This window comes from Cervus elaphus, chromosome X, assembly GCF_910594005.1.
Source record: "Cervus elaphus chromosome X, mCerEla1.1, whole genome shotgun sequence".
Lineage (NCBI taxonomy): Eukaryota > Metazoa > Chordata > Mammalia > Artiodactyla > Cervidae > Cervus > Cervus elaphus.
In genome coordinates this window covers 129,657,464-129,729,552 of record NC_057848.1, presented here as the reverse complement: position 1 = coordinate 129,729,552, position 72,089 = coordinate 129,657,464, and the positions used below count along the sequence as shown (strand labels likewise).

At 40.0% G+C, this 72,089-nt stretch overlaps 1 protein-coding gene and 1 non-coding gene across 18 annotated transcripts; one reads left to right on the top strand and one right to left on the bottom strand.

Annotated features, from left to right (window-relative positions):
• Window positions 1–32,646: 32,646 nt before the first annotated feature.
• On the top strand, window positions 32,647–66,339 carry ZNF674 (zinc finger protein 674). Of its 17 annotated transcripts, none has more exons than XM_043895155.1 (7): window positions 32,647–32,872; window positions 33,766–33,873; window positions 35,198–35,266; window positions 35,831–35,874; window positions 37,704–37,830; window positions 38,141–38,239; window positions 63,858–66,339. In XM_043895155.1, the coding sequence occupies exons 3-7, from the start codon at window positions 35,224–35,226 to the stop codon at window positions 65,348–65,350; spliced, it is 1,806 nt and encodes a 601-aa protein (XP_043751090.1). In that variant the 5' UTR covers window positions 32,647–32,872; window positions 33,766–33,873; window positions 35,198–35,223; the 3' UTR covers window positions 65,351–66,339. The 17 variants fall into 17 exon arrangements, with proteins under 17 accessions (XP_043751090.1, XP_043751092.1, XP_043751094.1 ...); XM_043895157.1 differs by having other exon boundaries at window positions 33,766–33,930; XM_043895159.1 differs by having other exon boundaries at window positions 32,647–32,880; window positions 37,749–37,830.
• LOC122690936 lies at window positions 50,279–50,385 on the bottom strand. The gene has a single exon (XR_006340189.1). It is a non-coding gene; the product is annotated as a U6 spliceosomal RNA (small nuclear RNA).
• Window positions 66,340–72,089: the final 5,750 nt, after the last annotated feature.

Sequence of the window (72,089 nt, the reverse complement as noted above, 5' to 3'; positions counted from 1 at the left end):
AGAGATAATAGCTGCTTTAGAATTGAAAGTGCTATAGAAAGGAAAGATATTATGTCATCATTATATTATTTTTCAAAGACATCTGCATGGGAGAAGGGGCAGATGCTTCTGTTTCCTTTAAAGATTCCTTACAAGCCATTCCTCATCATATATACCCACAATGTGCATTGATTTTACATAGAATCGGGTAAGATTGATTATTCCTATAGAGACCAAACCTTAAGTATGTGAGAGAAGCTAGAAATTCAAGTCAGAACTTGTGTTCAGGGAGGATCTGAAGAAAATGGACATCAAAAAACTAACTCAAAGTGTAGCCATGGACCGTCTATCACTCAACAGCATTGTTCATCTGAGCATGCTTCATTAAATCAGTTATATCAATAGATAACAAACTAAAACAAATTTCTATCATGGATCACTGCATCAGAAATTCTCCTTTGAGATATACTCTTGCAAGGGGCAACCTATTCCCCCTGCACAGACTGGAAACCTCTAGCAACATGGTGATTCTCTTATTGTCACTAGGATTCTATGGTGCCAGCTACTGTGTCTATATAGCAGAAGTCTGGCCCTACATTCCAAGGCCCTACATTCTCCATAGCCCCTGCCTAACCTGCAAAAAAAGAATAACTACATTCCAAGAAAGTAACTTGGATTCTGAAAGGACATGATGCAGTGTCTCATTAGACTCCATTTCCATGGCCAGGATTTGCGTCAGGGCTTATAAGGCTCACAGCATGTCATGATCCTTATTCATAACAGCACACCACATAAGAACTGGGACAGAAAACCGCAAACGTGATTTTAATTTACAGGACGGTTGTGAAGTCATAATCATATATAATAACACCTTGTAAAATAGTGTCACTCCTGTCCCCTTAGGAGCCTCATGCACATTTCTTTCTGCTCAGCTCCTGCACTGCAAAATAGTGCTGAGTTTTCCTTTTCTCACCTTAGCAGAAGGAGCAAAAGAAATTTTGTCCCACTGTTCCTGAGCCAGCTCTCCAGAGTGGAAGTTCTTGTATTAGTTTTCTATCATTAAGTAGGAAATTGCCACAAAAGCGGCAACTTAACATAAATCAAGGATCTTGCAGTTCTGTAAGTCAGGCACAGTGTGGCTGGCTTTCCACTTGGGGTGTGACATGGTTGAAATTCAGGTATTGGCCTAACTGGCTTTTTGTCTGGAGGCTCTGGGGACAAAATCTACTTCCAAGCTCATTCTAATTGTTGACAAAATTCAGTTACTTGTAAAGCTGGAGGACTGGGGTCCCCATTTCCTGGCTGGTTCTCAACCAGGGGGCCATGTTCTACTCTTAGAAACACATCCACGTAACTTTTTACTGCCTTGACTCTTTTTTTAAACCATTTTTTAAATTGACGTATACTTAATTTACTATATTCTGTTAGCTTCAGTTATACAGTAAAGTGATATTTTTTTTTCCTGATTATTTTTCAAAATAGTCTATTACAAGATATTGAATATAATTCCATGTGCTATACTATAGGTCCCTGTTGTTTATCTATTTATATATAAATAGTAGTGTGTATACGTTAATCCTAAACCCCTAATTATTCCCCCTCACTATTACTTCCTCTGGTTTGTTTTCTATGTCTGTGAGTCTATTTCTGTTTTTTAAATAAGTTCATTTATATAATTTTTTTAGATTTCACATGTAAGTGATATCATATATTTTTCTTTTTCTGCCTTGATTTTTTCTTATGCTTCAAATCTCTGCCTTCCTCATTGGCAGCCAGTTAGAGGACACTATTTGCTTTTAAAGAGCTCACCTGATGAGGTCAGGCCCACCCAGGACAATTACCCTTTGCTATATAACATCAGCATAGGAGTAATATCATATTCACAGGTTCCAACCACACTCAAAAGAGAGAGGATTATACAAGAGTAAGGCTTATGGGGAGCCATCTTAGAATTCTGCTTACCACAGCACAAAAGGATAAAGGTGACAGAAATAGTGAATGTGGGCAAGTAGTGGGTATAACAAACCTCCAAGGTCATTTCAAAAGCACAAAGCCCTTCAGTTCCTTCATTGTTCCAAGCCTGCTTATCACCCATTTTAGAGAATGATACTGAACTCAGAGCACAGTAAAGGTAGTAACAGTTTCTCTAAAAATTGTGTTTCCTAGGGGAGTTTCCCCAAGGCCTCCCAATTCAGAAGATCCTCTAATGTTTACCTTGTCACAGTTTATTACAAGGGACTCTCAAAGTCTTTTGCTGTGTTTTCTACAAGATGCCAACTTTTAGACAGCACTGTATCTTCTTCACTGATATCTCCCCACAGCGCCTGTAGACAGTAAGTTCTAAATGCATGTCTGCTGAATGGATGGCATGCAATAATGACACAACTGTATTATGATTCTCCCATGATATACTTCAGTTTGATCATATCTGCTGGCTTCATTAACCAATGTTTTTACCAATCTGTGCGGTATTTATAGGGGCTTCCCTGGAGGCTCAGGAGTAAAGAATCTGCCTGCAATGAAGGAGATGTGGGAGATGAGGGTTCGATCCCTGAGATGGGAAGATCCCCTGGAGGAGGAAATAGCAACCAACTCCAGTATTCTTGCCTGAAGAATCCTATGGACTGATGAGCCTGGTGAGCTACAGCCCATAGGGTCACATACAGTTGGACATGACTGAAGTGACTGAACATGCACCCATGCACATGGTATTTATTAAACTCCTTTTAGATCAACCAGCATTTATAGCATGTCTATTATGTGCAAATTTTTGTAGGAGATACAAAAAACAATGAAGATGAAATTCCTTTCAAGAAGACTGAACTCTTTAGAGAAAAAAAGGGAGGGAAAAAAAGGAGCTTGCTCTCTGACAGGAAAGACTGGTATATAAACAATTAGAACAATAACACATATCTGACACCTCAACTCCCCTGATTTAAACTTTCAGATAGCACCCAGTTGTACTTGGGTTAAAATCCAAAATCCTTGCTGTGGTTTTCAAGGACCTGTATGACTTGGTCTGCACCTCCCCCTCTAGCCACACTTCATTATGGTACAGCCATAGTAGATACATGTCTTGCTTTACTGAAGTATAGTTGATTTACAATGTTACTTTCTGGTATACAGCAAAGTGGCACAGTGGTAAAGAACCCACATGCCAGTGCAGGAGACTAAGGAGACACAGGTTCGATCCCAGGGTTGGAAAGATCCCCTGGAGGAGAGCAGGGCAACCCACTCTTATTATTCTTGCCTGGAAAATCCCATGGACAGAGGAGCCTGGTGGGTTACAGTCCATAGGGTTGCAAAGAGTCAGACACGACTAAAGTGACTTAGCACACATGTATATATATATGGAATCTTTTTCAGATTCTTTTCCATTACAGGTTATTATAAGAAATTGAATATAGTTTCCTGTGCTATGCAGCAGGTCCTTGTTTATCTATTTTATATATATAGTAGTGTGTATATATTAATCCCTTTCACCTTTGGTAACCTTAAGTTAGTTTTCAATGTCTCTGAGTCTATTTTTATTTTATAAATAAGTTCATTTGTATCCTTTTTAGATTCTCTATATCAGTGATATCATATGATATTTGTCTTTCTCTGACTTACTTCACTTAGTATAATAATCTCTAGGTCCATCTGTGTTGCAGCAAATGGCGTTATTTCATTCCTTTTTATGATTGAGTAATATTCCATTGTATATGTACTGTATTTTCTTTAGCCATTCATCTGTCAATGGACATTTAGTTTGTTTCCATGGTTTGGCTATTGTAAACAGTGCTGCTATAAACACTGGGGTGCATGTATCTTTTTGAATTGGTGTTTTAGTCTTTTCCAGATATATGCCCAGAAGCAAGATTGCTGGATCATATGGTAGCTCTATTTTTAGTTTTTTGAGGATTGGCTGTACCAATTTACATTCCTACCAACAGTGTAGGAGGGTTCCTTTTTCTCTACACCATCTCCAATGTTTATTATTTGCAGACTTTCTGGTGATGGCCATTCTGATCAGTGTGAGGTGGTATCTCATTGTAGTTTTAATTTGCATTTCTCTAATAATTAGTGAGAAACACCTATTTTTAGATTCAAGGCCTTTAAACCAGCAGTGCACTGGTGAGTGCTAATAACTGCCTCTCCAGAAGAAAAATAAACAAATCTGATTTGTACTATTTGACAGTTTTCATGGTGTAAATACTCCCATCATGGCCAATTTTAAGTCACTATTGTAAAATCAACCAAATTACAAAAGTGCTGATAATTAAACAATCAGCCCTTGAGAGTTGGTTTGAGTCAACAACCACACATGACTGCTTTAGACATATTATTCCTTCTGGTCCTCCCCTGTAGTAGGTTTAATAGTGTTCCCCCCAAATTCATGTCTACTCAGAATCTCAGAATGTGACCTTCTCTGGAAATAGAGGCTTTGCAGTTAAGGATCTTGAGACAAAATTATGCTGGATTTAAGGTGGGCCCTAAATCCAATAACTGATGTCCTTCTAAGAGGAGAGGAGACAGAGACGCACACAGAGAAGGCTATGTGAAGACAGGGTCAGAGACTGGAGTTACACTGCCATATGCCTATGAATGCCTGGGGCTACCAGAAGCTGGAAGAGGCAAGAAAGGATTCATACCTAGAGACTTCAGACAGAGCCTGGCTTTGCTGCACCTAGATTTCTGACTTCTAACTTCCAGAACTGCAAGAGAATAAAATTCTGTTGTTTTAAGCCACCTGGCTTACAGTATTTTGTTATGGCAGTCCTATCAACCTAATACTTCCCCCAATTTTATTTTGGATAATTCTTTTCCATCCTTCAACCTTCGACTAAAATACCACTTCCTCAGATATGCCTTTCCTAACCAAATCAGAACCCCCATATCTATTTTCATTATGTTTTTCTTTCAGACAGAGGAGCCTGGTGGGCTACAGTCCATGGGATCGCAAAGAGTTGGACACGACTGACCATTTATGTACACTTCATCTCCTCAGTCATTAAATGTTGGATGTTCCCAAAGCTTAGTCCTCAAACCTCTTCTCTCTATCCACATCTACTTCCTTGGTGATTTCATCTTGTTTCATGCCTTTAACCAATATCTATAATGCTGATAAATCTCAAATTTATTTCTCCTCTGGACTACAGGCTTGTATATCCAAATGCCTACTTGAAATCTCTACTTAAGGGTCTACTATAGTGCTTTATTCCTTGATACACCTGCAGGTTACTGGTGCAATCGCTTTGTGAAAATTCAATGAGCATGCTCAACTCAGTGCTCTATGATAACCTAGAGGGGTGGGATGGGGGGGGAGGGGTACAAGAGAGGCTGAAGAGGGAAGGGATATATCTATACTTATGGCTGATTCACATTGTTGTACAGTAGAAACTAATACAAATTGTAAAACAATTACCCTCCAATTAAAAAAAATATTTAAAATGAGCACTTTTCTGTTGGAATACAATATTAAAAATTATTTTAAAGTAAAAAATAGCTAACACATCCAAAACAAAACTCCCGATCTTGCCCCCCTCATCTAATCCTTGCACCACATTCCCCATCTTGGGATTTGACAATTCCGTATTTCCAGCTGTTCCAGGCAGAAACACAGGAGTCATCATTGATTTCTGATACTCCATGTCCAATCCCTGGTGGCTCAGAGGGTAAAGAATCTGCCTGCAGTGCAGGAGACCTAGCTTCAATCCTTGGGTTGGGAAGATCCCCTGGAGAAGGGAATGGCAACCCACTCCAGTATTCTTGCCTGGAGAATTCCATGGACAGAGGAGCCTGGTGGGCTACAGTCCATGGGGTTGCAGGGTCAGACACGATTGAGTGACTTTCACCTTCCTCATGTCCAATCCACCAATTCTGCAATTTTGCTCTACCCACAAAATATATCCAGAAGATGACCCCTTCTCACTACTTCCCAGGGCAAGCTACTATCATCTCCTCTTCACCGTTTGCCTGCCAACAGTCTATTCTCAACACTGCAGCCCAATCACTGCTCAGCTCAACACCTTCCAGTGGCTTCACATCTCACCAGAGTAGAAAGCCAAGTCCTTTCCATAGCCTGATTTTCTCTCCTGCTTTCCCCCTCACTCCCTCTATGTTTCTGTCCTCTTTGTCCTTCTTCAAACATGCCAAGCACAGTCCTGCCTTACGGCCTTTCTTCCCTCTGCTTGGAATGCTCTTACTCAAAGTATTTGCATGGCTCACTTCCTCCCTTCCTTAAGATTTTTGCCCAAATGTGACCTTCCCACCAAAGGATTCCCCAATCACCCAATAAAAAATCATAACCCATCTCTTTCCAATACTCCCTAACTCTTACCTTGTTTTGTCTTCCTCTCAATGGTTATTCATTTATTCACTATAATATAATCTCCATGTTATTGGAGACTTTGTCTACTTCACTCACTTCAGTCTATTTCATTCACTGTTCTATCCCGAGGCCTAGACCAGTACCTAGTAAATAGTAGGGGCTCAACAAATAAATGAACTCAGACAGGAAATTTAAATTAAGTACCAGAATAGATGTGTAATAAAACAACCTTGAAAATACTGAAGAGGAAGGAATCTATTCCGGTATCTGTGCAAGAGTAGAAATTAATAATGCTTCACAAAGGAACTAGTATTTGAACATAGTCATAGAACATCTGTAGGACTTCCATTCTCTGAAATAAGATAAGATGCCTTCCATAATTTCTCTACAAGCAAAAATATAATAGTATTACTTGAAAATAAAATCCAAAAATAAACAAAAAGAGTAAAAGCAACTGTCTCATTATAAACCAGGGCCTTTCCCTACCAATTGTGGGACTAGTTGAAAATACAGGGCAAAACTTATGTTGGATTAAAAAATCTCATTGTTTAATATATCATTCTTAATAGAATCCATTTTAAAGTAATGAATTTACTAACTTAACTGTCAAAATAGAAATGTGTTAAAATTAGATCGCGATGCCTCCTGAACTTCAGTTGATAAGCCTGCCTAAATCTGGTTTCAGCTTATTCTAAGCCTATGCTTATAGGAAAGCAAATTTTTTGACTACTAACTTGAAGAGCACTTTCTTATAATAACACTAGATTTACTAAAAAAAAATCAAAGAACATTTATAAACACGTCTATTCTACTAAGATTCCTAAACCTAACACTATAAAGGCACACTAAAGTGACTTCAATTTTGTATGTGCTTTGTGTATGTAACCTGTAAATAACAAAGCAGAAACTGTCATATCAACATTTCTTTCCTGTACTATTTGTAAAAAAAAAAAAAAAGAGTAAAATATAAGACTGAATGACTCTGAAGTAGAATCCAATTAATAAACATATCACTTCAAAATTTAACACTGTTTGGGCAGCCAAAGGGAATGAAAACTAAGGTAAACTTGCTCAGAAAATAAAGACCTGTATTCTGATTTTCTGGTCTTGGCTTTGTAACTTCTTAGCTTGGGTAAGTCACTGGGCCTCATTTGATCTATAGTACTTACAAAGTCAATCCCTGTTCTCATGTTCTATCTGTAGAAGGTAATGCATTTGGAATTAAATCAAGCAGGCATTACAGAAGCTTAAATGTTTTGAAATGCTGGTACAGAAAATCATACATTTTCCCAAGGTAATCTGAGATTCAAGAGGAAGTTATTTTAATTAGTACAGATTCAGATTTTGACGTGCCTATGGCCTTACACCATGGGTCATTGTTTCCCCTTCTAAATTCTTCCCACATTGAACTATGGAATGTGCATCACTCAAGTTTTAAAATAACTAATTTACAAACCAGGTAAGTCAGCTGTGAATCTGAGAAGCCCTATAAGATCCAAATTAATTAAATAATACCAGTCTACCTTCAATGAAATCCAAGTAAAATTATGAGCTTTCTATTCTTGTCCTAGGAGAAGAAAGGAAAAAAAAAACACTTCATCTTATACCCCTAACAAATTCCTTCCTAACTAGTGTTGAATCATGGGTGGGGGTATTATTATTATGCTTCTCTTTCCATCTGCTTAGAGGACAGCACATGCAGCAGCATGAAACCTGACCTCAGAGACTGGTTTCTATGTGACCCTGTAAACTGTGCCTGGGACAGTTTGGTTACACACATTCATGAATCATGTGGCTATCACTTTCCCCGTCACAGCTGATTAATATCAGGGAATTGCCATGGGAAACCTCTTGTCCCATCTAATCAACAAGATCCAGTGTAGATACTGGGTACCTGCCTGAATTGAGTTCCCTGGGAGTGTTTCTCTTTTCTCCCCTAGCCTCTGCCTCCCCCCAGTGAGAGGCGGGCTTTGTGTGCCCCATACACCCAAAGACTTGCACATCTGTAATGCATTCCAAACCCTAGAGACTTACTTCCTAGCCTTCCTGATGTTTAGATTTGAACTTGGATCTTTGAAACCTAGAAGTCTCTTCTTGATTATATTAGCTTAGGAATTCCAAATATTTTAACCAAGGTGTACAGCAGGAGTAACTTTAACACAGAGAAAAAGACTTTCCCTGGACACCAGTAGACCTAGGGTCATGCCAGTGGCTTCAACATGCTGAGGACTCACTCTGGAAATTCCAAGGATGCTTCTGGAGGGCTGTTGGTGCGAGAGAAGATCCTGAAGAGATACAGGTCACTGACAAACTGCCTGGGTCTGGAAATAGTCAGTAGGCTTTTGTTGTTTGAGTTAAGAATATGCTTGGAAAAGTGCATCATTCACCTCTGAAACAGAATGATATAGGCTCTAAATAGCTCCCATGACAGTTTGTCTTGGAAAAGAATGCATTTCACAGATATACTCAGGGATTCCATTTTAAAGAGTTCTAATAAGCTGGTAAGAACTGTTCACATAAGATATTAGAAAGAAAGAAAAAAAAAAAGCAGGGGAAAATCTTTCAAAGGCAATCCTGAGAAACTGAATTTGAAGTTCTTGGGGAAAGAAAATCACTGCCATCATTGCAACCACAGATTTGCTGGAGAGGAGGTCAGGCTTAGGGGGAACGTCAATTCACTTCAAGAACATAATACAAACATCAATATCAGTAGCACAGGTATTTGCTTAAGCTCACTAGCAGCAACTGGGGTGACCTTTATTGAGAATTAAATGGCCACAACAAATACTCAATGGCCACTTTCTTGGCAAGTGGGACCAAATAGAACCTCGGATCCAGTTACTGTTCTTACCCTCAAGAAAGCTCCAGAAGACTGCAAAACACAGAGCACACTGGTCAGGCTATTTTGGAATTCACAGATATTCACTGCTACATGACTTGACAAGGCTTTTTGGAAATCACAAAATCAAAATAGTTAGAAGGGAAGTTCTTTGTCTACACACAGTGTCCAACAACTGGAGGTTGAAGGACTGTGAACTTCTCTGTCCACAGAGAAGACAACAAACAAAATAATTTTTCTTCCCCCATGACACAGATTCTGAGGGCAATATTTTGCCATGGACTATTAAAATGCCAGGGAAGAAATAGTGATGGCACTTCATGGGTAGGGGTGAGGTTTGAGGAGATAAAGAGAAGATAGGAGTCTAGACATCAGAACAAACAAACAATAAAGCCTTACTTTTTCCAGAAACTATTCTCACGTATGCCAGGTTTCTTGACTCCAGAACTAGGCATGTGAGAATTCATTCAAAAGTAAAAAACAACCTATCCCCCACCTGATCATAAATTCCAGGAAATGCCAGGCACTCTGATTATTATGGCCCATATGCTGTGAATTCATTAAAACACAGACCTGGTTCAGTTACAGGAAGCACAGCTTTGTGGAATGAACACCAGAGTGTGTCCTGGCTTGACTGTTCTCTTTTAAGTGATGCTAGGCAATTTGCTTAGGTCTTTCTGTGTTGTAACTCTCCAAGTGTAAGAAGGGAAAGAAGAGAGAGAGAGGGAGAAGGAAGTAAGAAATTCTCCATTTCTCCTGCTAATCATTTAGAGATGCTGTGAGAATTGACAAATAGCATCCTTAGAACACTGAGAGACTCCTGGAAGCCTGATGTGGGGTATCTCCCAGGACTTCAAGCCTGGAGCTTGGCCCATATCACCATAGGACTGCACAGAACCTAGGATATGGAGAGGTTCACACTACAAGCTTCATCCTTCAGCAAGTCCCACTTGTAAATTACAGTTCATTGGTATTTCCTGATGTTCCTTGTGTAGGAGGTAAAAGCTGACTGCTTGTTTTAAAAATAATTTCCTAAGGAAGATTTTTCTAAAATATCAAGGCATTTTAATTGGAGAGAGGAAAGGAAGGGAAACATCTCGTTCAGTGATAAATGGATTGATTCAGTTACTCATTCCACAAACATGTATGGAACAGCTCCAAGGTGGCAGAAGCTCTGATAGACTCTGGCAAAGCCAAGCCAAATGAGGCAGGACTCTAGCCTCAGCGAATCTATGGTCTCATAGGAGAAGAAGACTATGAGTGAACCTGTGATCTAGCACTGTGCTCAGGTTAAGACCCAGTGCTATGAGAGTCCATTGTGGCCATATCTGAACTGTACCAGGGTTGGGAATTCCCTGGCAGTCCAGAGGTTAGGACTTTACACTCTCGCTACTAAAGGCCCAGGTTCAATCCCTCATCTGGGAAGTAAGCTGATTGGCATGGCCAAAAAAAAAAAAAAAAGTACCAGGGTTTCTAGAATAGGATATACTTTTAGCTGGATGGTAAAGACACATACAAATTATATTGAGAAAAAGGAAAATATGTTCCATGCAGAAGGAGTAGCACCTGCAAAAATAGGTGTGAATCAGCTTTCCTACAATGTAGAGAAGTATGCAATGAGATATGTATAAGGAGCACCTAAGGAAGAGTAGGCATTCAACAAATGGGTGAAACAAATGGCATAGAGCCATTGAAAGAGCTAAAGAGCTGGGAAGCTGGCAGGGCAGGCATAAGTGTCTCCGCTCATTCAGGAGGCCCTGGTGTTTATGGCTGGTAAGGGGACAGGCAGGATGACCCACAGAACTGCAACCTTGGTCCTCCCACCTTAGACCTCCAACTGTAGTTCTTGCCCTGGCACCATATTCTTTCCCCAAAATCACTGATTTTTATAAGGTTAATTGAGAACCCTGGGACTGAATTATGTGTAGATTCACAACAGTAGAACTGTAGAAGCTATGCAGATCTGCTAGACAGTGTGAACACCCTTAAATAAAGAGAGACAGCCACCTCTGTATGCAGTGGATTGAGAGCTTAGAGATTATGCTTTGGTGAGCTGGAGCAGTTACCCTCTAAGAACACTAATGAAAACCAAACATTTATTGAATTCTCACTAGATGCCAGGTACTATGATTGCCCTGAGGATATCCAATGATCTAAAAACAATCCTTTGTTCTCAGTGACCTCTGGAAAAAATAATTTAAAAAAAGCAAGCTCTTGCCCAACCTCTAATTAACACATGAAGTTTCTGTTTTTAGTATTTTAAGGATAGTCATTTCTCTTAGTTGGGCAGTCTGGAAAAGGCATTTAGATCAAAGAGAATCAATATGTTCATTTATCACAGTTCCAGGAGAGTAAGCTAGAAAAGCCAAGTGTCTGCTGCCCCCATGTGGCCACAGTTCATCCTTTGCCTCCCTCAATCACATGAAAGTACAACATCAGTAGAACGATAACCCTATATGCAAAACAGAAAAAGAGACACAGAAATACAGAACAGACTTTTGAACTCTGTGGGAGAAGGTGAGGGTGGGATGTTTCAAAAGAACAGCATGTATACTATCTATGGTGAAACAGATCACCAGCCCAGGTGGGATGCATGAGACAAGTGCTCGGGCCTGGTGCACTGGGAAGACCCAGAGGAATCGGGTGGAGAGGGAGGTGGGAGGGGGGATCGGGATGGGGAATACGTGTAAATCTATGGCTGATTCATATCAATGTATGACAAAACCCACTGAAATGTTGTGAAGTAATTAGCCTCCAACTAATAAAAAAATTAAAAAAAAAAAAAAGAACTGTGAAATTTAGAATTGTGGACAATAAGGCTACAGTCTTGGGTAAAGGGGGAGAAGGAAATGGCTAGCCATTCCAGTATTCTTGCCTGGAGAATCCCAGGAACAGAGGAGCCTGGTGGGCTGCCATCTTTGGGGTCGCACACAGTTGGACACGACTGAAGTGAGTTAGCAGCAGCAGCTTGGGTAAGGGGCTTCTCCTTTTCCATGTTCCTGATAAACTCCAATGACAAAAATTGAAAAATTAGGCATTTTGGATTAACACATATACACACTTGCTCCTTGGAAGGAAAGCTATGACAAACCTAGACAGCATATTAAAAAGCAGAGACATCACTTTGCTGACAAAGGTCCATATAGTCAAAGCTATGTTTTTTCCAGCAGTCATGTATGGATGTGAGAGTTGGACCATAAAGAAGGCTGAGCGCCAAAGAACTGATGCTTTCAAATTGTGGTGCTGGAGAAGACTCTTCAGAGTCCCTTGGACTACAAGGAGATCAAACCAGTCAATCCTAAAGGAAATCGACCCTGAATATTCACTGGAAGGACTGATGCTGAAGCTGAAGCTCCAATACTTTTGGCCACTTGATACAAAGAGCTGACTCATTGGAAAAGACTCTGATGCCAGGAAAGATTGAAGGCAAAAGGAGAAGTAGGTGGTAGAGGATGAGATGGTTAGATAGCATCACCAACTCAATGGACATGAATTTGAGCAAAGTCTGGGAGAGAGTGAAGGACAGAAGAGGCTGGCGTGCTAGAGTCCATGGGGTCCCAAAGAGTCAAGCATGACTCAGAGACTGAACAGCAACAACAAATACACACTACTATATATAAAATGGGTTTCCCAGGTGGCTCAGTGGCAAAGAATCAACTTGCCAAGCAGGAGACGCGGGTTCAATCCCTGGGTCAGGAAGATCCCCTGGAGAAGGAAATGGCAACCCACTCCAGTATTCTTGCCTGGAAAATCCTATGGACAGAGGAGTCTGGCAAGCTGCAGTCAGTGAAGTCGCAGAGTCAGAAACGACTTAGTGACTAAACAACAACAACAACATATATAAAACAGATAACCAATCAAGACCTACTGTATAGCAAAGGAAACTATAGTTAATATTTTATAATATCTATAAGGGAAAAAATTTGAAAAGAATAGATATATACAACTGAATTACTTTGCTATACACTTGAAACTAACACAACATTATAAGTCAACTATAGTACTTAAACTGTTAAAATTTGTTTAAAAAAATTAAATCTCTCCAGGACAGCCTAAGAGATTCCAGTAGTAAATTCTGGTTTATCTTTTTAACTTGAAGGCCCTTGCTCTGGCATTCTAAATTCCATAAGTTTTTGAGATATCCAAACTGATAAAACAGTTCATGTCCAGGAATTCAGTAAGCAAATTCTACAAGTTACTTCAACCAGTGTCTTAGCTATGTGTTGTGAGAGTTGTGAAGAATTTCAACCAAATTTCATATTGGTTATTTTCAGGTCTCTTTCAAATAATCTCTCCATCCTACACTCACTCCTTAAAAATCTGTCATGGAATGGGCTTAGCCAAGCAAATACATTTGCTTTTCTCCACTCAGAGGGCAACAACTACTGAATCAGATTATTTATTTTCTTGGGCTCCAAAATCACTGCAGATGGTGACTGCAGCCATGAAATTAAAAGAAGCTTGTTCCTTGGAAGAAAAGTTATGACAAACCTAGACAGCATGTATTACAAAGCAGAGACATTACTTTGTCGACAAAGATCTGTATGGTCAAAGCCATGGTTTTTCCAGTAGTCATGTATGGATGTGAGAGTTGCTTCATAAAGAAATCTGAGCACCGAAGAATTGATGCTTTTGAACTGTGGTGTTGGAGAAGACTCTTGAGAGTCCCTTGGACAGCAAGGAGATCCAACCAGTCCATCCTAAAGGAAATCAGTCCTGAATATTCATTGGAAGGGCTGATGCTGAAGCTGAAACTCCAATACTTTGGCCACCTGATGTGAAGAACTGACTCATTGGAAAAGACCCTGATGCTGGGAAAGATTGAAGGCAGGAGGAGAGGGGGATGACAGAGGATGAGATGATTGGATGGCATCACCAACTCAATGGACATGAGTTTGAACAAGCTCTGGGAGTTGGTGATGGACAGGGAAGCCTGGCATGCTGCAGTCCATGGGGTCACAAAGAATCGGACCTGACCGAGTGGCTGAACTGATCTGATTTATCTCAAGCCAATAATTTCAGTATCTTCCACCTGGAAGAGAAAACAGAGACAAAGAAAGAGACAAAGAGACAGAATGACTAGGAAAACTTCTATTTATGGACTTATATATAAACTACTCAAAAGTAACGACTGCATGTAGCCTTTCCATTCTGTCTTTCCCTACATTATTATAATGGGATATATATTTGGAGAGACTGCTCCATAATGAGAAGAGAGTTCAGGATACTATTAATATTACTTGAATCCACATTTTCCAAGAAGAATTTTTAATTTTAAGATCAAGCATGAAACATAATTCAATTCAAGCACATTGAATATACTTCTATAAATGAAATTAGCTTAAAATACTACATTTGCAGATCTGTTTCCTCAGCTAAATGTCAGGCACCTCGCACCTTGTGGGTAAGAACCATGCCTGCTTTGACTTTTTTATTGATGAATAATTTATATGTCACAAATTCACCCATTTTACATGTACAGTTCAATGATTCCTAGTAAATTTATAGAACTGGGAGACCAGCCACACAATCTAGTTTAAGAATATTTCCATCACTCCAAAAGGATCCTGCATGATGTTTGCAAGACTCAGTCCAATTCCTCCCTCTAAGCAACCATTAAACTGTTTTTCATCCCTATATATTTGCCTCTTTTGGACATTTCATCTAAATGGAATCATGCAGGGACTTCCCTGGTGGTCCAGTGGTTAAGACTCTGTGCTGCCAATGCAGGCAGTGCAGGTTTGATCACTGGTTGGGGAACTAAGATCCCACGTGCCATGCAGCATGGCACAAGATTATATAAAAAATTAAATTAAATCATACAATATGCTATTTTGTTTCTGGCTTCTTCCTTTCAGCATGTTTTTGAGGTTTATCATATTATCCCATGTATATGTACTTCATTCCTTTTTATATAACACATTTTGTATTCATATATGTTTATGGACATTTGAATTCTTCCCACTTTTTGGCTATTATGAATAATGTTGCTATGAACATTGGAGGTCAAGATATAGTCTTCCTTAAGTATATTATGGCTGATTGACTTCAATGTACAGCAGAAAGCAATACAACATTGTAAAGCAACTATCCTCCAATTAAAAATAAAATAAAATAAAAAACCTGAAAAAAAAAAAGATATAGTCTTCCTATGTTATGTTTTCATTTCTCTTGAGGAGATACCTAGAGAATTGCTGAATCAATGGTAACTTTATTTAAGAAACAGCCAAATTGTTTTTTTTTTTTTCCCAAAGTGATTTATCCCACTTTATAGTCTCACCAGCAATGCTTGAATGCTCCGATTTCTCCACATTCTTACCAACATTCTAATGGGTATAAAGTGGTGTGTCATTGTGGTTTTTATTCACATTTCCCTAAAGATTAATGAATGTTGAGCATCTTTTCATGTGCTTATTGGTCATTTGTATGTCTTCTTTGGTGAAATGTGTATTCAAAAGTTTTGCTCACTTTTCAATTTAGTTGCCTGTTTATGATTGAGTTATAAAAGTTTTCATACATTCTGGACACTGTCATTTGCCAGAAATACAATTTGCAAATATTTTTTTCTGGTCTGTGGATTGTCTTTTCAATTTCTTAATGTCATTTGAAGCACAAAAGCTTTATAATTTTGATGAAGTCCAATTTATTAATTTGACCTTTCATGTATTTTGCTCTCAGTGTTGTATACTAGAAATTTTTGCCTAACCCAACATCACTAAGATTTTATCCTGCATTTTCCTTTAAAAGTTTTACAGTTTTAGCACTTACTTACACTTAGGTCTAAAACCCATTTTGACTGAATTTTTGTGTATGTTGTGAGTTAAGGGTACAAATCTGCATATGGATATCCAATTATCCCAGCACCATCTGTTGAAAAGACTATCCTTTCTTCATTGAATTGCCTTGGTACTTTTTGTATTGAAGTATAGTTGATTTCAATATTCATTATCTTCAGGTGTAAAACACAGTGGTTCCTTTTTTTTTATAGGTTATACCCCATTTAAAGTTATTACAAGGACTTCCCTGGCCATTCAGTGGTTAACACTTCAGCTTCCAAACTCAATCCCTGTTCAGGGAGCTAAGATCCCACATGCCTCCTGGCCAAAAAATCAAAACATAAAACAGAAACAATATTGTAACAAATTCAATAAAGACTTTAAAAATGGTCCACATTTAAAAATTAGAATGAATTGAGAGAGCAGCATTGAAATATATATATATATATATATCCATGTGTAAAACAGATAGCTAGCAGGAAGTTGCTGTATGACACAGGGAGCTTAGCCTGGTGCTCTGTGATGACCTAGAGGGGTGGGATAGAGGGGTGGTAGGCTCAAGAGGGAAGGGATACATGTATACTTATGGCTGATTCATGTTGTTGTATGGCAGAAACCAAGACAACACTGTAAAGCAATTATCCTCCAATTAAAATAAATTTTAAAAAATCATTTAAAAATGTTATTACATAATAATGGCTATATTTCCCTGTGCTGTACAATATATCATTATTGCTTATTTATTCTATATATAGTAGTTTGCATCTGTTAATCCCATATCCCTATCTTGCCCCTCCCCATTCCCTTTCCCCATTGTAACCATTAGTCCTTTACATCTGTAAGTCTGTTTCTATTTCATTATATTCATTCATTTTTTTATAATCCACATATAAGTAATAACATAAAGTATTTGTATTTTTCTGTCTGACATATTTCAGTAAGCTTAATATGTTCAAGGTCCATCCACATTGATGCAAGTAGCAGAATTTTACTCACTTTTATGGCTGAGTAATATGTCATTGTGTACATATACCATATCTTCTTCATCCATTCATCAGTTGATGGACACTTAGGTTGCTACCATATCATGGCTATTGTAAATAGTGCTGCTATGATAGCATCACTGACTCAATGGACATGAATTTGAGCAAAATCCAGGAGACAGTGGAGGACAGGGGAGTCTGGCATGTTACAGTCCATGGAGTCACAAAGAGTCAGACACAACTTATAGACTGAACAACAACAGTGATGACTGGGGTGATTAACAATGTACTTTTTCAAATTAGTGGCTTTGTTTTTTCAGATACATACCCAGAAGTGGAATTGTTGCAGCATATGATAGTTTCATTTTTAGTTTTTTGAGGAATCTCCACACTTGTTTTCCATACTGGCTGCAACAATTTACATCCCCACTATAGATGTACAAGAGTTCCTTTTTCATGTACAAGAGGTCCTTTTTCTCTTCATCTTCACCAACACTTGTTACTTGTAGACAAATATTGAACCACCCTGGAATATCCCACCTGATCAAGGTATGTGCTGTGCTGTGCTTAGTTGCTCAGTTGTGTCCAACTCTTTGCGACTCCATGGACTGTAGCACACCAGGCTCCTCTGTCCTTGGGGATTCTCAGGCAAGAATATTGGAGTGGGTTGCCATGCCCTCCTCCAAAGATATCCCCAACCCAGGGATCAAACCCAGGTCTCCTGCATTGCAGGAGGATTCTTTACCAATTGAGCCACCAGGGAAGCCCCCCAATACTGGAGTAGGTAGCCTATCCCTTCTCCAGGGGTTCTTCCCAACCCAGGAATCAAACCAGGGTCTCCTGCATTGCAGGCAAATTCTTTACCAGCTGAGATACCAGGGACCCCAAATCAAGGTATATGATCCCTTTAATATATTATTGAATTCACTTTGCTAATATTTTGTTGAGGATTTTTGCACCTATCTTCATCAAAGATATTGGCATATAATTTCCTTTTTTGTATGTCTTTATCTGGTTTTGGTATCAGAGTAATTGTGGCCTTATAGAATGAATTTGCAAGTATTCCATCCTCTTCAGTTTTTTTTTTTTAATAGTTTTAGAAAGATTAGTATTAGCTCTTCTTTGTATGTTTGGTAGAACTCCCCTGTGAAACCATCCAGGACTGGACTTCTGCTTGCTGAGAATGTATTACAAATTCAATTTCACTACTAGAGGTCAGTCTGTTCAGATTGTGTATTTCTTCTTGATTCAGCCTTGGAAGATTTTATGTTTCTAGAAATTTTTCTGTGTCCCTTAGGTTGTCCAATTTACTGGCATATAACCATTCATATTACTCTTACTATTTTTTGTATCCTTATGATATCAATTGTTATTTCTTCTCTTTCATTTTTCATTCTTTTATTTGGGCTTTCTTTTTTTTTTTTTTGGAAGAGCCTGACTAAAGATTTATTTGTCTTTTCATAAAACCAACTCTTGATTTCATTGATCTTTTCTATTTTTTATCTCTATTTATTTCCTCTCTGATCTTTATTATTCCTTCCTTCTGCTGACTTTGGGCTTTGTTTGATTTTTCTAATTCCTTTACATGGTTGGTTAGGCTATCTATTTGAGAATTTTGTTTCTTGAGGTAGCCTTATATCACTATAAACTTTCCTTTTAGGACGGCTTTTAGTGCATCCCATAGATTTTGGAAAGTTGTGTTTCCACTTTGATCTGTCTCAAGGTATTTTCTGATTTCCTCTTTAACTTCTTCATTGACCCACTGGTTTTTTAGTAGCATGTTAGCTAGTCTACACATGCTTGTGCTTTTTCTACTTTTTTCCCTGTAATTGATTTCTAGTTTTATACCACTGTGGTCAGAAAAAAACCTATGTCTTTTGATTGTGGCATTTAGTCCATTGACATTTAAATTGATTACTGATAGGTACACTCTTATTACCATTTTGTTACTTGTTTTCTAATTGTTTTTAGAGTTCTTCTCTGTTCTTTTCTTCTTTTTTTATTTGCTTGTAGTTTGATGATTTCCTTTAGTGTGTTTGAGTTCCTTTCTCTCTAGTTTTTGCATATCTATTGTAGGTTTTTGATTTGTGGTTACCATGGGTTCATATATGTTGACTTATAATTTATCTACTGGTTTTACACTGGTAGTTATTTAAACTGAAACACATTCTAAAAGATCTACATTTCTCCATCTCCTCTGCCACATTTTATGTTTTTGGTGTCCTATGTTACATCTTCATGTTCATCCTCTTATTATTGTAGTTACAGCTTTTTTACAAATTTCTGTCTTTTAATATTTATACTAGCTTATTCAAGTGGTTGATTCTCAGCCTTTAATATCTGCCTTTACTAGTAGGAGTTTGCTTTTCCTATAGATATTTACTTCTTGTTATAGCCTTTTCTTTTCCACTGAGAGAAGACCCTTTAACATTTCTTTTAGGGTCAGTTTAGTGTTGATGAACTAAAAGTTTTTGCGTGTCTGGGAAGTTCTTTATCTCTTCCTCAATTCTAAATGATAATTTTGCTGGGTTGAGTATCCTATGTTGCAGGCTTTTCCCTTCAGCACTTTGAATATATTATGGCACTCACTTCTAGCCTGCAAGGTTTCTGCAGAAAAATCAGGCCATTGACTTACTGGGGTTCCCTTGTATATGATTTTTTCTCTTGCTGCCTTTAGAATTCTCTATCTTTAACTTTCACCTTTTTAATTATAGTATGTCTCAATGAGGTCTGTTTGGGCCCATCTTATTTGGGACTCTCTGCTCCCTTTACCTGGATATCTGTTTCCTTCTTCAAATTTGGAAGTTTTCAGCCATAATTTCATCAAGCACATCTTTTACCTCCTTCTCTTTCTCTTCTCCTATCAGGGTTCATAATGCAAAGGGGTATGCTTAATAATGTCCCAGAGATTTCTTTCTAATTTTTATTTGTTTTTCTTTTTGCTGCTCTGATTGGGTGATTTCTCTTATCCTATCTTCCAGATCACTTATGTGTTCTTCTGTATAACCTAGTCTGCTGTTAATTTCTTTTAGTGTGTTTTTCATTTATTGTGTTCTTCAATTCTGACTGGATCTTTTTAATATTTTCTATTTTCTTGTTAAGTTTCTCACTGTGTTATTACATTCTTTCCCCTAATTCAGTCAGCATTATTACTAGTAATGCTTTGAATTCTTTTTCTGGTAAATTGTTTATTTCTGTTTCATTAGATTTATTCAGGGGTTTTCACTTTCAGTTGAAATGAATTCCTCTATCATCTTATTTTGCTTCACTTTCTCTGTCTCTATGAAATTAGGAAAAACAGTTACCTGTTAGCTATAATCTATTGATTCAACTCAATCTTTATAAAAACCTAACTGGCTTTTCCCCCCTAGAAACTTATCTTTAAAAGGCTTAGAATACCAAAAGAATTTTTAAGAAAGAACAAACTTGAAGGACTTTCACTTCATTTCAAAAAACTACAAAAAACCTACAGTAATCAAGACAGTGTGGTATTGTCACAAGGACACATAATGGTACAGAATCAAGACTCCAGAAATAAACCCTTACATTTGTAGTCAGTTGATTTTTGATAATCAAAATGCAAAATCCAAAAATGCCAAGACAGAGGAGGAGACCAAGATGGCGGAAGAGGAGGTAGAACTCACCTCCCCCTACAAACACATCAAAAATACATCTTCACGTGGAACAATTCTCCCTGAAAACTAACAGGAGACTGGCAGAAAGATTCTTGTACAATCAAGACTGTAAGAAAGATCCATACAGAATCAGATGGGAAGGAAAAAGATATAATCAGTTTGGGATCTGTTCCCCCAGGAGGGGACTCAGGAAAGGAAGTGGATTAAATAGAGATCCTCCCTGGGGACTGACAATTCAAGTCACAGATTGGGTGCCTTAGCCCTTGGGTCTGACATCAGAAAGATGAGTTCCCTTGGCTGGTTGGAGGGCTAATGGAACTAACAGGAGGGCTGTGGGAAGTCTGGACTTCGCTCATGAGGAATGAACCCACATTTACTCCTAAGACAGAGTGGAGAGTGCACATTGAATCTTCATGTGTCACTGGTCAGTTTTCCACCACCTCCCCGGTGTGTACCCCAGCCTGAGCTGAGTGACAGCTGTATGAAGCAGCTCCACATTAGGGCAAGGGCTGCTGAAGCTGAGGATAAAGGTGGCCCAGTTCAGGAGTAGCATCTGAGCAGGGTAGGGACAGCCATTACTGGTGTTTACACAGGCAGGGCATTGAAAGTGGTCAGGGTCACTGACTGTGGCCTGACCCCCCACAGCTTGCACCCCAACCTATGCCCAGCACCTGCACCAGCCTCTCTTGCTTCAGAGCTGCTCCCCCCGCCCCCACCTCTGAGGCGAGGGTGCTGGTACTTGGAATAGGGAGAGCACACACTTAAAGGGAATGGAGGCATCTGGGACTTGACTCTCAGTGCTTCTACTCCAGGAACTTGAGATCCAGGCCCAACTCAGAAAGGGTAGGGATGGCAACTGAGCAGAGTAGAAACCTCGGCTTATATCTAGCTCATGTCCTAGCCCCTCCATCTCCTGCCCAATCTCCTACCAAGGTGATAACTGCCTGTGCATGCTGGGGAAAGATGTGACTTCTGTTCACATCAGATCAAGTTCCCCCTTCAAAGCCACTGGGCACATGCAGATAGTATAGTGTTGCTCTCACACAAGGACACTCCTTAAAGTCTGCAATAGGTAACTGAATTCTCTAATTCTTTCTATATTTATTGGGTGGCATTCTTCTATAAAATAATTGCTGTAGTGAATACTGTGGTGCTCTGCTCAGATCTCTTTTTCAGGGCCAATACATTATCCCCCAGTTTCTGGGAAAATCAGCTGTATCTCATAGCCATATCCCTCATTAGGAACTATCCTCAGCTACAGGGGACTGCCTTACTCAAAGTTATGCCTTCACCTCCCCACCTCTGCCCAGGGAGCAGGTAGTATTAAATAAGTGTCTTAAGCAGGAATACAAAGGTACAGTCCTCAATTTGGAACAACTCTGAAGGGCCATCCCAGCTCCAGACCTTCCTGTTAGAATGAGTCCTCAGTTGCAGTTGCATTGAGGGTAAATTCTCCTTTTGTCAATCCTATTCTCCTTAACTTCTTACAGATGTTTCTCCCCAACAAATCTTCTGTATGCAACTCTCCATCTCTGTTAACCCAGAACCTGTACAAAGACAATGACAAAGATCTTTCTTTTCTTTTCATCTTTTTTTCATTTGTTTGTTTTCAGAGTATCACTATGAACTCATGTGTTTTTATTTATTTAATGTATTACAACAAATTGTAGCCATTATCTTCTTGGTGCTCAAATGATCAAATGTGGCCAGTTAAGGCCCTTCATGATGCCTTCTGCGTCCTTTGGATGTTAGTCTTTAGGTGTGTCTTTTCTAGCATATGAAGATAACTCATGTTTATCACATGTTCTTTCAGGTCCAGACCTAGAAAATGATATCACTCTAAAAATTTCTGTTTCCCTTAGTGGGAATGGTAGTTAAAGATCAAGATTTGGGCACTAGGGATAAACTGTTTTTTTTTGGGGGGGGGGTTGCACTGGGTCTTCATTGCTTTGTGTGGGTTTTCTCTAGCTGTGGTGAGCCAGGGCTACTCTTTCTTGCAGTCTACGGGCTTCTCATTGCAGTGGTTTCTCTTGTTGTGGAACACAGGCTCTAGGTATTCAGCCTTCAGTAGTGGGCTCAGTAGTTGTGGTGTGTGGGTTCTAGGGCACGTGGGCTTCAGTAGTTGCAGCACACAGTTTCGGCAGTTGCAGCTCATGAGCTTTTAAGTGCAGGCTCAGTAGTTGTAGCACATGGGTTTTGTTGCTCCATGGCATTTGGAAATCTTCCCAGACCAGGGATCAGACCCATGTCCCCTGCATTGGCAGGTGGATTCTTATCCACTCTGCCACCGGGGAAGTCTGGGATAAACTGTTTTAATTTTTTTCTAAATGTCTTTGCTGGTATACAGAAATACAATTATTTTTTAATATAGACATTTCTCTCTGGTCACATTAGAATTAGAACCAAGTTACTCTGAATTTCAAACTCTATTAGTTAGAAATATTTTCAGCTGCAAATAACAGGAAGCTGACTCACAATGGCCTAAGAAAACAAGATGCTTAGTTAGCGCATTTAATAAGGAGTCTGATGATAGCCAGTCTGGAACTGATGCAGTGGCTCAATTATCCTGTCAAGGATCCAGACTGTTACTATTTAACCACTTCTTAGTTTGCTCTCATGCTTCTTTCCTCCTTTTTACAAGATGACTGGGCTCCTACAAGATATTATCTATATTCTAAGCAAGGACAAAGATGAAAGATAAAGAGGTTAATGAAAAAAAAAATATTCCTCATTCCCAGGTTTTTATTTTTTTAATTTGAGAAAGATGCCCTCTCCATGTAATTCCACTTAATCATTACTAGACAAAACTCCAACTCTTGATAAGAGTCCAACTCTTGATATAAGATAGGTGAGAAATTTGAGGGGTTTTATTTCTTAACTTCCAATAACTGTTAAAAGCAAAGTCAGAAGGAGTCTGCCCTCTTGTGGTATCTGCACTAAAGTCTACATCCTTCCCACTAGATAATTCTGTTAGGTAAAGCTTTGACAAAGTGTGACAAAGCTTGATTCATGTAAAAAAAAGGATTCCTCTGAATAAAAAGACCTCAAAGTACTTTTATTTAACATGTGCAACTGAAGGCTACAAAAATGTGATCTTTATTCATTGGGGAAGAATTTTTATTTAGTTTTCTCAATAAAATTGAGGCATAATATTAACATCATGTAATAAGAAATTCTAGCAAAAGATTAATTACTTGTTTTGGACCAACTAGTACATGGAAAACAATGGAAAAATTGGGGAAAACAACTGTTCAAAGGCATCATAGAACCATAGGCATTAAGACTGTACAGCTAAGACCAAGAAGCAAAAGGAAGCCAAGAAAGGCTGGCTTTCCTCTCAAAGTGATCACCATTCTGCACAGTCTACAAGTGAGAGCTGTTACTCAGATTTCAGCAGTCTTAGGTGGTTGTTGAAAGTTCAGGGCATGCCAATGCAGAGATATCTTTATAACCACTCCAAGATTTTAACTGGAGTAAGTGTGAACTGAAATAGATCATTATCATTTCTAGGAATGAAGCTCTGATTTAAATTAGCTCAAAACCCGACTGGATTAAGGTGGAAAGTCACAAATAAATTAATATTGGGAATGAAAAAGGAGTATCACCATAGACATTACAGACACTGGTGGTTTAGTCACTCAATCATGGCCGACTCTTTGCGATCCCTTGGACTTTAGCCCACCAGGCTCCTCTGTCAATGGGATTCTCCAGGCAGGAATACTGGAATGGGTTGCCATTTCCTTCTCCAGGGGATCTTCCCTACCCAGGAATCGAACCTGCATCTTCTGCACTGACAGGCAGATTCTTTAACACTACACCACCAGAGAAGCAGAGTTTATTCCGGGAAAGCAATAAACTAAACTGGGTTTATTCTGGGAATGCAATATTTGTAAATCAATTAATGCAATATTATAATGACAGAATAAAGGAGAAAAATCACATCTCAATAGACACAGAGAAGGCATTTAATGAATTTAACATCCACTCATATTAAAGCTTCTCTGTGAACCAGGGATAGAGGGAATCTTCCTTAAACTGGCAACTGATTTTTACAGAAATTCTATAGCAAGGACTTCTTCCAAATATGACAGGTTATTGTCTCTCATAGAATTCTTTGGCTGATAGAAACTATGAAAACTAGATAAAATAAGAAAAGAGCACAGCTTTTTAAAGGTATCATAGATAAAGCAAGGAAACCAGCATGAGAGAAGTCTAAATGATTAAGTGAAGGGAAACACATTGAGGTGAGCTGCTTCTTTTTCCCTTGAGGAATTTGTCAATTCCTAAGCTGTGTGGAGCCAGGGTGAAGAGCAAAAGGTAGTGATTCAGAACTTTGAGAAATTTCATGAAATAGGACACAAAAATTGGATTTATGGTTACTAAGAAAGCCAAGACTTCAAGGTCAAGATCCAATTTTTAAAAAAAAGGAACCACAGAAAATTGAGCTCCAAATTTTTAGCACAATTTCTAAACTATGTAAGACAAGATGTCGTGAAATCAAGTGGAAAGCAACAACTAAAAAGCTAAAAACTTAAGCAGAGCTTTTGGAAGTCTCATACCAATAGAGGCACAAAAAATAGAAAACTAAAGGTCAGGGTCTGCCAGGCTTTGAGATAAAAGTTGTGAATGGTTTTGTCCTAGGAGAGGCAAACCAGTTATGGATCAGCCTTCATGAAGACAAAATGGATTCTGAAATCATTTTAATCCTTGATGACTAAGATTATCTGCTTCTACTATATCTGGCCCCCAGAAGAAAAGTAAATTGTTTCTAGAGGATGAAACATCATCCAGAGAAATCTTTTAAACTCTTCATATACAATTTATGGCATTAACAACAACAAAATATCACAAACATGCCATGAGTCAGAAGAAGGAAACCAAGATAAAACAGAGAAGATAACAAACCTAACAGTGATCCAAGTATTTGAGTTATCAAATATTTAATACAACTTAAAAAAAAAAAAAACTATGATGACTATGCTCAAGAAATTAGAAGATAAAATTATTGACATTCAGTTTAGTCGCTCAGTTATGTCCGACTCTTTGCAACCCCAAGAATCGCAGCACACCAGGCCTCCTTGTCCATAACCAACTCCTGGAGTCTACCCAAACCCATGTCCATTGAGTCGGTGATGCCATCCAGCCATCTCATCCTCTGTCATCCCCTTCTCCTCCTGCCCCCAATCCTTTCCAGCATCAGGGTCTTTTCCAAAGAGCCAACTCTATGCATGAGGTGGCCAAAGTATTGGAGTTTCAGCTTCAGCATCAGTCCTTCCTTCAATACCCAGGACTGATCTCCTCTGGGATGGACTGGTTGGATCTCCTTGCAGTCCAAGGGACTCTCAAGAGTCTTCTCCAACACCACAGTTCAAAAGCATCAATTCTTTGGCTCTCAGCTTTCTTCACCGTCCAACTCTCACATCCATGCATGACCACTGGAAAAACCATAGCCTTGACTAGACGGACCTTTGTTGGCAAAGTAATGTCTCTGCTTTTTAATATGCTGTCTAGGTTGGTCATAACTTTCCTTCCAAAGAGTGTCTTTTAATTTCATGGCTGCAATCACCATCTGCAGTGATTTTGGAGCCCAAGAAAGTAAAGTCTGACACTGCTTCCACTGTTTCCCCATCTATTTGCCATGAAGTAATGGGACCGGATGCCATGATCTTAGTTTTCTGAATGTTGAGCTTTAAGCCAACTTTTTCATTCTCCTCCTTCACTTTCATCAAGAGGCTTTTTAGTTCCTCTTCACTTTCTGCCATAAGGGTGGTGTCATCTGGCTATCTGAGGTTATTGATATTTCTCCCAGCAATCTTGATTCCAGCTTGTGCTTCTTCCAACCCTGCATTTCTCATGATGTTCTCTGCATATAAGTTGAATAAGCATGGTAAGAATACACAGCCTTGACATACTCCTTTTCCTATTTGGAACCAGTCTGTTGTTCCATGTCCAGTTCTAACTGTTTTTCCTGAACTGCATATATGCATTAGAATATGGTATTTAACTTTGTCTTTCTGACTCACTTCACTCTGTATAATAAGTTCTAGGTTCATCCACCTCATCAGAACTGACTCAAATGTGTTTATTTTTATGGCTGAATAATATCCCATTGTGTATATGTACCACAACCTCTTTATCCATTCATCTGTTGATGGACATCTCGGTTGCTTCCATGTTTTAGCCATTGTAAATAGTGCTGGGATGAACAATGGGATACATGGGTCTTTTTCAATTTTGTTTTCCTTGGGGTATGTGCCTAGGCATGGGATTGCTGGGTCATATGGTAGTTTTATTTCTAATTTTTTAAGGAATCTCCATAATGTCTTACATGGTGGCTGTATCAATTTACATTCCCACCAATAGTGCAAGAGTGTTCTGTTTTCTCCACACACTCTCCAGCATTTATTGTTTGTAGACTTTTTGATGGGAGCCATTCTGACTGGGGTGAGATGGTACCTCATTGTGGTTTTGATTTGCATTTTTCTGATAATGAGTGATGTTGAGCACCTTTTCATGTGTTTTTTGAAGCCATCTGCATGTCTTCTTTGGAGAAATGTCTGTTCAATTCTTTGGCCTGTTTTTTGATTGGGTCATTTATTTTTCTGGTGAGCTGCATGAGCTGCTTGTATATTTTGGAGTTCAATTCTTTGTCAGCTGTTTCATTTTCTATTATTTTCTCCCATTCTGAAGGCTGTCTTTTCACCTTGCTTACAGTTTCCTTCATTGTGCAAAAATTTTTAAATTTAACTAGGTGCCATCTGTTTATTTTTGCTTTTATTTCCATTACTCTGGGAGGTGGGTCATGGAAGATCTTGCTGTGATTTATGTCAGTGTTTTGCCTATGTTTTCCTCTAAGAGTTTTATAGTCTCTAGTCCTACAGTTAGATCTTTAATCCATTTTGAGTTTACTTTTGTATATGGTGTCAGAAAGTGTTCTAGTTTTATTCTTTTATAAGTGGTTGACCAGTTTTCCCAGAACCACTTGTTAAGGAGATTGTCTTTTCTCCATTGCATATCTTTGCCTCCTTTGTCAAAGATAAGGTGTCCATAGGTGCGTGGACTTATCTCTGGGCTGTCTATTTTGTTCCATTGATCTATATTTCTGTCTTTGTGCCAGTACCATACTGTCTTGATGACTGTAGCTTTGTAGTATAGTCTGAAGTCAGGCAGGTTGATTCCTTCAGTTCCATTCTTCTTTCCATGTAAGTATGTAAGTAGGAAAGCAATTGTGTCTGAGGCATTATATATATATATATATATATATATATATATATATATATATATATATATATATATCTTTTGGTCTAATTCAGCCTAATACAAGTGTTGTTCCATATATGTAGTTACTGGTAGTCCCTGGAGTTTGTGGACATGCAACTGGGCTTAGAAATAGTGTCTGGGCATCTGAGAGGTGCCTGGGGGTCTATTTTCCCCATGGTGTTACCAGCACAGGTATGTAGACTTACAAAGACAGCTATTTTGACCTTTTTCCTAGGCTCAGTACAGCCAAGTCCTCTTGGGTGGCTGAGACCTGTACAGCACGGAGGACAAGGAGGCCTGGAATGGACATCACCCCAGTGGTTCTTAAAAAGTCTTAAGTAATCCATCACTGAGCACCCATTCCTTTACTATTCTCCTCCCTCAGAAGCTCCTGTACAACAGAGGGAGGGAAGGAGTAGGGAGGAACATTGGCTGGGAAGTCAAGTAGATTAGGTCCTAGTCTCAGCCTATTAACAACTCTCTGAAGCTTCCTTTCCCTCCATGGGCTTCAGAGTCTTCAAACCCAGAAGGAAATTAGTGAGAAGCCTCAGTACTGAGATTCAGAGAGCACCCCAATCCTACCCCTCATCCCTGATTATCTGTGTCTCTCTGTGTTCCAAGCAGAAGTCATAGCTGCTAAACTAGAGCGTCTGAGAAACCTTATTTGGATTCATGGTATATATTCTGAGGACCAGTACATTAGCACCACCTGGGAGCTCATTAGAAACACATACTCTCGGGACCCACCACAGAACTACTGAGTCAGAGTCTGCAATTTGATCCCAAGGGGACCCCTCTGTGCCTTCAAGTCTCAGATGTACTTCTCCAGAGGCCTGGGGATAAAGACCAACGTCAGCTTGAAAATAAAGAATGGGATTTGCAGTCAGGAGACCTAGGCTCTACTTAGAGTTCTGCCCTTTACTTGCTCTACACAATTCACCAAAATATGTAACCACCCTCATCCTTATTCTTAAATGAGGTTGCTCTCATAACCACTGAATGGAGTAGAGGTTAATGGTACATGTTCTGGAGCCAAACTGCCTAATCTTAATTCTTTATTTCATTTACTAGCTGTGAAGCTTTCGGTAAGTCACTTGACACGCACATCCTTCTGTTTCCTTATCTGGAAAGTATAGTATAATAACAAGGGATTCTAGTAATAATTTTGAGTTAGAAGTGAATATAAATAACATAGGACAGTGCCTGGCACAGCCTAAGTCCACAGCACATATTATTACACACTGGCTTTTTATAACATCTTTTAAGAACACAAAGAGACCTTATCCCCTATGGGGTTTGCATGGTGTACACCCTTCTCAACTGAAGGACACAATCACCCAAAGACTGAGGTTCTAACCTCTAGGCCATCAGACATCTGTGAGATTGGATTCATGCTATTATTTTGGAGCCATCAACCAGTCCCCTGGGGTCGATTCCCATCTTGTCTATTCCAGCTCCACTCACTCCACACACTTTCCTGCCTGCGGGAAATCTGCGGGAGTAGCAGCTCAGAGAGCTATGCAGTCCACCCAGGAGACGAACACTTGAACTGGCCTTCCCTTTTCCTACAGAAACTCATGCAGTTCAAAGAGCAGAATGTCACCAAGGCATTGCTCAACAGACCTGTCACCATAGTCATTGCAGGGAAGACTTCCAGGAAGAGGGAGGTACCAGGGACCTTCAGCAGAACCCTATAGCTCAGCAAGAAAACTGCTGAGCTGAAAACCTCAGCTGCCACTAGACAAACCTAGACAGTGTATTAAAAAGCAGAGACATTACTTTGCTGACAAAGGTCCACATAGCCAAAGGTATGATTTTTCCAGTAGTCATGTATGGATGTGAGAGTTGGACTATAAAGAAAGCTGAGCACCGAAGAATTGATGCTTTTGAACTGTGGTGTTGGAGAAGACTCTTGAGAGTCCCTTGGACAGCAAGGAGATCAAACCAGTCCATCCTAAAGGAAATCAGTCCTGAATATTCATTGGAAGGACTGATGCTGAAGCTGAAACTCCAATACTTTGGCCACCTGATGTGAAGAACTGACTCATTGGAAAAGACCCTGATGCTGGGAAAGATAGAAGGCAGGAGGAGAAGGGGATGACAGAGGACGATATGTTTGGATGGCACCACCGACTCAACGGACATGAGTTTTAACAAGCTCCAGTAAATGGTAAAGGACAGGGAAGCCTGGTGTGCTGCAGTCCATGGGATCTCAAAGAGTCAGACACAACTGAGCGACTGAACAACAATAGCTGCTGCCCAATGCACATCCTCAGGACCTCTGCTCCTCAGAGGTGGGTCAATCCCAGCCTTGCTCTCTGAGTGCTGTTCCTTAGGTTGGTCATCTCCTCACAAACACTAAGCAGATGTACTGCTGAGGGCACAGTCAGACTGAGTTCACAAGCCCCACCCACTGGGATGGTTGTAACAACCAACCTAGGAATCTACAGCAACAATGTGTGCAGGACCCCCAAGGCTTGATGATTCCCGAGTATGACTCAGGACTTGGAAACACCATTATGACTTCTCAGAGTCTGGGAGTATTACTGAGCTGTTATATACATAGTTGATTTATGACAGTGAAAGTAAAATCAGCAAAGGGAAAGGCACAAGGGTGAAGTCCAACAGAAATCAGTTGTGAGATCCAGTTGTTCTCTCCCAAAGGAGTCCCATGGACAACACTTAATTCTCCCAGAAATGATCTGTGACAATGCATGCAGTGTCACCAGTCAGTCACCAGTCACAACTAGAGGTCCAGAGATTGTACTGGAGGTCAGGCATGCAGCTTCCATGTGACCACTTCAGCTACTCAGTCTACAGCCCCCAGATGTCAAATGAACACAGCATGGCCCAGGGCCTCAGACATACAAAACAGATGCTCACCATAAATCACACTGTTAGCAGGAGCTACCTGGTCAGATGAAACAGAGAGGGCTGGAATACAGAAATACCCTACTAGGCAGAACATGCCAGGGTCTTTGGGGTGGCTTCCCAGGAGTGGACAAGGACCAGTCTTCATCAGACAGGCTTTTCTTTGGAATATTTCAGTAACTGGGACCTTCTGGAGTTATCATTTACAATGAATTCTAACTTATTAATAATTACAGACAATTGCCATGTAGAAATGTTTTCAGTTGGGTATGAGTGGTGATCCTGGGCAAGGGTGGTGGGAAAGTGAAAGTCCACAGTGCAGGAAGGAGCAGTAATGGGGACTAGCATGCTCCCTAGTGCTGGGGAGAGGACAACAAATGCTGCCACCAATTGCCAGGTGCTTTCTGTGGGCAAAGTCCTGGGCTTGGAGTTCTAGAGATGTTCCTTCAATCATGAGAACTATTTGGATGGGTGGTCCTTAGCTATGATGTAAATGAGGCTCAAAGGGCCAGTAAGTGGTGGAGCCAAACCTTCTCTTCTATGGACAGAAAGATCCCAACAGCTGGGCAGAGTGTGGGCTAGAAGAACACCCTGGCATGTTTCCTGGATCCTGGATGCCCAAGTCACACTAAGAAAAGCTGGCACTGTGTGAACAACCACCACACGTCCTTCACCAGCCCCTTCTTTCTGTGTGAGCACTCATTCCTGCCAAGTCAGGATACGGGGAGTCTGACTAGAACAAAAGACCAGGTCTTTCTGCAACTAGGGGTTTCTCTACTATCCTCGGGACACTATCACACTAACTCTATTAAATTTCTCCTGCCTCTTGACAGTGTTGTCAGAAAAGGTTATCAGGTCACTTCTTCTGGAAATATGTTAGGATCCCCAAATCTGACCATCATTTACAAATGCACAAAGAATTCACGGAGCTGGGGGTCCCCACTCACATGACTGACAGTAAACAGACTCTTCTCCTAGGACTCCTACACAAGACTGGGACAGAGTCACTTCCCAGGAGACCTCCAGGTTGTAGATTAAGGCTATGATTCATCCAACGACCCTGGGAGTATCAATTACCTCATAGGGGTAAAGGGAAAAAGAGGGAGAAAGCAATGTGTTCACCTGGAAGAATAAATAAATGTATGCTGGATGCCATGACTGATTTCCTCACTTGTTATCTCTCAACAGTGCCTGGCAGATATTGGCTGTAGCACAGGAGTGGGTGTCCTGAGCCTAGATTCTGCCCTGCCCAGACCAAGTTTCTGCCTGAAACCAGGGAAGTGTCACAGGCACACAGCACACACTTAGCCTCTCTCTCCAAGACCCTGACAAGAAACAGAAAACTTTCCTGAAGAGCACTACAGGCCTTTTTAGCAGACCACGTTGCCACAGGCTGGCATCATCAGAGAAACAGTTCTCCCCTACTTTACGCTGCATTTTCAAAATGGGCAAAGCCCAGGTTCTCCAAAGATCCCCAGGCTTCAAGAAACCAAAACTCCTCGATTTATTTCAGGACAATCAGGCATCATGGTTTCTTCATTCGTGCATTCTGCCGGCCCAGTAACCTGGCTCCCATCCGCTGCTCCAGGCGGCTTCCGGAACTGTGCCTGACCTCTGCTCTCTGATCTCTGACCTGACACCAGAGCCCGGCTCCTACCGGCCGGCCCCGCCTCCAAGATGGCCGCACCCGTGTAGGTTGTAGTTATCACGGAGGCAGTAGCCACCACTACGGTTTTCTTATTCTGATGATCTAAAGAAAGAGGAGAGCGTGGCTTTGCGGGATGGAGGGATGGGAACTCCCCAGGGAGCACAGCCACAAGGAGGCCCGGCGGCGCAAGAGGACGAGGAGAGCGGGCCTCCGAGGCAGCGGACCCGGCTCCGCTACGACAGTCTGCGCGGAGCCCACTTGCCTCCCGCCGCCCGAGACGCCCTCCCCCCTCTGCCCCCCAGCCTTTCGTACGACTCGTCGCGGAAAATGGTCGCACTACCTTGTCGCTCCATCTAACCTCAGAGGGAGCCACGTCAGAACCAGCGTCCCTGAAAGGCGCCATGTTGCCCATTGGCTATCTTGCCATCCCCCTAGCCACCTCACCTCCCTTCTGCGCGTGCGCAGCACTTGGGCTCCCAGGGCAACGGGGAGCGGAAGTGTTCTGCTCACCCAGAGGGGAGTGCGAATTGGTGCTGGCTGTTTTACGCCCTCAGACCTCGGGTTCCTGGTAGTTTAGTAAGGGGAGGCGAAGTTGGGGGCGGGCTGGATGGGGAGGTCGGAGGAGCAGTGGGCCGTGGGTAATGAGCTCCCAACCCCTGGGGTGTTGAGTGACGGCCGTGGGGCGGAGAGGGGACTACGGAGTTAACGAGTGAATGGTTCATTAATTGATTGCTTTAGCAACTGTTTACTTGGTGGTGGTTTAGTCGCTAAGTCCTGTCCGACTCTTGTGACCCCATGGACTGTAGCCCGTCTCTGTCTGTGGCAGTTTTCAGGCAAGAATACTGGAGTGGATTGTCATTTCCTTATCCAGGGGAATCTTCCTGGCCCAACTGTTTACTTAGTGCATAGTGAATACCAGACACCATTGTTTCACTTTAGTCATCACAATAGCCCCAGGGGTAGGTACTACGATTCTCTTCATTTTACAGAGAGAAAGCAAGAACAGAAAGGCTCGGACACTTGACCAAAGTCACACAGTAAACTAGGGGCATCCTTTTTCTTTTTTTCAGCATACTATCTGTGCATTTCTAACTAATATACCCCGAATTTATCAACTTTATTGCTTACTGTCTCTCCCCTGCTAAGAATATGGCTCCTCAAGATGGGGGAACTCTGTTCACGTAGAATGGGCAAAGTAGGTACTCACCTCTGTTATTAACTGAAGAAAAGCAGTAGAGCAGGTGGTCAGTTTCATTCCAGAACCCAGACTCTTAGGAAGTAAGGCAGTGCTTAGCTCTTTATCTAATGGTGGTGGTAACTGAGCTTACTAAATGTCAATTCTTAAAACTAGAGGGAGGCACTGTGCCTTCTAGTGTCAAGGGAAACATTTGGATTTTCCTCAACTTCACTCCATCATAGACGTTGCTAACTGCATCTCCTGTGTGGTCATTCCCTTTCCAGGGTCAGGGTTCATAACGGCCAACAGCTCACAGCTTCAGACGCCGGCTGATCTACCATGGGCTTCCTTAGTTAGTCTACAGAAGACCCAGCCTGAGACCTCAGAAGGAGGTGAGTTTTCCTGGTCAGAGGTAGAGACATGGTCCTGAAGGGAAGGTCCTAGCAAAGGTATCTTTCTTTGTCTTTGAATCCTTGGGTCCTGCCTCCTTAGTAATAAGACAGCTCATTTGGAAATTCCCTGGTGGTCCAGTGGTTAGGACTCCATGCTTTCACTGCTGAGGGTCCAGGATTCAATCCTTAGTAAGGGAACTAAGATCCCACAAGCTGAGCAGCCAGACCAAAAAAAAAAAAAAAAAAAAACCCTAAAACCCAAAAAGACAGCTTCTCCGTGGGGAGTTGGAAGAAAAGCACCAGCCCAGACCTCAGGGCAGAGTGGGGAGACCCACAGAACAGACTCAGATGCTGTGGTTAGAGGGAAGTGGCTCACAGGATAGCAGGTTCTAAATGAACTGAACCTGCAGTGCCCTCTGTCCCTTCCTTCAGCTGAGAGAGAGCAAGACTTCTAGCCACCATCAAGAGCTGTGTCATGGTGGTCAGTTGAACCCCTATTGCAGGAGAGAGATGAGAAAGTTATGGATGGATGGAGGGATGCTGCACTGTGGTAGTGCTAGCAAGGACATGATCAGGCTGGAAAGATTGATTCCCTACCTCCCAGGACTTTCTCCACTCTTAACACATTTGTGCACACACATTTGTGCTCTCCTCTTGTGCTGTCGGCTATTTCAGTCAGTCCCATAGTATGAACAGCCCACTTCCCTGTAGCAGAAATGCTGAATCTCCTCTACCCTGACTAAATGACCAGAGAGATGTTTTTGGTTTCTGCATGTCTGTGAAATCTCAGAGTAGTCTCTAGGTAGCCATCACCTAGCTATGCTACCCCATTTTCATGCTAGTAACTGGGTCTGGAAGCATGACTCACTAAGCTCCATCTTGCTGAACCCTATTGCACTGATACTAAGGCAGGGATTGCTAGAGTGGCAGTGGTTAACAAAAGCTCATTGCTGAAAATTTGTTTTGAAAACTGCCAAATAAGGAAGAGCTTGGCAATCAAATGGCCATGATGGGAAATAAGGAAGAATTAGGGAGGGAACAGGGAGGTGGTGGGCCGGAAGGACCAGGGTCGGGGGGAGCAAAGTCAATGGTTTCCAGTTCCATGTGGACCTGACCAATGCCAGGTGCTTAACCTCCCTCAGTCCCCCTACCTTCCGCCCTCCACCCCTTTCCCTTCCTCCCTGTACTCAGCCCTGGTTAGGCTCCTTCCTCCAAACTGCAGCAAGTTGTCCCTGTCTCCAGACTTTGCTCAGGGTTTGTCACCTGAAGGGCTCATTGTGATAATTAGGTGGTTTGTAATAATTTCTCCTTTTTATTTTACTAGTAATTAATATTGTCAAAAGTGATAAAATGCGAGTAAACAAAAAAGGAAAGGTGAAATCAACCCTCAAAGGTAAGCAGGGTCAACGTTTTAATAGATGTTCTTCTTCAGTACATGCATATAGCTTAACAAAGGAGATCCCACCCACATGCTTTCTGGTAACCTGCTTTTAAATATGTTAAGACATGAGAACAGGATTCCATTGCATTTTTAAAGCCCATGTGGTATTTCCCATTTTGTGTATCTTATTTTTTTTAAACTTGAGCCACCTTTACTGGAGGTTTAGTTGCTTCCAGATTGTTGAATGGTGGAAATACCTACAGTTAATATCTTTGCAAATAAATTATGATAAATTCCCAGGCATAGAATTTTTGAGAGAAAGGAAATATCAGGTTGTTAATGGCTTCTGAGTAGAAGTTTTTAAACACAGTCTTATATCTGTCCAGGGAGAGAAAATCAATTTCCATGGGATTGTGCAAAACCCATGGGATCTTAGCCAAAGGAACAGCCTGGAGCTACCAGGCCTTGTGTCCTGATCACCCTCACTGTGGGGCAGGGGTGATTGTTATTAGGCTGGTGATGGTGGTCTCAGGGCTATGTGCACTGACCTCAACCCTCCTGATTCTGCCTTCCTAGATCTCCATCCTTGGTCTGGGCAGAACCAGATGGCCATGTCCCAGGTGAGTTCCTAATTTACCCCTACTTTGTTTCCAGTTAATTTAAGGTAGCAATTAGGAAATTATATTGCAACCTTGAAAAAATATATGTTAGTTCCCTCAGCTTTGGCTGTTTTCTGCTCAACCTGTCATCCACCTCAGGTTTCTCCAATCCTTCCTCTTTTCACCAAAAAGGCAACAACAACAACAACAAAAGAACGATATAGAAAGGAAAAGACATTTTTGTCTACTTCTTACTCTTGGAACTGCGCTTCATATTTTTGCCTTCTCAAAGAAAATTGTTTAAATGCATAAACTTATGTTGCTTTTTCTATTCACTTTCACTTTCAGTGCACTTTTTGCCTTTTCATTATGTTTAAAATTGTGAAAGTAAATCCACATCTCATGTTCTAATATGCATAAAATAAACAGTATCCAAAAGATCCCTATTTCTTCTTCTCCCAGTACCACATTCTTCCTCAGAAATGCCCACTGTTAGCAGTTTGGTGATAAGGTGCTGTAAATGCATTTACTTCAGTTTAATTAACTAAAAATAGAGGTACATGTTGGAGAAGGAAATGGTAAACCACTCTAGTACTTGTGCCTGGAAAATCCCATGGATGGAGGAGCCTGGTAGGCTACAGTCTGTGGGGTCTTAAAGAGTCCAACAGGACTGGGTGACTTCACTATCACTTTTCACTTTCATGCATTGGAGAAGGAAATGGCAACCCACTCCAGTGTTCTTGCCTTGAGAATCCCAGGGACGGGGGAGCCTGGTGGGCTGCCGTCTATGAGGTCGCACAGAGTTGGACACGACTGAAGCGACTTAGCAGCAGCAGCAGAGGTACATGTAATGTGTGTTTTTTCTCAAATGCCATCACACCCCCATACCCATCTTGCTTTTCCCACTTGATTATATTATGAGTGGTGGTCCCCATCAGTACATAGAAACTGTTTCAGTTCCTCTTTCGTGGTATGGATGTCTCATTTAACTATTTCTCTTTTCATGAATATTTGGGTTTTTTGTTTTATTTTTCTATCGTAAATAGTGCCTCATGAACTGCTTTCTATGTATCTGTTGGCCCATTAGTACAGGTATTTACGGAGAGTACACCTGGAAGAATTTTTGAACCAAAGGTATTCACACTTTAAATTTGCTTTCCCAAATCCTGGACTGATTGGTACTTTCACAAAATTTTAAATACCAGATAATTTCTGTGTTCAACTCTTCCAGGCTGTTGTTGAAAGATTAGAAGGAATCCAGTTCATGCTATGATGCCACCTAAATTCGAGGAAGATACTACAGAAAAGTAAAAAGCGAAAGACCACTTTTATTTAAGCATATGGATGCGGAAATTCTAAAAATGTGTTCTGAATAGAGCATTAATAAATTGAATTGAGCATTTTTTAAAAAGTACTCAGTACCTATGATAAAACATTCAAACAAACACTTTGTTCAACAAAAGGTGAAAAATAATTTTCCTTCTCACCCTGTTTCCATATCTCCTTCATATTTCATGCATGCTGCCAGAAATCATGTGTGCACATTTATTTGTCTCGATGGAAGTATCCCCCTTTCTTTTCTTTTCTTCCTTTTCACGTATTACAGCACATTCTAGTCCTTTCTGTGTCCGTTCCATTTCACTGTGTGTTTGATCAACCTTAACTTTTCTCACCTCAGCACTCTTGACCTTTGGGTCAGATAATGCTATGTTGTGGAGGGGTGCCATGTGCATTGGAGGATATTTAACAACATCTCTGGCCTCTACCCTCTGGGTAGAGGGATACCAGCGCCTTGACCCCCAACCCCCCCTAGTTGTGACAGTGGGCTATGGAGAAGTGTATTGTTGCAGGAAACATTGACCTTCAGGGACGTGTTTGTGGACTTCACCCAGGAGGAGTGGCAGCAGCTGGACGCTGCTCAGAAGAACCTCCACAGGGACGTCATGCTGGAGAACTACAGCCACCTGGTCTCTGTTGGTGAGGGACCCTCCACAGGGTGACTGGAACACACCCCCTTGTGTTTCCCTCTCTGGGCTGCTGCAGCTCAGGGGTATCTGGGCCCTGAATAAGTCAGGCCTCAGGCTCCCGGTCAGGAATTCCTAATGGCGTTTGCCCCCTGCCCAGGATGGTCATTATCTCGCCTTCTCTGGTCTGCACTGAGGGCCCACTGGCTAGGCTCACAGGGCAGTCACCAAAGCCAGACCATCACTGCCCTGCAAGGATGGGCCTTGGTTCTGGGATGCTGCAGATGTTCATAACCAAGTCCTCTGTCATTTCCTCTCAACAGGATACCTTGTGGCCCAGCCACATGGGATCTTCAGGTTGGGACAAGGAGAAGAGAAGGCAGGGATGGCAGCTGGAGAAAGCCCACTGTGGAGCTGTCCAGGTGAGCCCATGCCAGGCCAGCTGGGCCAGGCAGGGGGACCTTCACGGGTCAGGGAGATCTTGGCCTCAGCAGCACGCCCAGGAACTTATCTCAGAAACCCCAGGCTTGGGGACACAACTCAGGGCTGATGGAATGAGCTGCTGTGATAGCTACATGATGCCCCACCTGCCACCCCTCCACAGCCCCTTATTCTTGGGGTTCAGACAGAGGCGGCTGCTATTGTTCTCTAGATCCTGTCCCCACCTTCTAGCATCTCCAGTATATGGAGATGTGCCCAGGTTTGTCTCTTTCCTCTTCTCCTCCTTTCTGAAAGCTGTTAAGCCTTCTCTCTTGGGTATTCACATGTTCATCAGAAGCCAAGCCGATGGAAGGATGAAGTTTCCTCTTTATTTGGCATATTGTGGGCCCTCAAAATCTGAAATGCAGTGTCTTTAACCTCAGGGAAATTATCCTCAGGAAATTATTGATTTATTGGAGTTAGGATGGACAAGAGAGCTTTGCTTAGTAACCTTCAGCTCTACCAGGCCAGGTACCACCGTGTCCTTGTCTGCTCTCACTTTGAGGCTAAACAGTGTCAACTTCACACAGGTTTCTGTTTGCTCATTTCTCTCAGACCATTCCAAATCTGACTTGATTCCACCTGTTGTCAGATTCCTCCTCTTATCAATACTTCCCTCCCACTCAACTCTTTTGTCTTTTGTCTTACCTCTATTTATTAAAATAAATAAACCCGAGAGCATATTACTTCCATAGCAGCATGCTTCAGTGAGCACTGTCTGCTTTCCTGTTTGTTTGTTTTTGCTCAGGGTCTCTTATGGTGACCTAGGAAATCTCGAGACATTAGTCTTTGTCTTTTTCTTTCCCGCTCTTAGTGGCCACTCAGCGGCCCCTCCCGAAGAAGTCTGTCTAGATCACTGTTACCTTTCACTGCGCTCCATGGACCAGCAGCCTGGGCATGGCCTGGGCTCAGAGTAGAAGTGCAGATTTGGGATCCACTTCAGCTTTACTGAATCTGCATCTGCTTTTCAACAGCTGTTCAGAGATTAGTTTCATGACTGCAGCTGTAGTCAGACGGGCAGCTGATTCCAGGTGACTCTCTAGATGGCTTCCCCAGAGCCCACTCCTGCCTGGCAGGTGCACCCTCTCACTCAGAGCCTTCCTGAACCTTCTCCCAGGGACATTTTGGCCTACAATTTACTCTTTATCAATCAATTCCATATCTGCTGCTCCATAGAGATTCATCAGGGTTTCTGGTCTGCTGATGGCCTGCTTTTTCCTGCTTCCACTGTTTCCAGGAATTGAGTTGCATTCTTATTTCAATATTAATTGTGGAAGGAGGAAGCACAGACTCAAAGGAAGCTTCCACCCTTTGAAGTCACATTTCCCATGTTGAGTCTGAGTGTGCAGAACATTCTGGGATATGATGTAATCTCAGTGCGTTCCCAGTCACACCTCCAAGGGCAGCTTCTTTTCAAGGTTTCTAATTCCTCTGATGAGCATCTCCAAAGGTCCAGGGAATACCTTCACATCTGCATTTCTCAGTTTTCTTTCCCTCCTATGAAAAGTAAGGATTTAGTTCAATTAACCTTGATCTTCTGCTCTGTAGCGCTTCACAATGTTCATTAAGTTTTTATTTTCCCTTTCTTTGTTGACTATCCTTGTAACTTTCAACAACATAGCTAAGCTTCTGTTTTTGCATTCCAGTTGGTAACTTTCTTTAAATCATAGCCAAATGCCTGTGGCTGAATTTTCTACCTGGAACACAAACCCCTAGAGGCAAGAGTCCACATCTTGTTTTCATTCATCCAGGTGTCTGTAGAGGCACTAAGTAAGTATTGCTTTGATAGTTTTGGACTGGGGCAGAGGAAGGAGGTTTGTTATTCTTCCATAGCCCAGTGGTGAAGAGCTGGGACTTACAGCCTAGATTCAGATTCTAGCCTTTTCACTCACAAGCTGTCAGTTTGTAGAATGGGGCTAAATGCTAGAATTTAAAGGACTGACAGAATTTAATGAGTTGATAAATGTCAAGCACCAAAAAAAGTGCCTTGGAATAAAGGAAGTTCTCAATATATGTTATCACTCTTTGTATTGTTGTTATTAGCCATATAGAATATTTGTTTAATGTAATGGTTGTCAACCAGAGGTGTATCACCTGTGGAGGCCTAGTTATGTGCATTGTAACATTCCAGATAGTTCTGATATCCATGTCTAGTTCAGATTCATTGCTTTAAATGTCTGCTGACAGAGGTTCAAAGGACTGTGAGACTTAGCAAGGCCGTCACCCAGGAGCATGGGTCAGTCAGATGGGATAGTAAATAAGAGCACACAGCCTCACTACTGGTTAGCTTGGTTCTCTTCCCCCATTCCTCCATTCTTCAAACTACTCCAGAGCTTATATTCTCCTCTGGGCCCTGGATGAAATCTCTGACAAATCTCATAAATTCTTGGATTGTTCTGAGATAATAAACATCTTCTGTCAAGATCCACATATCAAGAGTAGCCTTGCTGTCATATTTATTATTTTCAATTTGTTGAGCTTTTCACAGAAAGAACTTTTACCTTTGTTAATTTTCTTTATTGTGTTTTCCATTTTGTTGATTTCTCCTTTTACATTTATTTCCATTTCTAATTCTTTGGGTTTACTTTGTTGTTCTGTATCAGTGTCTTTTTCCCTTCAACATTTTATTATAAAAATTTTCAGACAAAACAAGCAAAATAATTATAGTTTGAACATCCATGTAATATTTAGATTCTACAATGAATGTTTTGCTGTATTTGCCTTATTGCCTATCTGTGTGCTAATTCCTCTCTTCTTCCATCAATCTCCCTTTTTTGTGTGTGTGGAATGCATTTCAAAGTAAGTTGTGGATATCAGTACACTTCACACCTAAATACTCCCACAGGCATATCATTAACTAGAATTAAATATTTCTTAGTATTTTTTCTATCCTTAATGCTTAACAGGTGTTTTCATAAAAGGAAATGCAAAACTAGCACAATATGATAGTGGGTTGTATGTGGTAATGCTTTAATGTAATTTCCAGATGCATTTTCCATGTATTGTCATGATATATGTAACTGCAGTCTCCTCTTCTTGAAAATGAAGTTTGGGTTATTGAGGTATAATTTATATACCATGAAGTTCACCTCTCTTAAGTGTACAGTTCTATATATATTGACAAATATATAGTCATTTAAATACCATCACAGTCAAGCTATTGGACATTTTCATTCCCCTAAAACATTCCCTTGTTCCTCTTTACAATTAAACTTCTCCCCTACTCTCACATCCAATCTTGTTTTTTCTTCTAGTTTTGTTTTTTTCTAGAATGTTATATAAATGAATCTCATAGTATATAGCCTTACACATCTTTCTTCTTTCATTTACTTTAATGCTTTTTAGGTTCATCCGTGTTGTGACATGTTTCAACAGTCTGTTCCTTTCTGTAGTCAAATGATACTCCATTTGCTTACCATAGACCACGGTATGCACTTGAATTTTTTTTTTTTTTGGTTATTATGAAAGAAGCTGATATGAACACACTCATGTTTAGGCATTTGTGTGGGCATATATTTTCATATTTCTGGGGTAAATATCTAGAGTGGGATTGCTTGGTCATATGGTAAGTGTATGTTTAACTTCACAAGACACTACCAAACTGTTTTACAGTGTAACTGTACCATTTTGGATGCCCACCAGCAACATATAAGAGTTCCAGTGTTTTGTTTTCTTGCCAGCACTTGGTATTATTAGTATTGTTAGTCTTTCTAGATACTGTATAAGAGTAACTCATTGTGCTATTAATTTGCATTTCTCCAATAACTGATATTCAGCATCTTTTCATGTTCTTTTGTTTGCCATCTATATATCTTTGGTGAACTATTTCTTGTAATCTTTTGCCATTTTTGTTATTATTAAATTGTGAGAGTTCTTTATATATTCTGGATGCAAGCCCTCTATCACTATGTGTTTTCCAAGTCTTTACTCCCATGCTGTGGCTTGTTTTTATCTTAACAGTGTCTTTCCTAAAAAAGACATTTTTAATTTTGATAAAGTCCAATTTATCAAATTGTTCTTCTACAGTTCATGCTGTTATACCCTGTATAACAATTCTCTAACACAAGGTAACAGAGATTTTCTCATATTTTTATTTCAGAGGATTTATAATGTTAGTTCTTATATTTATCAGGCTTCTCTGATAGCTCAGTTGGTAAAGAATCCACTTGCGATGCAGGAGACCCCAGTTTGATTCCTGGTTCAGGAAGATCTGCTGGAAAAGGGATAGGCTACCCACTCCAGTATTCTTGGGCTTCCCTTGTCGCTCAGTTGGTAAAGAATCTGCCTGCAATGCAGGAGACCTGGGTTCGATCCCTGGATTGGGAAGATCCCCTGGAGAAGGGAAAGGCTACCCACTCCAGTATTCTGGGCTAGAGAATTCCATGGACTGTATAGTCCATGGGGTCGCAAAGAGTTGGACATGACTGAGTGACTTTCACTTTCACTTATATTTAGGCCCATGGCCAATAATGAGATGAATATTTTTACCTGGTATGAGTTAAGGGTCATTGTTTTCCTTTTTCTTGCATATGCATATTTAATTGTTCAAGCAGCATTTTTTAGAAGACTAGCTCTTCTCCATTGACTTACCTTGGTACCCTTATCAAAAACAGTTGAGCACATATGCATTGATCTGTCTGCCAATACGGCACTCTGTTAATTACTGTAGCCTACATGTTCACATCAGGTACAGTGAATCTTCCAACTCTGTTCTTTTCATAATGTTTTGGTTCTTGATATTTTCATATAAATTTTAAAATCAGCTTGCCAATTTCTGCATCAAAGCCTACAGGGATTTTGTTTGGAATTACATTGAGTCTGTGGATCATTGAAATACTAAGAATATTGAGTCTTCCAATTCACAAACATAGTATATCTCTCAATTTATTTAGGTCTATAAAAATTTATCTCAGTATCTAAGTAATATTTGGTAGTTTTGAGTGCATGGGTCTTGCATAGCGAATGCAACTGCAATTTAAATATTTCATTTTAAACACACCTATTTGCTTTTTGTCAGTGTCTCCTTTGTTTTTTTTTAATTTAGTGGTTGCTCTAGCAATTAAGAGATACATGCTTTATTAACCCTTTCACCATATATATTTATATTTTAAGACTTTAAGTCATATGTAGAAAGTTTATAGCAATATAGGTCACTTCCCTGCCCTCCTTCATGTTATGCTCTAGGTTTCAAATGTATTGTATTCACAACTGTCATACATATCTTAAAGAATTCAAAAGGAGAAAAATAGCCTGTAGTGTTTTTTTTTTTTTTTTTGCAACCCCATGGACTGTAGCCCGCCAGGCTCCTCTGTCCATGAGATTTCCCAGGCAAGAATACTGGAGTGGGTTGCCATTTCCTTCTCCAGGGGATCTTCCCAGCCCAGGGATTGAACCTGTGTCTTCTGCAAGTCTCCTGTATTGCAGGTGGATTCTTTACTGCTGAACTACCAGGGAAGCCCATTCTGTATATTTACCCAGATGTTTTTTTTTTGTTGTTGTTGTTAATTAACTTAAATTGGAGGTTAATTACAATGTTGTAGTGGTTTTTTCCATACATTCATATGAATCAGCCATGGATGTACAGGTGTCCCCCATCCTAAACCCTCCTCCCACCTCCCTCCCCATCCCATCCCTCAGGATCGTCCCAGTGCACCAGCCCTGAGTGCCCTGTCTCATGCATCGAGCCTGGACTGGCGATATTTTTCACACATGGTAATATACATGTTTCAATGCTGTCTCTCAAATCATCCCACCCTCGCCTTCTCCCACAGAGTCCAACAGTCTGTTCTTTACATTTGTGTCTCTTTTGCTGTCTCACATGTAGGGTCATCATTACTATCTTTCTAAATTCCATATATATGCGTTAATATACTGTATTGGTGTTTTTCTTTCTGACTTACTTCACTCTGTATAATAGGTTCCAGTTTCATCCACCTCATTAGAACTGATTCAAATACATTCTTTTTAATAGCTGAGTAATATTCCATTGTGTATATGTACCATAGCTTTCTTATCCATTCAGCTGCCGATGGACATCTAGGTTGCTTCCATGTCCTAGCTATTGTAAACAGTGCTGTGATGAACATTGGGGGACACGTGTCTCTTTCAATTCTGGTTTCCTCGGTGTGTATGCCCAGGAGTGGGATTGCTGGGTCATATGGCTGTTCTATTTCCAGTTTTTTAAGGAATCTCCACACTGTTCTCCATAGTGGTTGTACTAGTTTGCATTCCCACCAACAGTGTAAGAGGGTTCCCTTTTCTCCACACCCTCTCCAGCATTTATTATTTGTAGACTTTTTGATAGCAGCCATGCTGACTGGAGTGTAATGGTACCTCATTGTGGTTTTGATTTGCATTTCTCTGATACTGTGTGATGTTGAGCGTCTTTTCATGTGTTTATTAGCCATATGTATGTCTTCTTTGGAGAAATGTCTGTTTGGTTCTTTGGCCCATTTTTTTTATTGTTACCCAGATATTTTATCATTTTTGTTGGTCTTCCCATTCACCCTGCAGAAAATCCTGTTGCATTTCTCTTAGAAGAAATCTGATGACAAAATCTCTTTGCTTCAGTGTAGAATTCTGGGTTGACAATTTTTTGCCTTTAGTAATTTTAAGAAGTTCCAGTATCATCTGACCTTCATTGTTTCTGATGAGAACCTCACAGTCATTTGAATAATTGATTCATATGCAATGTGCTTTTTTTTTTTTTTTTACTAACTACATTCAAGATATTTTCTTTAACTTTGCTTTCCAGATATTTGACTGTAATATTCCTGGGTGTTTCTGTGAGTTTATGTTGTTTCTGCTATGCTGAGCATCTCAAATCTGTCATTTTATGTCTTTTTCCAAATTTGGGACTTTTTTGACCATTATTTCTTCAGACCTTTTCTTCTGCACTAGTCTCATTTCCTTGGAGGACTCCAATAATGTGAATGTTGGACCTTCTGATACTGTCCCATGGATACCTGATGCTGTATTTCTTTCTTTTGTTTTTCTCAGTCTTTTGGTCTCATATTGGCAGGTTGGATCATTTCTGTCAGTTTAACTCCAAGTTCATTGACTCTTGCCTCTCTTGTCTCCATTCTGCTGCTCAGTTCACCCCAGGTGTTGGTTTGTTTGTCTTTCTGATTTCAGATAGTATCTTTTTTAGTTCTAAAATTTCCATTTTTTTAATAGTTTCTGTATCTCAGTTGAGAACTTCTTTTTATCCATTCACTTCAAGTGTGTCTGCCTCATAGAACTGTTTCCATAGCTGCTTAAAATGTCTTTGGTATTTCCATCATCTGGTATCTGTTGGTTATCTTTTCTCTTGAGAATTGGTCACATTTTGCTAGTTGTTTGTTACGTTGAATGGTTTTGGATTCTATCCTAGATAGTGGTGATTGTTTTGTTGCTTTTAATCTTTAGTTATCACTTAATAAACCTAGTTAGATTCATATCACTGGTTTTGTGTTGCCCTCTGTGGGTACTGATTCTAATCGATGTGGTGTTCAAAGCCTTTGCTTTGTGTATGCACCATTCAGGGGTTAATTTGAGACTTGAGTGATGGTTTAAGTCTTTGTGCAGTTTTCAGAACCTTTGCTGGCCTGCTTCATGGTTGTCTGAATGCATTTGTCACTCAGGTGTTAGTCTCAGACTGAGCTGTGGTTGAAATATTACTTTAGTTCAGTTCTTAAAGCTTTGGTGTGAGGCTTTTGCTTGGATGAGCTCAGGACTTCAGGAGGTTTATATACCATTGGGACAGAGTCTTGTGAAAAAATAATGGGGACTAAAAAGAAATGCCCTGGTATACGGGCTGCTTCTTCACTTTTTGACTCACCTTCAGAGTCTGCCTGCTTTTTTTTGCTTTTAACTTGTCAGAATCCTGCATAGCTGCTTTATATGTTTTGTCCAGAGTTCTTAGTTGCAATAATCAGTAGGAGAGGGGCTGTAGTAGACATACTGCATTGTGCCTAGAAATGGAAACCTTAATTTCATTCATTCTTGCTTTTATCTTTATTATTTCTATTCTCCTGCCAGTTTGAATTTAATTTTCTCTTTTCCTAGTTTCATAAGGTAGAAGCTTAGATAATTCATTTGATAGCTTCCCTGTCTAATAGAAGTATTGTGAATGCTATGACTGCCTCTAAGAACTGATTTAGCTGTCTCAGCCTCTCTGTATTATACCACAATATACAAGAAACTGCATGTATTTGAAGTGTATAATTTGATAAGTTTTGACATGTAAACACCCAAGAATCCATCACTACAATCAAGATAGTGAAGTCATAGAATGGGAGAATTTGTATGAAATTGGTGTTATTTCTTCCTTGAATGTTTGATAGAATTCCCCAGTGAAGTCATCTGTGCCTGGAGTTTTCTTTATAGGAAGGCATTAAACTACAGTGTCAATTTCTTTAATAGATACTGGATTATTCAGATTATTTCTTCATGAACAAACTTTGGTAACTTGTGTCTTTCAAGGAGTTTGTCCGTTTCACCTAAGTTGGCAAATTTATTGGCATAAAGTTGTTCATAGTATTTCCTTATTATGCTTTTAATTTCTGAGGGTCTGTGGTAGTCTTATTTTAGTTTTAAAAAAGTAATAACGTGTAGAAGTGAAAACTATGAACTTCATTTAAAAGGAAATCTCTCCCCCCAGCTAATGCCTCTTTCAATGCTTCAGGCTGGAAGCTCTCCCCCCCACTCCCCCTGCCACTTGCTGAATCACCAACTAGGCCATCTCTGGCTCCTTGGGTGAAGCAAGTGAAGAAGGAGGGAGTTAGGGCAAAAATAGTTTGCCCTAACTGGTAAAGATATAATCTGATATTGACACCCTCTGCATGTGGCAGATTCTAGAGAGCGATTTCTTTCTGTCCCTGGTATGTTTTGGGCTTCCCAAGTGGCACTAGTGGTAAAGAACCCACCTACCAATGCAGGAGACGTAAGAGACAGGTTCAATCCCTGGGCTGGGAAGATCGCCTGGAGGAGGAAATGGCACCCCCATGGCAGCCCACTCCAGTATTCTTGCCTGGAGAATCCCCATGGGCAGAGGATATTGGTGGGCTTCAGTCCATAGGGTCACAAAGAGTTGGACATGACTGAGCACACACAAACTGGTATGTTTATGGTTTCCTTGGAGATGCCCCAGCTAGGGCCCTTGATTGCAGTTCCCTCAATATAGGCTGTGCCTCTTTTCCAGCAAGTTATTTAATATATCTCCTTCTTGCCCTCACCAAACAGCACTGTCGTAGACATCCAGTCTCTTTTTGCTGAGGTCACCTTGATGCTAGGAGAAAGTCCCCTCTCCAAAGTAACCCAACCCTGTTTCTATCCAGAAGGTCCACATCTGGCTTGTGGAATGTGTGTCTGTGTGATGGGGCCTTGATCTCTTCATCACCTTCCCCCGCCACCCAATGCAACCTCTTTTCTGTGGCCACAGACTGCCACAACCTGCCTGTCACCTGTAGAGTTTTCTAGTCGCAAACCAGGTGCCAAGTCTCATGTGTCCCCCAGACTCTACTGGACATATATAAAGCAGGTTGTCTCCTTGAAGTTTTCCTTACTAGATTAGGGCTGGGGCAAAAGTACTCCTCCTGCCCCTATTGTGTGAGAGAGAAAATGCCACCGCTTTCCAGCAGCTCTGTCTGAAGGTTTCTTCCTCAGCTTCTTAAACCTTAATACTCCTACTTTTTTTTTTTACTCCTACTTGTAAGGTGTCTTACTGCAGAGGGACTCCAAGTGGCTTTGACCTACTCCTTTAAGTCCTGCAAACGTCTCTGGACTGCGAAAGCACTTGGTAGTATTTTATTACCAGCCTTTGAAATGGCTAGGGTTTTTTTTTTTAATATTTTATTTTCTTGTAGTGAGAACTTTTAAGATTCACTCTCTTAACAACTTTCAAATACACAATACAGTATTATTAGCTATAGTTGGGCTTCCCAGGTGGCTCAGTGGTAAAGAATCTGTCTGCCAGTGCACGAGATGCAAGAGACGTTTGATCCCTGGGTTGGGAAGATCCCCAGAGGAGGAAATTACAACTTGCTCCAGTTTTCTTGCCTGGAAAATTCCATAAACAGGAGGAGCCTGGCAGCTAGAGTCCATGGGATCACAAAGAGTTGGACATGACTGAGCAACCAAGCATACACACACAGCTATAGTCACCATGCTGTTACTGCTTCTGCAGTGTTTGTTTAGAAAGCCCCAGGCTGGAATCAAACTAAGAAAAAAGTCACTGCTGTTTCCCAATTTACAGTGGAGCTGCCTCCTCACCCCTCTCCCCAAGTTAGTATCACCTTGATCCATGTGTACAGATCATTGTTGAATCTTGAGATGTGGGCAAGAGAAGTGGAGATTGTTGGTAAAAATAAAGGGCTCTACCAACAGTTTTTTCAAAGCAGATGGCCTGCAAAGAGCTGTATTGATACCATGTTAAGCCAGTTCCTTCAGAGCATGGGTTGCAACTGGGTGGCAGATGTAGCTTCTGAAATATTTGAAACTTCTGGTTTTGAACAGGAAGCATCAATGTAAAAATGCAAAGCTTTGTAACCTTATGCAGCCAAACTGATGATACAGACAATGCATGATTTAGAGCAGTGCTGCGCAAGAGAACTTTCTACAATGATAGCACTGTTCTCTCTATATAGAATTGTAGTATGGGCATACTCCTTGGGCTTCCCAGGTGGCACTAGTGGTAAAGAACCTGCCTGCCAATTCAGGAGACATAAGAGATACGGGTTTGATTCCTGGGTCGGGAAGATTCCCCAGAGAAGGGCATGGCAACCCACTCCAGTATTCTTGCCTGGAGAATCCTGTGGACAGAGGAGCATGGCGGGCCATGACTAACAAAGAGTCAGACACAACTGGGGCAACTTAGCATGTATGCATACATGGGCACACGCTACATTTTGGTAATCTGTTAAGTACAAATTGGTATCTTACTGTAATTTTTGTTTCCCTGATTACAAGTAAAGGTATTTATCATTTCATATTTTGTGTGGACTGGATTTCCTCTTCTGTGGCTTACTTGTTCATATCCTTTATTTGTGTTTTTGTTGGGGGTATTTGTCTTTTTCACATTTATACAGATTCTATATATAGTCCCAATTCTGATTTTGTATATAGTCAGTATCTTTTTCTTAATTTTTTTCCATTTGTTTTTATTAGTTGGAGGCTAATTACTTTACAATATTGTAGTGGTTTTTGCCATACATTGACATGAATCAACCATGGATTTACATGTGTTCCCCATCCCAATCCCCCCTCCCACCTCCCTCTCCATCCCATCCCTCTGGGTTTTCCCAGTGCACCAGCCCTGAGCACTTATCTCATGCATCCAACATGGGCTGGTGATCTGTTTCACCCTTGATAGTATACTTGTTTCAATGCTGTTCTCTCAGAATATCCCACCCTCGCCTTCTCCCACAGAGTCTAAAAGTCTGTTCTGTACATCTGTGTCTCTTTTTCTGTTTTGCATATTGGGTTATCATTACCATCTTTTTAAATTCCATATATATGCGTTAGTATACTGTATTGGTCTTTATCTTTCTGGTTACTTCACTCTGTATAATGGGCTCCAGTTTCATCCATCTCATTAGAACTGATTCAAATGAATTCTTTTTAATGGCTGAGTAATATTCCATAGTGTATATGTACCACAGCTTCTTTTTCCATTCGTCTGCTGATGGGCATCTAGGTTGCTTCCATGTCCCGGCTATTATAAACAGTGCTGCGATGAACATTGGGGTGCACGTGTCTCTTTCAGTTCTGGTTTCCTCGGTGTGTATGCCCAGGAGTGGGATTGCTGGGTCATATGGCAGTTCTATTTCCAGTTTTTTAAGGAATCTCCACACTGTTCTCCATAGCGGCTATACTAGTTTGCATTCCCACCAACAGTGTAAGAGGGTTCCCTTTTCTCCACACCCTCTCCAGCATTTATTGCTTGTAGACTTTTGGATAGCAGCCATTTTGACTGGCATGTAATGGTACCTCATTGAGGTTTTAAAAATATGGAATGCTTCATGAATTTGCGTGTCATCCTTGCGCAGGGGCCATGCTAATCTTCTCTGTATCGTTCCAATTTTAGTATATGTGCTGCCGAAGCGAGCACAGTATCTTTTTTTAAAATTTTTATTGGAGAGTATAGTTGATTTACAATGTTGTGTTAGTTTCAGAGGTACAGCAAACTGAATCAGTTACACATATACATATGTCCACTCTTTTTAGTTAGTATTCTTTCTTCATCTTGGTTATTGCTGGTGTTTTTTGAGTACAAGTTTTCTTTGTAATGTAATTTCTTTGTAATTGATTGATTTTTTAGTTTGTGCTTTTTGTGTAATTTCATGTAACTTTTCTCTGACGGAGCTCATAAAGATGTCATGTAATTTTCTTCCAAAAATTCAAATTTTGCATTTTACTTTCTTAAAATCTGCCTCAGTCAGTTCAGTCACTCAGTCATGTCTGACTCTTTGCGACCCCATGGACTGCAGCATGCCAGGCTTTCCTGTCCGTCACCAACTCCCAGAGTTTACTCAAACTTATGTCCATTGAGTTGGTGATGCTATCCAACCTTCTCATCCTCTGTCATCCCCTTCTCCTCCTGCCTTCAATCTTTCCCAGCATCAAAGTCTTTTCCAGTGAGTCAGTTCTTTGCATCATGTGTCCAAAGTATTGGAATTTCAGCTTCAACGTCAGTCCTTTCAATGAATATTCAGGACTGATTTCCTTTAGGATTGACTGGTTTAATCTGCTTGCAGTCCAAGGGACTCTCAAGATTCTTCTCCAACACCAGAGTTCAAAAGCATCAATTCTTTGGTGCTCAGCTTTCGTTATAGTCCAACTCTCACATCCATACATGACTACTGGAAGAACCATAGCTTTGATTAGATGGACCTTTGTTGGCAAAGTAATGTCTGTGCTTTTTAATATGCTGTCTAGGTTGGTCATAGCTTTTCTTCCAAGGAGCGAGCATCTTTTAATTTCATGGCTGCAGTCACCATCTGCAGTGATTTTGGAGCCCCTAAAAGTAGTCTCTCACTGTTTCTGTTGTTTCCCCATCTATTTGCCATGAAATGATGGGCCAGATGCCATGATCTTAGTTTTCTGAATGTTGAGCTTTAAGCCAACTTTTTCACTCTCCTCTTTCACTTTCATCAAGAGGCTCTTTAGTTCTTCTTTGCTTTCTGCCACATATATATAGGCATATATAAAATCTGCCTAAACTTTATATAATTAATGAAGAAGGGAACTATTAGTTGACCTTTTTTCCCCATGTGGACATCCACTTGTACCATGCCACATACTGAACCCTTTCAACAGTGGTGTGGGATACCCCTTCAGCTAGAGGTCAAGTTCCATATCTGTGTGGGGCTGTTCCAAGGCTCTCTATTTAGTTCCATTGGTCTGTTTGTCCCTTTGCTATTTGCATGTTTTTCTAACTTTATAATGAATTAAAATATATAAAGCACTTAAAAGTGCCTAATGAATGCTATATAAATGTCAACTGTTATATCATTCTTACTGTTGTTGATGTTGTTAACAGCTGGTAGGATGATTCTCGTTATCTCTTTAGACCCTTTGGTCTTCAAAAAGGAACCTAAGGATTAGTTTGTCAAGTTCCATGGAAAACTATTGGGGATTTCAATTCCAATTGACCTGTGTTTGGAGATGAGTTGGAAGTAGGTTGGGGTTTGGTATCTTTACTCTATTGAGTTTTACCATCAGTGAACTCTTATTCAACCTGTCCTTTCTGCCATTTAGTAATATTTTGAACTTGTCTTCAGGACAGGCTTGCACATCTTTTGTTACACTTGTTCCTAGATACCTCCTAGCTATTATTGCAATTGTGATTCGGATTTTATTTTCATAATACGGTTCCTAATTGGTTAATACTAATGTATGACAATGCGTTGGTATCTATACATCCAATTTGTGTACAGAAACCTCTCTGAATGCTTTTATTAATACTAATAGCTTTTAGATTCTCTTGGGTCTTCTATGTAAACAATTATCTTCTTAAAAGCAATTTTGGATTTCCAATTATCAGTTCTATTCAGTCGCTCAGTTGTGTTCGACTCCTTGCAACTCCATGGACTGCAGCACACCAGGCCTCCCTTTCCATCACCAGCTCCCGAAGCTTGCTCAAACTCATGTCCATCGAGTCAGTGATGCCATCCAACCATCTCATCTTCTGTCGTCCCCTTCTCCTCCTGCCTTCAATCTTTCCCAGTGTCAGGGTCTTTTCCAGTTATACATTTTCTTTTTCATTTCCCATTCTATTAGTCAGGGCCTGTAATACAGTGTCTAATAGATATAATGATAGTGAATTCCTTATTTGTTTCTGATTCTAATGGAAATAATGGTGAGGACAATGATAGAAATGTAATGATAGTCAGTGTGTAAGCGTGTGCTGTGTCCCACAAATGCAGTACTCTGTCTGCTTTATATACATTACAGAGTTTAATCCTCTAAATGATCTTGTAAAGGAAACTGGTTATTATTTTATAGATGAGAAACTGAGGCACAGAGAGAGTACGTGATTTCTAAAACGTTCACCATTAAGTATATTGGCTGTGGTTTTTTGAAAAAATACCTTTCATCAAAAGCTTTTATGTCCCTGGTTTACTGACACATTTAAAAAAAATCATGAATGTGTGATATTTTCTTGAATGCTTATTTTCTGCATCTATTGAGAAGATACTTTTTTCTACTTTAATCTATTAATGTGGTAGATTATATTAACATTTTTCTGATGTACTGTTCTTGCATTCCTGCACTAAACTCTTAATTAGTTTTAAAGCATTTTTAATTGATTGAATTCAGTTTTCTCATGTTTAAGAGTTTTCCATTAATGTTCAGAGTGAGACAGATCTTAGATTTTCTTTTCTTGTGCTGTTCTCTTATTCTGGTATCCAAGGTTATCCTCACTGCATTAAAAAAGGCTTTGTACTTTTCCCTTTTTTTTTCTAGTTTCTGAAACTATATTGACTGAATTATACCTGTTCTTAAGAGTTTGATAACAGTCATCTACAACAGCATCTGGATAGGAAGCCTTTTTTAGGCAAAACTTTCAAGTACAGAGTACTTGAAATTTATAGAGTAAAATTTACAGAGTAAAATTTATAGTTTTTTTAAGAACATTTTCTGATTTATTTATGTTTTCTCCATCTTCTATCAGTTCTGGTCATTTTTTAAGATAATTATGTTTCATCTGAGATTTCAGATTTACTGACCTAGGGCAGTATTCTCTTTTGATTAAAAAAGCTTTAATTTTTATCAAATTAAATCATGTCCATTGTTTAAAGAATAAAATAAATGTGATAAAACTATAATGAATGTCAAGGGCATGATACTGTACTTGGTCTTAGCTAACAAGCTGAGAAACAGGGCATGGCAAATATAAAATTCAGGGTAGTGATTATCTGAGAAGAAAGAGAATGAAATGAGCACATGAAGAACTTCAAAGGTAAAAATAATTTTTTTAATGAGTGGTGGATATGCAGATAATTTTTGGCATCTCTGTTCTTTATAATTTACATATTTCTTACAGAAATTACTTAAAATTTTCTGCTATGGAAGATGAAGATTTTGCTCACTTCATTGTTTTTGCCATTCACACACATGCACACAAAGACTTCTTTTTTGAATATCAAATTTTTTTCTTTTTTTGAAGTATAGTTGATTTATAATACTGTGTTAATTTCAGGTATACAACACAGTGATTTGATATTTTTATAAATTATACTCCATTTAAAGTTATTCTAAAATATTGGCTATATTCCCTGTGTCTGGTTTTTATTTTATACCTAGTAATTTTTATATTTTAAGAAATATGTATTTGGCTGTGCCAAGTCTTAGTTGCAGCATGTGGGATCTTTAGTTGTGGCACGTGAACTCTTAGTTGTGGCATGTGGGACCTAGTTCCCTGATCAGGGATCAAACTCAGGCCACCTGCATTGGAAGCACATAGTCTTAGCCACTGGACCACTAGGGAAGTCCCAGTTTTTAATCTCTTAATCCCCTTCTCCTATTTTGCCCCTCCCCTTTCCCTCTCCCAATTGGTAACAGCTAAATTGTTCTCAGTATCTGTAAGTCTGTTTCTTTTTTGTTACATTCATTGGTTTTATTTTTTTAGATTCCACATAAAAGCGAAAACATACAGTATTTGTCTTTCTCTGACTTATTTCATTAAGCAAGACTCAATGGACATGAGTTTGAGCAAACTTCGGGAAATAGTGAAGGACAGGGAAGCCTGGTGTACTGCAGTCCATGGGGTTGCAAAGTCAGACATGACTTAGCAACTGAACAAATATACCCTCCAGGTCTATCCATGTTCTTACAGATGGCAGAATCGCATTCCTTTTTATGGTTAAGTAATATTCCATTGCATGTATGTGTTTGTGTATGTGTGTTTCTTCGTTATCCATACATCTGTTGATGGGCACTTAGATTGCTTCCATATCTTGGCTTTTGTAAATAACGCTGTTTTGAACATTGAGATGCACGTGTCTTTTCAAATTAGTGTTTTTGTTTTCTTTGGCTGTATAACTAGGAGTAAAATTACTGGATCATATGGTAGTTTTGTTTTTAACTTCCTGAGGGACTTCATAGTGTTTTCCATAGTGACTGCACCAGTTTGCATTCCCACCAACAGTGTGGGAGGGTTCCCTTTTCTCCACATCTCTGCCAACATTGGTTGTGGTCTTTTTCATAGTAATCATACTGACAGATGTGAGGTGATAGCTCACTGTGATTTTGATTTGCATTTCCCTGATGGTTAGTGATGTTGAATATCTTTTCATGTACCTATTGGCCATCTGTATATTTTCCTTGCAACACAAACACTTCTTGTTTGCCCATGTTCCCAGTATGATTATACCATAAATTTGCTTTCCATCAATACTATTGTTTACATAATGACTATATGAACAAAATGACTATATGAACACTATAGACAGCTTAGCCATGTAGTAACCTATGATTAATTTACCTTTTCTGTATAACTTTTAGTTTCCTCTGGTTAATAATTGCCTTATTTCTTTCATTTGCTTCTTTCTCTGAGTCCTTCTCGCTAGTTCAGCTTAAATACTTCATGACCCATGATCCAGAGTGATTTTAAATGTTTCCAGAGCTAAAAGTGCTCCAGCAATGTCATATCCCTTAGTATGTCTGGGGCCCTCTGACCACTCCCTTCTGGGTGGATTATCTTCATTCCTGTTTTGTGCAGCCACCATCCTGACGTCTCTCTTCACCATCATTCTGGGAATTCCCTCCACATTCTCATTGTTGGGAGTCCTCATTTGCTTTAATGCCATGCCTTCTTCCACATTTCACTGGAGCTCATTCTTCCAGTGCGTTCCTAAGAAAGAATGTAGGTCCATGGGAGGTAAATTTTTTTTTTTTAGATTTTTGAATATCTGAAAGCGTTTGTTGAAACCTCATCCAAGATGGGGAGTTAAGCTTGGAGTAGAGTTCTAGGATGGACATTTCTTTCCCTTAGACTTATGAAGGCATTGTTCCATTGTCTTCGGACTGAAATTTTCCTTTTGAGAACTCTGAAGCTTCTAAGACTTTTTCCCCCTTTATTTCCTGCTTTCTAACATTTTTTCATGTGTCCCAATAGGGTTCATTTCTACCCATATTGCTGGGCACTTGGTAGGAGACAAATCCCTACAGGGGTAGTTGCCCCTTTCTCATGCAAAGCCAAGATGCCGCAGGGCTAGATAGCTGCAGTTCAAGTCCAAGTGGCAAATAAGACTTTTTAGAAAGCCCTTTTCACTTTGTGGGAGATTCTCAGTTGACCCACTAACTAAAAATAGGCACATCCAGGCATCTAAACACCCAGGAGAAAATCAGGTGTTCAGTGCCCCAGGTAGGCTAAAATAATCAAAATAGGGAACATTCCACAATATGCATTCCCAAGGAGCCAAGCCTGCCACGTTAACACCTTGCAGGACATTACCTTTATTGGTGCTCTCTATTTTTTCATGGGGATTGTAGTTACTATATACTGTTTGGAACCAAGTTCCAAGTTAGGTCAAGGTAGTAACAAAACTCTGGAGATGGGGCTTTCAGTGGAGCTCCCTTCAGTCACTGTGAGGATGCCAGTTTTCATTCCTTCCGGACCACAGAGTTGAGGAGCCAGGGGTCTAGGGTGGAGGTGGGGGTGGGGAGAAGTAACACCAAGTAAAACCAGATACTTGACTGTTCTCAGTGAGGTTCACTGGTGGTTCTTGAATAAATGCTGTTTAACGTGGTGTATGCCTTTGGTTAAGTTTCAAAGTCCTGAAATGATAGATTTTTATAATTTTGCCAATATTTTCATTGCTTTTAAGGGGAAGATAATTTACTAAGGTCCTCACTCCACTGTCCCAGAAGCCCTACTTTAAGGCATTTCTCTTAAAACTGCACAAAAGTATAGAAAGTCATAGTCATAAGAAATACTGTTGTAGTTACCTTCCAATAATAGCAAATGCTAAGATTTTGTCATTTGGTGGGGATGTTTTTTTGTTTATAAAAGAAAGAGGTTTACAATAAAGGTGAAGCCTTCCTTTTCCCCTCCTGAGTCCTGTTGCCTTCATTCCCTCCATAGGCAAATGGTATCATGAATTTGGTGAGTATACTTCTAGCCCATGTTTTTATTTGCACTGGTAATCAATAAATTTGCACTGGTAATCAATATAGCATTCTTTTTGTAAATTTACCAGATTAGTGCCCTCGAAACCATAGGAGGTCTTTCTACAACTAATTTTCTGTATTCATTATTCACCTTTGAGTTTACCTGTGTTAGATTTAGTTCATTTGTTTTAACTTCTGTATAGCATTCCAACATCTCAGTATCAAAGTCCACCAATCTAAGCCTCTATTGGTGGGCATTTAGTTGTTTCTAATATCTTGTTGCCACTCTTTTACATGTACATATTTGCAGAATTTCTCTGTGGTGTAACTGTAAGTAGAATACATAGTAGAATATATACATTTTCAACATTATTCAGATGTCTAACCTTTTTTCTCTCATAAATAGAATCAATTTGTCATATATATTTAAGAGTTTTGCATCTATGTAACTGAAATTGCTTTATAATATTCTCATATTCTGTCCTTATTTGCTTTTGGCATCCAGGTCATTCTGTTTTGTATAACATAAGCATTGTTTTACCAATTTTCTTTTGTTATTAAGTGCCAGGTGTATCTGTCTATGATTTTAACATTTCCCATTTTGTTGTAATTGTCTTTTAAAAACACATGGCTGATTTTTAAAAGCACAATTTAATATGGTTGGCCTGTATTTAATGGGGTTAATATGTATTTAGTGTTCTATTACTGTATTTGTATTTCTTCTTTTAGAGGAAATTGTATTTTCTAAAGATCCTGCTTTTCCTTTACCTCTTTTCATGCCTTTGCTGGATTTTCTTTACCCTCCCCCCATACCTTTTTCCCCTTTACTCATTGTCCTCCTAAATAATTCAAGTACAAAGCATTATTCTTAGCAGTCTGTGTGTGTGGCAAATTCTCTGTCTTTTCTTGTCCAAAATCATCTTTATTTTGTCATCTTCCATTGCAATAATTTAGCTGGGGATAGAGATATCTAAGGTTGTCTAAGGTGACAGCTTCTCTCAGGACTCTGAAAATATTCTTTTGGCTTATTTTTTAGCTGATGAAATCTGTTGTTGATCTAATTGTTTCTTTATAGGTGATTTTTAAAATTTCTTCATGGTAGCTTACAATACTTACTTTCTTAAAAGTCTTACAGTTACACAGAACTGTGTCTCAGTACTGTGTCTCACCACACTCAGGACTCTGGATATTCAAGGGTCGGATATAGGGGATATATGTATATGTTGAGGTTTGACAGAAAACAACGAAATTCTGTAAAGCAATTATCCTTCAATTAAAAAATAAATTTTAAAAAAGGGTAAGATACATGACAGAAAACTCTCATTCATTATCTCTTCAAATGCTGCCTAGATTGGGGGTCCCCCAAGACCACTGCCCCATTCGGAGATTCTTGAGAGGGACTCCCAGGCCTCGGCATCTAGCTGTATATACAGCTAAGATTATTACAGCTATGTAGTAAGGATATACAGGCTTCCCCAGTGGCTCAGCAGGTAAAGAATCTGCCTGCAATATAGGAGACACGGGAGATGCAAGTTCAGGCCCTTGGTCAGGCAGATTCCTTGGAGGAGGAAATGGCAACCCACTCCAGTATTCTTGCCTGGAAAATTCCATGGACAGAGGAGCCTGGCAGGCTGTAATCCATAGGGTCTCAAAGAGGCAGACATGACTTAGCGACTGAGCACTAACAAATAAGGATATACAACTAGAGCCTAAGGGGAGAAGGCAGGAGCAGAGTCTGGAGGACTCCATGTAGAGTTCCTTATGTTCTCTCCCTCCCATCTAGGGTCACACAGCACACACTTCTCCCAGCATTGAAAAGGCAGCAACATGTGTGTGTTTGTGCACAAAGAAGCCCAATAGAGACTCAGCATCTATACATACACCAACTGCCCCGCACATACCAACATTCCAGACTCCCAGAAGGAAAGCAGATCACCTTGTTTGTATAAGCAGCCTTATCAGTTAGCGAATGGTGGGGACATTCCTGAACTCTAAATTCCCAGATGGCAGCCAAGGGCCAGCCTTGCAAGTTGGACTTTCTAAGTATAGCAGTCTCAGTGTTGCTCTAGTAACCCATTTCTTGGCATATTGCCTCTCCCTTTTTCTCTAGTCCTCTATTTGGATTAGCTGTTAAACCTATTCTGGAACTTATCATTTCTCTATTTCTCTTACCATATTTCCATTGTTAGCTCTTCATGCTACATTCTGGGTGATCTCAAGGTCTGTCACCTAATTTGTTACATCTGTCTTTATCTGTGACTAGATAGAAAGTAGGTAGAGTTCTTCCCTTATTTCTTTGAACAGTTGAAATATATTTATCTTGAAGTCCACATGGTTTTACTAGCTATAGTTCTAGAAATGGGGGTATCTTTAAATATATCTGCTGCTTCTCTTTCATAGTAGGTAATTTCCTTGTGAGGTTGTTAATTTTTTACTGTTAACTCTTCAGTGATAATTGGTATTCCATAGACATCCTGTGAGCCCTAAGCTATAAAAATACAAAAAATATATCTTTTGGAAGGCGTGCCACCACTGGGAACCTGCTAATACAGGACCAATTTTTAGTCTAATTTTTTAGCTTAGGGGGCTCTCTACTACACTTATAACCATTTGGATTGAGTTACAGAACTAGGCTTTTGATTTTTTTATGTTATTAGTGTATAATTGACTTACAATGTTGCCTTACACTCTGCTGTACAGCAAAGTGACTCAGTTATACATACATATATTCCTTTTTATATTTTTTTCCATTATGGTTTATCACAGAATATTGAATATAGTTCCCTGTACTATACAGTAGGACCTTATTCATTCATTCTATACATACTAGTTTGCATCTACTAATCCTAAACTCCCAATCCAACTCTCCCCCATTCCCCCCCTCCTTGGCAACCACAAGTCTGTTCTCTATGCCTGTGAGTCTGTTTCTGTTTCATATATAGGTTCATTTGTATCATATTTTGGGAGAAGGCAATGGCAACCCACTCCAGTACTCTTGCCTGGAAAAGCCCATGGATGGAGGAGCCTGGTAGGCTGCAGTCCATGGGGTCGCTAAGAGTTGGACACGACTGAGTGACTTCACTTTCACTTTTCACTTTCATGCATTGGAGAAGGAAATGGCATTCCACTCCAGTGTTCTTGCCTGGAGAATCCCAGGGACGGGGGAGCCTGGTGGGCTGCCGTCTATGGGGTCGCACAGAGTCGGACATGGCTAAAGTGACTTAGAAGCAGCAGCAGCAGTATCATATTTTAGATTCCCCATATAAGTGATGTCATATGGTATTTGTCTCTCCCTGACTTCACTTAGTATGTTAATCTCTAGGTCCATCCATGTGCCTTCAAATGGCATTATGTCATTCTTTTATGGCTGAATAATATTCCACTTTGGGATGTATATCTTTTTTACCCATTCATCTGTCAGTGGACATTTAGGTTGTTTTCATGTCTTGGCTATTATAAATAGTGCTGCTATGAACATAGGGTGTATGTATTTCTTCGAATTAGTGATTATGTCCAGATATATGCCCAGGAGTGGGATTGCTGGATCATATGGCAACTCTTTTTAGTTTTTAGAAGAACCTCCATACTGTTTTCCATAGTGGCTGCACCAATTCACATTCCCACCAGCATTATAGGAGGATTCCCTTTGCTCCACACCCTCTCCAGTATTTATTTGTAGACCTTTTAATGATGGACATTCTGACCTGTATAAGGTGGTACTTTATTGTAGTTTTCATTTGTATTTTTCTGATAATTAGCGATGCTGAGCATTTTTTTTCATCTACCTATTGGCCATTTGTATGTCTTCTTTGCAGAAATGTCTATGTCTTGTGCCCATTTTTTTTTTGTTCAGGAAAAATTTTGTATTGCCATATAATTGCTTTACAATGTTGTGTTAGTTTCTGCTGTACAACAGAGTGAATCAGCCATATGTATACATATATCTCCTCCCTCTTGAGTCTTCCTCCTCCCCTCCCCATTCCATTCTTCTAGGTCAAAACAGAGCACCAAGCTGAGCTTCCTGTGTTATACAGCAGCTTCCCACTAGATATCTGTTTCACACATGCTAGTGTATGTATGCCAGTGCTATTCTCAATTTTTCCCACCCTCTCCTTTGCCCCTTTGTCCAGAAGTCCATTCTCTACATCCACACCTCTTTTCCTGCCCTGAAAATAGGTTCGCCGGTATCATTTTTCTAGATTCCAGATGTATGCATTACTGTATGATATTTTTCTGACTTACTTCACTCTGTATGACAGACTCCAAGTCCGTTCACATCTTTATAAAACAACTCAAATTCATTCTTTATAGCTAAGTAACATTCCATTGTATACATATATATATATATATATCTTTATCCCTTTATCTGTTGATGGACATTTAGGTTGCTTCCATGTCCTGGCTATTGTAAAGAGTGCTGCATTGAACATGGGGTGCATGTGTCTTTTGGATTTTTAAATTGGAACTCTAAAAATTTATTTGTGCATGTGTGCTCAGTCATATCCAATTCTTTGTGATCCCATGGACCATAGCCCACCAGGCTCCTCTGTCCATTTTTCCCAGGCAAGAATACTGGAGTAGGGTGTCATATCCTTCTCCAGGGATCTTCCCAACCCAATGATCAAACGTGTTTCTGGCATCTCCTGCACTTGCAGGCAGGTTCTTTACCACTGTGCCACCTGGAGAGCCCCCAAAATGAAATGTGTTAGTTGCTCAGTTGTGTCTGACTCTATGTCATCCCATGGACTGTAGCCCACCAGGCTCCTCTGTCCATGGGGATTCTCCAGGCAAGAATACTGGAGTGGGTAGCCATTCCCTTCTCCAGGGGATCTTCCTGACCCAGGGATTGAACCCAGTCTCCTGCATTGCAGGAGGTCTCTACCCTCTGAGCCACCAGGGAAGCACCCCCCCCCAGTTTATTTGTCCATTTATTTGTTTATGGACGTCCTGGGTCTTTGTTGCTGTATGCAGGCTTTCTCTAGTTGCAGCGAGCAGAGGCTACTCTAGTTGCTGTGCAGCGGCTTCTCTTATCATGGAGCTCAGGCTCTAAGCCCATGGACTTAAGTAGTTGCAGCATGCAACTTCAGTAGTGAAGGCACATGGGCCCTGGAGTGTTCAGGCTTCAGTAGTTGCAGTGCACAGGCTTAGTTGCTCCACAGCATGTGGGATCTTCCCAGACCAGGGATTGAACCCATGTCCCCTACTTTGGCAGGTGAATTCTTAACCACTGGACCACCAGGGATACCCAAAATACACTTTCTTCTTTCCTGAGAACAGTTTTTCAAACACTCAGTTACCAGCCTTTCTGTGTCTATCCTTTTTTCAGGAAGGCAGAAAGAATCCTTAGAAACAACACCTCCTTGCATTCCAGGGCCCTCCCTTGACACAGTACTCACCAAGGACAACCTGAACCACAAGATGACCAGCATGACCCTTAGGCCCATTTTTTGATTAGGTTGTTTTCTTGTTATTGAGTTGTATGAGCTGTTTGTATATTTTGGAAATATACAAATTTTGGAAATATACAAATATAGTTTGTATATTTAAGCCCTTGTCAGTCTCATCATTTGCAAATATTTTTTCCCAGTCCATAAGTTGTCTTTTCATGTTGTTTATGGTTTTGTTTGCTGTGCAAAAGCTGGTGGCTGAGATGGTAAAGAATCAGCCTGCAATGCAGGAGACCTGGGTTCAATCCCTGGATTAAGAAGATCCCCTGGCGGAGGGCATGGCAACCCACTCCAGTATTCTTGTCTGGATAATTCCCATGGACAGAGGAGCCTGGTGGGCTACAGTCCATGGGGTCACAAAGAGTTGGATACAACTGAGTGACTAAGCACACATGATTTCATTTGCTGTGCAAAAGCTTATAAGTTTCATTAGGTCCCATTTGTTTATTTCTGCTTTTATATCTATTGCCTTGGTAAACTGACCTAAGAAAACATGGGTACGATTACTGTCAGAGAATGTTTTGCCTATGTTCTCTTCTAGGAGTTTTATGGTATCCTGTCTTATATTTAAGTCTTTAAGCCATTTTGAGTTTTTTTTTGTGCATGGTCTGAGAGTGTGTTCTAACTTCATTGATTTACATGTCATAGGTAATTTGATAGGTATTGCATTAAATCTGTAAATTCCTTTGGGTAGTATGACCATTTAAACATATTAATTTGTCCAATCAAAGAGGATGGGAGTTTTTTTTTCCTTCAGACCATCTTCAGTTTCCTTTATCAATGTTTTGTGGTTCTCAGTGTATTAAGTCTTTCACCTCTTCGGTCAAGTTTATTCCTAAGTATTTTATTTTTTGATGTGATTTTAAAAGGGATTTTTTTTTACTTTTCTGATATTTCACTGTTAGTATAAAGAAACATAACCAGTTTCTCTGTGTTAATCTTGTATCCTGCTACCATGCTGAATTTATCAGTTCTAGTAGTTTTGTGTGGAGTATTCAGGGTTTTCTATATATAGTATCATATCAAACTTTTAATTTCTTATATATAATGTCATTCTTTCCAGTTTCCTTGACCAGTGGGGAGTCTTTCTAGTTCATGTTTAACAAGCATGGATACCCTTTGTGGTTCCTACTTTAAGTGAAAATTACATTCCAGTTTCCTGAACATTTGTGCCGTGTGGTCTGGATTCCCCAGTAAATCCTCAAGCTTCAGTTTCTGTTTACCCCATCACCTTAAATTCCCATTTCACTTTTGATGTCTAAAATTTATATTTTCTTGGTCTTGAGCTTGACTGGGAATTAAATTATTTTTGTTAAATATAGGCCAGCATTTCTTTGTATTTACAGTTGAGGGAAGTGGTGGAGTATAGGGAGGGTGGTGGAATATAGGGAGGGTTCATTCATATCAGCTCAGGTCCATTAATAGGAGTTTACAGCAGGGCATTTATGAATTAATTTTGTCCCAAAGCATTATCATAGAAATACTTACAAGTTTGATGAATCATTGCATTTTTCCCTAGAATTCTGGAAAGTTAATGACAAGACAGATAACCACAAGGAAAGCCAAGACAAACCTCTATGGCAAGCTGCATCCATAGATAAGGAAACACTGAAGGGTAAAAGTGGCCAAGAATTCAGAACATATGGAGAAATCATTTATCCAAGCATAGGCTTTGTTTCTATAGGACAAAGACTCACTAAATATTATTCATGGGGAGAGTGTTCAAAACATAATTTCATTTTTCTTAGTCAAAGTAGAAGCTGTGTGAGAAAGAATGGTGATGAATGCAAGGCATATTGGAAATTATGCTTCCATTCTAATCTTGATAAAGCTCAATCTGGAGGGAAATTCTTTGAGCCTAATGAACATGGAAAAGCCCTCCACCATAAGCAAGCTCTTAATAAAAGTCCAAGAATTCAAAATGGGGAGAAACTCTATCAATGTTCTGAATGTGGAAAAGTGTTTATCCAGAAAGCAAACCTTGTTGTACATCAGAGAACTCACACTGGAGAGAAACCTTATGAATGCTGTGACTGTGCAAAAACTTTCAGCCAGAAGTCAACCCTAATTGCACACCAGAGAACTCATACAGGGGAAAAGCCATATGAATGCAGTGAATGTGGAAAAACATTTATCCAGAAGTCAACTCTGACTAAACATCAGCGAACTCATACAGGAGAGAAACCATTTGTATGCAGTGAATGTGCAAAAGCTTTTAAGAGTTCATATCACCTTGTTAGACATGAAAAAACACACATTAGACAAGCATTTTATGAAGCTATCAAATGTGATAAGTCCAGCCTTATATATCAAATGACTCATATGGGTGAGAAACCTGAGTGCAATAAACATGGGAAAGCCTTTGATGAGACACCCACACCCATTGAACATCAGATAACTCATACAAAAGAGACACTTTACAAGTGTAGTAAATGTGGAAAAGGTTTCAGGGGAAAGTCACATCTTTCTGTTCATCAGAGAGTTCATACACGAGAAAAATCCTATGAATGCAGCATATGTGGGAAGACTTTCAGTGGGAAATCACATCTCTCTGTCCATCATAGAACTCACACAGGAGAGAAACCTTATGAATGCCAAAGGTGTGGGAAAGCATTTGGTGAGAAGTCAACCCTTATTGTACATCAGAGAACTCATACAGGAGAAAAACCCTATAAATGCAACGAATGTGGGAAAGCTTTCAGTGAAAAGTCACCACTGATTAAACATCAGAGAATTCATACAGGAGAGAGACCCTATGAGTGCAGTGAATGTAGGAAAGCATTCAGTAGGAAGTCAACTCTCATTAAACATCAGAGAATTCATACAGGAGAAAAACCTTATGAATGCAGTGAATGTGGGAAAGCTTTCAGTGTGAAATCAACTCTCATTGTACATCACAGAACGCATACAGGAGAGAAACCTTATGAATGCAGAGAGTGTGATAAAGCCTTCAGTGGGAAGTCAACTCTCATTAAACATCAGAAAAGTCACACAGGAGATAAAACCTATTAATATACTTGTTAATAACCTATAATATATAATAACCTATTATGATAACCTATTAATAATTTATAACATATTAATATATTAATATAGAGATAATTTCACTAGTTATACCTCATTATATTATATATCAATTCATCCTGGGGAGTAACCTTATAAACATCAAGAATGTAAAAAACTTCATATACTATTTAATGTTCATTTAACTTAAGAAAGAGCACAAAAGCATAATTCCAGAAGCATCTGATAAATGTGACCAATTTTTCATCCAGAATTCTCACATGAGTGGAGAATTATATATCAGAGAATTCAGAAGTGACAAAACTGCGAATATATTGATGAGAAAAGAATTTAGAAAGAATTTAAATGTCATTGACTATCAGAGTATGCTGAAAAGAAACTAAGAATTTAAAGTGTAGAAAACTGTTAGAAATTATGAGAGAAATATGTTCCATATTTTTTTATTTTATTTTTTTTTCTTTATTATATCCATATTTTATACCACACATTTTGTGGGAAAGGTCTAGAGGTTCCAAACAAGCACGCAGTAATTAAGACATGTTCACTGTGGAGTAAGTATGACATTTTTGAAAGAAAAATATAAAGTATAAAATTACAAATCCTAGCTATGGCAAACTACGTTCACTTCTTAAACAAATAGGAGAGGAGGGATCTAAGATGGCGGAGGAACAGGACAGGGAGACCACTTTCTCCCCTACAAATTCATTAAAAGAACATTTGAACGCTGAGCAAACTCCACAAAACAACTTCTGATTGCTAGCAGAGGACATCAGACACCCAGAAAAGCAGCCCATTGTCTTCGAAAGGAGGTAGGACAAAATATAAAAGATAAAAAGAGAGACAATGGAGTTAGGGACAGAGAGCCATCCCGAGAAGGGAGTCTTAATAGAGGAAGTTTCAAGACACCAGGAAACCCTCTCACTCTCCGGTCTGGGGGAAGTTTTTGAATCTCGGAGGGAAACCTAACTGGGAGGAAAAATAAATAAAACCCACAGATTACATGCCTAAAAGCAACTCCCAGCAGAAAAGTACCCCAGACGCTCGCATCCACCACCAGCAAGTGGGGGTGGAACAAAGAGGAGCGGGCGGCAGTGCTTAGGGTAAGGACCGGGCCCAAATGCCCTGAGGGCAATCGGAGGGAGCTAACTGAGATAGCAACTTAAACTGTGGGATAGCAAGAGAGAGAGAATTAAGTTGGGAAAAGCCCTAAACTTAGGCACTACCCACCGGTTCCCAGAACGAAGGACTGAGCAAATACCAGAGAAAAGCTAGTCGACTGCAGACCGGCCCATCCCCCGCCGGAGGCAGGAGGCAGGGGGGAGGGGAAAGGGGCAAACTTGGCCCCAAAGACGGCACCCCCTACCAAACTGCAAACAGGCTTCCAGCTTTTAACCAAAGACTTCCTTGAGATTCTGGATGGTCGACATCCACCGGGAGGGTCGCAGCTAGAGTCCAGCTCCCCAGAACTGACACAAGGCGCACCCGACCGGAGCACATAGAAACTGAGGCTGGGACCGCGGAGAGGAGAAGGCGCCCTGCACCCGGGGAGAGTGTGCTCATCAAGCTCCTGGTTGCCTGAGCTGCTCCAACCGGGGAAGGCACAAAACGCAGGCCCAACCGAGTCTGTGCTATTGTGGAATACCCGAAAACCTGAATCTGAGCAGCTTAGGCCTGGGAAGTCCACGCAACGCAGGGCCCGCTCCCTGGAGAGCAGCCTGGAGCCTGAGCAGTGTAGACGGGGAAAGCACACACACCCGCCCCGAGCGGGGGTAAACCCAGTGTGGCCAGAATACCGCGAGTGCTCCCCACACATGCCAGTGATATTTGTCTGCAGGGCCCCTCCCTCCCCACAGCACCACTGAACAAGCAAACCTAAACAAGAGACCACCTCCGCCTGCATGTGTCAGGGCGGAAATTAGACACTGAATAGACCTGCAAACAGAAGCCAAATAAACAAAGGGAACCACTTCAGAAGTGACAGGTGCAACAGATTAAAATCCCTGTAGTTAACACCGACTACACTGGAAGGGGCCTATATATAGCGAGAAGTGTAAGCTTGAACAAGGAGCTATCTGAAACTGAACCGAACCCACACTGCCTGCAACAGCTCCAGAGAAATTCCTAGATATATTTTTACTACTATTTTTTTATTTTTAATTAAATTTTTTTTTCTTTCTTTTTTTACTTTTTCTTTTTTTTTTAAAGTCCTCTATTACTCCATAATTTTCATTTTTATAACCCACTATAACCTGGCAAAGAAAAAAAAGGACCCTATTTTTAAAGCGAACTCCATATATATTTCTTAAATTTTTTTGTGTTTTTGTGGTTTTTTACTATTGTATTTTTAAGAGTCTAACCTCTATTCTAGATTTTTAATCTTTGTTTTTCAGTATTTGATATCAATTTTGGACATTTAAGAATCCAAACCTCAGTACCCATTTTTACTCAGGAGTGTGATAACTGGTTTGATCACTCTCTCCCCCTTTTGATTCTCCTTTTTCTCCCCCAGATCACCCCTATTTCCTCTCCCCCCCCGCCTTTTCAATCCAATTCTGTGAATCTCTGTGGGTATTCTGAGCTGCAGAGAACACTTAGGGAACAGAGTACAACCTAGATCTGTCTCTCCTCTCTTGAATCCCCCCTTTTCTCCTCCTGCTCACCTTTATCTCCTTCCTCCCTCTCCTCTTCTTCATGTAACTCTGTGAACCTCTCTGGGTGTCCCTCACTGTGGAGAATCCTTTCACCATTAACCTAGAAGTTTTATTATCAGTGCTGTATGGAAGGAGAAGTCTTGAGGCTACTGAAAGAATAAGGCTGAAATCCAGAGGCAGGAGGCTTAAGCCCAAAACCTGAGAACACCAGAGAACTCCTGACTATAGGGAACATTAATTAATAAGAGATCATCCAAAAGCCTCCATACCTACACTGAAACCAACCACCACCCAAGAGCCAATAAGTTCCAGAGCAAGACATACCACACAAATTCTGCAGCAACACAGGAACATAGTCCTGAGCATCAACACACAGGCTGCCCAAAGTCACACCAACCCATAGACCCATCTCAAAACTCACTACTGGACACTCCATTGCACTCCAGAGAGAAGAAATCCAGCTCCACCGACCAGAACACCAACACAAGCTTCTCTAAGCAGCAAACCTCAACAAGCCAAACACCCAGCCCCACCCACTGGGAGAAACCTCCACAATAAAAAGGAACCACAGACTACAAGAATACAAAAAGGCCACCCCAAACCCAGCAATCTAAATAAGATGAAAAGGCATAGAAATACCCAGCAGGTAAAGGAACATGAAAAATGCCCACCAAGCCAAACAAAAGAGGAGGAGATAGGGAATCTACCTGAAAAAGAATTTAGAATAATGATAATAAAAATGATCCAAAATCTTGAAAACAAAATAGAGTTACAGAAAAATAACCTGGAGACAAGGATTGAGAAGATGCAAGAAATGTTTAACAAGGACCTAGAAGAAATAAAAAAGAATCAATTAAAACTGAATAATGCAATAAATGAGATCAAAAACATTCTGGAGGGAACCAACAGTAGAATAACGGATGCAGAAGATAGGATAAGTGAGGTAGAAGATAAAATGGTGGAAATAAATGAAGCAGAGAGGAAAAAAGAAGTAAAAGAAATGAGGACAACCTTAGGGACCTCTGGGACAATGTAAAAGGCCCCAACATTCGAATCATAGAAGTCCCAGGAGAAGAAGACAAAAAGAAAGATACTTGAGGAGATGATAGCTGAAAACTTCCCCAAAATGGGGAAGGAAATAGCCACCCAAGTCCAAGAAACCCAGAGAGTCCCAAACAGGATAAACCCAAGGCAAAACACCCCAAGGCACATATTAGTCAAATTAACAAAGATCAAACGCAAATAACAAATATTAAAAGCAGCAAGAGAGAAACAACAAATAACACACAAGGGGATTCCCATAAGGATAACAGCTGATCTTTCAATAGAAACTCTTCAGGCCAGAAGGGAATGGCAGGACATACTTAGAGTAATGAAAGAGAATAACCTACAACCCAGATTACTGTACCCAGCAAGGATCTCATTCAGATATGAAGGAGAATACAAAAGCTTCACAGACAAGCAAAAGCTGAGAGAATTCAGCACCACCAAACTAGCTCTTCAACAAATGCTAAAGGATCTTCTCTAGACAGGAAACACAGAAAGGGTGTATGAACGTGAACCCCAAGCAACAAACCAAATGGCAACGGGACCATTCTTATCAGTAATTACCTTAAATGTAAATGGGTTGAATGTCCCAACCAAAAGACAAAGACTGGCTGAATGGATACAAAAGCAAGACCCCTATATATGCTGTCTACAAGAGACCCACCTCAAAGACTGAAAGTGAAAGGCTGGAAAAAAATATTCCACGCAAATGGAGACCAAAAGAAAGCAGGAGTCGCAATACTTATATAGGATAAAATAGACTTCAAAATAAAGGCTGTGAAAAGAGACAAAGAAGGACACTACATAATGATCAAAGATTCAATCCAAGAAGAAGATATAAGAATTATAAATATATATGCACCCAACATAGGAGCACCACAATATGTAAGGCAACTGCTAAGAAGAATGAAGGGGAAAATTAACAATAACACAATAATAGTGGGAGACTTTAATACCCCACTCACACCCATGGACAGATCAACTAAACAGAAAATTAGAAGGAAACACAAACTTTAAATGACACAATGGTCCAGCTAGACCTAACTGATATCTACAGGCCATTTCACCCCAAAATAATCAATTTCACCTTTTTCTCAAGTGCACATGGAACCTTCTCCAGAATAGATTACATCCTGGGCCATAAATCTAGCCTTGGTAAATTCAAAAAAATTGAAATCATTCCAGTCATCTTTTCTGACCACAATGCAGTAAGATTAGATCTCAATTACAGGAAAAAAACTATTAAAATTTCCAACATATGGAGGCTAAATAGCACACTTCTGAATAACCAACAAATCATAGAAGAAATCAAAAAAGAAATCAAAATATGCATAGAAACAAATGAAAATGAAAACACAACAACCCAAAACCTATGGGACACTGTAAAAGCAGTGCTAAGGGGAAGGTTCATAGCAATACAGGCTTACCTCAGTAAACAAGAAAAAAGTCAAATAAATAACCTAACTCTACACCTAAAGCAACTAGAGAAGGAAGGAATGAAGAACCCCAGGGTTAGTAGAAGGAAAGAAATCTTAAAAATTAGGGCAGAAATAAATGCAAAAGAAACAAAAGAAACCATAGCAAAAATCAACAAAGCTAAAAGTTGGTTTTTTGAAAAGGTAAATAAAATTGACAAGCTGTGAGCCAGACTCATCAAGAAACAAAGGGAGAAGAACCAAATCAACAAAATTAAAAATGAAAATGGAGAGATCACAACAGACAACTCTGAAATACAAAAGATCATAAGAGACTACTACCAGCAGCTCTATGCCAATAAAATGGAGAACTTGGAAGAAATGGACAAATTCTTAGAAAAGTATAACTTTTCAAAACTGAACCAGGAAGAAATAGAAGATCTTAACAGACCCATCACAAGCATGGAAATTGAAACTGTAATTGGAAATCTTCCAGCAAACAAAAGCCCAGGACCAAATGGCTTCACAGCTGAATTCTACCAAAAATTTAGAGAAGAGCTTACACCTATCTTACTCAAACTCTTCCAGAAAATTGCAGAAGGCAAACTTCCAAACTGATTCTATGAAGCCACCATCACCCTAATACCAAAACCAGACAAGGATGCCACAAAAAAAGAAAACTACAGGCCAATATCACTGATGAACATACATGCAAAAACCCTTAACAAAATTCTAGCAAACAGAATCCAACAACATATTAAAAAGATCATACATCATGACCAAGTGGGCTTTATCCCAGGAATGCAAGGATTCTTTAACATCCACAAGTCAATCCATGTAATACACCACATTAACAAATTGAAAGATAAAAACCATATGATTATCTCAATAGATGCAGAAAAAGCCTTTGACAAAATTCAACATCCATTTATGATAAAAACTCTCCAGAAAGCAGGCATAGAAGGAACATACCTCAACATAATAAAAGCTATATATACAAACCCACAGCAAACATTATCCTCAATGGTGAAAAATTGAAAGCATTTCCCTTAAAGTCAGGAACAAGACAAGGGTGTCCACTCTCACCACTACTATTCAACATAGCCTGGGAAGTTCTTGCCACAGCAATTAGAGCAGGAAAAGAAATAAAAGGAATCCAGATAGGAAAAGAAGAAGTAAAACTCTCACTGTTTGCAGATGACATGATCCTCTACATAGAAAACCCTAAAGACTCTACCAGAAAATTACTACAGCTAATCAATGAATACAGTAATGTTGCAGGATATAAAATTAACACACAGAAATCCCTTGCGTTCCTATATGCTAACAATGAGAAAACTGAAAGAGAAATTAAGGAAACAATACCATTCACCATTGCCACAAAAAGAATAAAATACTTAGGAATATATCTACCTAAAGAAACGAAAGACCTATATATAGAAAACTATAAAACACTGATGAAAGAAATCAAACAGGACACAAACAGATGGAGAAATATACCGTGTTCATGGATTGGAAGACTCTATGTAGTGAAAATGGCTATACTACCCAAAGCAATCTATAGATTCAGTGCAATCCCTATCAAGCTACCAACGGCATTTTTCACATAACTAG

Bases quoted from the DNA above. Each gene is read 5' to 3' on its own strand.
- ZNF674 (XM_043895155.1), top strand. From the start codon at position 35,224: ATGCGAGTAAACAAAAAAGGAAAGGTGAAATCAACCCTCAAAG. The intron at 35,267-35,830 runs GTAAGCAGGGTC...CTGCCTTCCTAG, and splicing joins GGTGAAATCAACCCTCAAAG to ATCTCCATCCTTGGTCTGGG. The intron at 35,875-37,703 runs GTGAGTTCCTAA...GTATTGTTGCAG, and splicing joins ACCAGATGGCCATGTCCCAG to GAAACATTGACCTTCAGGGA.